This window comes from Coenobita brevimanus, chromosome 76 (assembly GCF_032717465.1).
Source record: "Coenobita brevimanus isolate Jiangsu-jjx chromosome 76, ASM3271746v2, whole genome shotgun sequence".
NCBI classification, from domain to species: domain Eukaryota; kingdom Metazoa; phylum Arthropoda; class Malacostraca; order Decapoda; family Coenobitidae; genus Coenobita; species Coenobita brevimanus.
In genome coordinates this window covers 29764203-29836291 of record NC_137029.1, presented here as the reverse complement: position 1 = coordinate 29836291, position 72089 = coordinate 29764203, and the positions used below count along the sequence as shown (strand labels likewise).

Here is a 72089-nt window from a genome sequence, read left to right as displayed (position 1 = left end):
ACTTGCATTACTTCCATCCTCTATGTTCAACAATTCCTTAAAGTGTTCTCCCCATCTGCTCACTTTTTCTCCCTTCTCCACTAGTAATCTACAATTTTTATCTTTCACTCCCCTGCTAACTTTCACCTCCACCCTGTCTTACTCTTTTCACCTCTTTCCAGAACATTTTCTTACAGTCCCTCCACTTTACACTCAAGTTCCTTCCAAATTCTTCATCCGCTCTCTTCTTCCTCTCTCTTACTAATCTTTTCACCTCTCTCTTTTTTTTCTACATATAACTCTCTTCCGCCTCTCTACTTCTTCCACGCCCGTATTTCTCATCCATTCATTGTATGCTTTCTTCTCTTGTGCCACAGCCTGTCTCACCTCTTCATTCCACCACGCTGTTCCTTCCACACCCCTCCGTCTTCTCTTCATCCCACATACCACATCACGTGTTGCACATATTTCTTCTGTAAATATCCTGCACACACCTTCCAAATCCCCCATCTGCTCCAATTCACATTTGCCCAATCGTTCCTCCACTTCTCTTATATATATATATATATATATATATATATATATATATATATATATATATATACAGTATATATATATATATATATATATATATATATATATATATATATATTTATGTATGTATATCAGAAAGGACAAGGGAAGAAAAACAAGTTTCCATGTTCCTTGCATTTCTCACAAAAACAGATCGAAGATATGACTGGGAATCAATCTCAAGTTTCTTGCTAAATATCACCCCTGGTGAAATCAGCCAGAGCTGTTATTTTGAAGGTTGTTTTACTGTTGATGTACTGTTTATTAGTTTGTTATGTGTGTAGATTTTGATGGAAGTGGATGTGGAGGGGAGAGAGATCAATAGAACCTTATTTAGGCAGCAGAGGCTATTTAATGTATTTAAAATTATTTGAATTGTTCAGGAATTATTATTCTGTGTTTGGTTTCTGGCAACTAGTGTCATTATACATTCTTTGACAACACAGGATGTGCAATATACCCTGCCCCTCATTATGCCGCTTAGGCATGAAAATCTTTGCATGAATAAAAATTTGTGTTACTCAAATTTAATAATTTAAAAAGTACTGGTACAGCTTTGCAAGGTCTTACAGAGCCCCATATCCCACCTCATCTTGATGCATATTTTCACTCATTGTAACTCATAAGTGCATTTTGTTACAGGTAGACACATAATGGGGAGCCATGCTTACAATATTATAATGCTGTTACATTATTCCCTTGCATGTGGGTGATGTCCATTTTACTTTATACCATGCTATTACCAACCCGTTTTATCCATCGTAGGAAAGGCCTCACATATTAAAGGAATTTCTTAATGCTATTTCTAACCCCTCTAGTTAGAAAAGTCTATCCTAAGCTGAATTAAATCACCAGGAGATTGCAAAAAGAAAATTTTAAAGATTTCCCCAGGCTCAGTGGGTAAAAAGATGCAGGAGATGAACAACTCCTAATTTTTTAACAAAAGAATATCCTTAACCCGATGCAAAGGAGGTGTTGATTTAAAGATTTGACAAGAATCTTTAATGTTTACTGCTTAGAAATTTGGAAAGGTTATGGCATCTTGCTTCCCTTGTCATGTAGACTGATACTGGTTGCCATAAACTGTACTAAGTTCTTCAGTCATTGCCACACATCCTGCAGTGGACAACATTTCACATTCATTTAGCTAGACTGTATTCTGTAACTGTTGTTTCTTATTTTATTGGATTTCTTGATAATTGTACGTTGATAACTTATTTAGGAAGAAGTGCAGCAGCATATTGAATAAACCCTGTTGAAGTACTGACAGAAGCACTAATTTGTATCCCTCCAGAAGATAAAAGCCGTGGGTTGAAAGTGTCTATAGCCTACCACTGACTTTCACATCATCCCTCTGTGAACTCAGCCTTACTCACTGTCATATGACTGTTTCACCTTCGAGTGAATGGACTTCATTAGCCCATGGTTTAGTCTGCTAGGGGATACTGATTTTTGTTTTAGAGTGTATAGTGTAAATGAAATGTTATAAGAATTGTGAACATTTTAGATTTATCATTTTTTTAAGCCTATATTTTTGCTTGTGTTTTAGGTGTCCATGCCAAATTATGCATTTCTTTGGCCTTGGTTTCGCAATCATTCCTCATTTGGCCAGCCACAGTATGGTATTCTTACCATTCGCACATCTGGCGGGACTAATGTATATATGGTAAGCCCTTGTTATAATGGTAGGGATCAGAGATGGGCACTGCAAACAAAAATTCACTTCCACAGACGCAGATCTACAAACTCAAACCGTTACCTTCCACAACCGCACATCCGCAAAACTTCTTGAAATTTGCAGTTGACTTCATGAAGTTTGGAAATTGTCTGTAGTACTGAATGGGATTTATAAAATTATATTTATAGTAAAACTAAATATGTATTTTAAATATCATTAGACTGTTTTTTATGCAAAACAAGGGTAAAACATTCACAGTTGTAGATAAATGAATTAAATTATTACATTTCACAACTCACACTCGACAAGTTGACACACCAATCCATCTTTATTCCTCAGCTCTAACCTTCTCACTCAGTCAGAATCCTCCAGCAACTGAGGCAGCTCCATCTTGAGCAGGTCCATGTTGCCTTTCATAAAAACAAACTGCTCAAAGTTTTCAGAGGTCAGGCTGGTTTGCTGGCAGGTTTGCACTTGCAGCAGTACTTCCACAAACGCAAGACCATAACTTTGCGTAATATTTGTCGACAACACAAATCCGCAAACAAAATCACACTTCCGCAATAGTAAACAACTAGTGCTTTAAACTGGGGGAACTGGAAGATCACCTGGTATAGATTGCACTGGAACGTCAGTAGGCAACTTTTCAACAATTAACTGGAAACTTTGGGGGGGGGGGGAAGCAACATGTAATAAGGACATACCATATATAAACCGCCATCTAAACAGAATCTCCAAACTTTTAATATATTGACCATAACTCCTTCAGCCCAAAGAAACCTCTCATGTTAGAATTGATCTGAATAAAACCAGAATGAAATATCATTGGGCTGAAGGAATTAAAGGAATACAGTAATGTTAACAGTACAGTATCACAGTTATGATACAGTACCTGACAGTATGGCTCAGCAGGCTGAGCTTTTTATGTTTGAATATTCATTTAATATTAAGTTACATCACAAATAATAGATACTGTTATAAATGTATATACATCATTATGTTATATGCTGATAGGATGAAATGTATAGTACAGTATTGTATGGAGTATTGATACTGGTGTGCCATTTGCTTTTAAAACTTAAACCAGATAAACTGAAGTATATCACCCAATACTGTATAAACAGATCTATTACACTGCTCTATCTCTCTAACAGTCTTTCCTTCAAAACAGAAACTATTACTGTTAGTATTTATCATTGTTAGGTGCACAGTGTAGTATTGTATTCTCCTGGCAATATATTTTAGTCTGAAATTAACACCAACTGTTTCCATTGAATCATTATTGTATAGTGTAGTAATATTTGTAATGATACCAAGGGGTGTTGTACATTATATATTGCTTCTCACATGCACATTATTTTATCATATATTCAGTTTACTCTAGGCAGTACAGTTCAGTTATTGCTACTTAGGGCATTCATAATCCACTCACTTCTTCTAGTATTACATACAGTATAGATGACTCTACCATGAGTGGCAAGGTAAATGGTTTCTTATGTATCAGGAAACTACTGATTATTCTTGGATGCTTAGCTTTAGAACCAAAATCATCCGTGGAAGTCAGGCTGAAAAACTTGTTTGATGTTATTGCCTGACTGTTAAGCTTTAGATGGTAAAAATGGTGCTACGTACTGCATACACACTTTGTAATGACAGAGACAGAGAAAAAGAATGATAGGTTTGGGGACCTGCCAGAAAGAGTGATACAGCAGAACACGTGCCATAGAATTATCAAGTATTGTGATGAAGCAGTCTGAGTGGAAGAATTAACTCAAGCCTTATAAGTGATGTAGTTGGACATTTTTGAGTGCCAGAGAGAAAGCCAGTTATCAGCAACTGAAATAATTATTTCAGTGTTATACATAAGCAAGTATATACTGTACTTGATTGATTAGTATAGGAAAATTAATTTTGTGAAGATTTTTTTTTTTTTTTTTTTTTTTTTTTTTCTTTTAAATGTTGCACAGCATATCTGTAATGAGAGTTCATGAGTTATTGGGGGAGTCAAAAACCCACGTTTTTCCCTTACTAAAAATTATGAGGGGGCAATTCCCCCCCCCATTCCTACCCAACTTCTGGCACCCTTGTGGGGATGCTAATTTTGTTTACTTAAAGTGAACAGAATATAGTTAAACATCCTCAGCATACTATCAAGAGGGAGGGAGAGGAGGGAGGAGGGGAAAGGATAAAACAAAGTGACAAAAGAATACTGGTTAGGGGTCTGCATTGATCCTTTAAGAAATATCAGCGCACTGTAGTATTAACCTGTACAGTTTACCAAATATTGTATACTACGAGTTGTGTTATGTCTGCTGAGAAGAATGGAGGGAGAGGTTTCAGAAAAAGACAAGTGATCCTTTAGGTCAGTGATATTGATGAAGACAAAGAAAATACTTCAATTCTCATTTTTATTGAACTGTTGACAGTTACATCAGTAATGCATATCCATATCTCTGATTTGGTAATCTGTCCATCTATCTGTTTATTGCCAGATGTCTTAATACCGTAAGGAATGTCCACAAACAAATTGCCTCCATGTCACCTTGTCCTGCACCATTTCACTGCGCTTTCCCCAGGCCATACCCTCTCTCTCGTATACCTCTCCGCTCCATCCCTCTGTCTCATCCTTGGCTTCCTTCTCCCTCTCCTTCCCTCCACCTCACTCACATACACTCCTTGTTAATCTCTTGCACTCCATCCACTCCACATGGCCAAACCACCTCAGTGTATTTTTCCTAATGCTTTTTGTCACATCCATGTCCACACCACAATGCTCCTTCACTTACTCATTTGTCAGTCTCTCCATGTAACCCCACAGGCTCCTCTCAAATAACTCAATTCTATTGCTCTCACTCTTGACCTGTGTCCTTCCAACAAGGTCCAAGCTTCCATACATTAGAGGTGGTATCTCAGTACAATCATGCAGTGACTTTTTTACTTCCTTGCTGACTTCTGTATTTCTTATCACTGCTTTCAAAACCAGCAACCTTTCTTCCTTGTTGTACCCTTTCACAGATTGTAATTACCTACAGTTGTGGTATATCTGTGGCATGGGATAATGCTAAATAATGCACATCCCTAATTTTTCACACCCATTGATGGAATGCTTGTGGCTATTAATTATGGTCAGCATTCATTCCACATTACAGAGTGCAGTCAGCATCAGTATAGGAAAGCCAGACACGTTCCATGTTCATTGTGTGCATCAGCAAGTATCATAAAAAATTGGGAACTGCATTCCACTTTGCAATTTAAGATACGACCCCTACTGTACAATTTGCGACACACCAGTACTGTATAATGATGTATCAGATTGCACAGCAGCATCAAAGTGTAATCTTATAGCAATATTACATGCCTTCTTATTTAGAGGCAGTACATCAGTAATACGTGTCAAGTGGGGTTGGTGGAGGATTAGTGCCCCTCCCTGTAAAACAATTAACTCTAAGCCCTTGGCCACCCCGTTTGGGATACATGGTGTCTGGCAATGAATGAAATGAACATCAGTAATCAATTGCTGTAGTATTTAAAATTTGTAATATTACTATATACTGTACTTGCAACAGTCAGATGTTTTAGAGACCAAATTTCTGACTTGTTTGTAAAGCTGAAGGCCTTTTTCATCAGCTTAATATTCATGAAAACCATAACATACATGATTACATCTTACAAAAGAACATAATTGATAATAAAGGGGGGGGGGAATATTCATTTGCTTTGCACTGTGACTACATCTTCCATTAAAAGAATATGTAAGGATGCCATCATTTCAAGGCTTATTCACTAGTCTGATGCATATTCTTAGGACATTATAACATACAAAGCATAAATGTGTAATTAATATTGTCAGTAATTTATTCCTTGTGAGATGTCAAAGCCGTTACCATGATGTATGGATTGTATTCTAAGTGGCTGTGGAGATTTCATAGCACATCTTCCTCAGTGATTAATTCAACACTACATCATAGTATCCTCTTGTTTGTTACTAACACAAACTGTCAAAATTTTAACCATATTCTTAACATACAAAAGAATGTTGAGGTATTGTTGTTGTTGATCAACCCCAGTCTTTCTGGCTAAGCAGACCCATCAACCACAGGCAAGCAACAACCATTTCAGGGCCATCCTGTGCAATGAGTTGATGTTCCCATATAACTGACAGCACCTGACCACAGCTAGGCACGGGGAGTAATGTGGAGGTTTGGTTCCTGGATGAATGTCACATTTGCATCCCCACCTAGTTAACAGGGGCACCCTAGCAGACTCCCCTTCATCCTGTAAATTGGTTGTATGGTTACCTCCCAGTATTGTAAATGGTTTCCTGGGTTACAGGAAACCATTAGGATTGTCATTCAGTGTACTGTAGAGCCACCTGAAATGGGAAGAAGAGTAATAAAAAGTGACAGAAAGGAAAAGAAGTAAGAAGAGAGGAGGGCAGACACAGAGTGAAAATGGAGAAGGAAGTAGGCAGCAGTATATCAAGTGTGAAGATGATGGTCGCCACCAACTACCACCAGTGATGAGGTGTAATATGCAAAATACTGTATACCACCAAAGAAAATGTGCTGTGAAGCTTCCTATACCACCCAGAACAAGGCCCTGTCTCCATCAGTTGCCATGAGAGGCTGAGAATCCAATGACTATCTCAGTATCAGAGCACTTGACTTTCCTCAGAATTCTGCCAAGCTCAAATTTGAGTAATGTCATCTCACCTGGTTCTTTTGCAAAGAAAACATAAATAATCTTTGGGCATGAATTTTTCCAAGGTCTGAGCCTTTTTTTTGTCATTTTCTTGAAGGACTTGAGCATGGATGGAAGACTTTCAGACATAAGATGCAAGAACCAGTCATTCCATCCTTCTGGTTGGAAAATGTTCTTTATTTTATTATACATTATTTCAACAAACTTCTTGAAGTTCTTTGCCTTGCTGTATTCATCCTTCTTAAACAGTTCGTCAATTGCAGCAAAAGAAGACATTCGTCCAGCAGATATTTCATGAGGAATAAGACAGAGAGGTGTAGCAATTGCATAGTTGGGCCACTTGGAGTAATGGAACAAACTGCTGTGTCCAGTAGGTTCAGATACTGCCTGTTCCTTTAATGGCCACATGGGGAGTCCATAACGATACCACCTGGAAAGGGAAATCCACCACTTGTTAAATGATGTGCATTATTAAAATATATTTTACTGTACAGCCATATACTACAAAGCAAAAATAAATACCATAATATTCCATCTTGTGTTCCTGGTTTTTAATCAGTAATTTTGTATATATGTGGCATTAAGGAAAAAAACATAAAATACAAAAGGGGGATCTGGATTTCCTACCTCTCTTTCTCCACCACTTACCTGTAACCATTATCCAGTTCCTCTACATCATCCACCTGCCAGTCAGCGTCATATACCACGGGTTTGGCACTCCCAAACTTCCAGTAGACCTTATCATTGTCAGTGTTGGGGTGGAGGTTCACCACGGCAAACTGGCCGCGTGTCAGAAGATTTAAAGAAGCATGGATTAACAAAGACATATAACCCATTGTCAGCAAATTACCCACTTTGCAATTTACTTCAACTAACGTCAAACGATTTTACTATGCCCAAGAGAAACGCAGGGCATGAAGAATGTCAAACCAACCTATTATAGTTAATGTTTTGGCTGCCATATTATTCCAGCTTATATTATCATCATCATCCAGACATCATTTCTCACCTAAAGATGGGGTTACATTCTCTGAAATTAGGTTAGCATGTAAAAATATAGGATGGGGAATGCTAACTCCTCTCATTGTCCTTCTTGCATAGGCCTGCAGGGAATACAGAGTTATAAGGCTGCCACCCAACACAGAAAATGGTTTCCTGGATTTCAGGAAACCATTTGGCTTGTCTCAGTGATTGATCAATAGATAGCAGTACTGTAAACTGAGTGTGTGAATACTGGCAACCCCACCTGCCACAGTTCCCAGCTTACAGAGGACAATATTATTCACTCAGTGAAACACACCACACCTAAAGAAATTAGCTGAGAGGAGAACAGCAAAGAAATATGGAGGAGTACATAGAATAATGAAAATTAATACCGTGCCTACACTTCTGCGCATATCTTACCTACCTGTCTGTTTCTACTATATTGAAGTCTATGGGCCATATTGTGGGTGGCTTCTTGGTACTGTTTTGCATATTACACCTTATATTCTGTTCCATGAGATTTACCATACATCATTTTAATACGAACACAGTTTGTATCAGTTGCTCATAAAAGGATGCCAAGGCAAAATTTGCAGAACAAATCGTTACAGGAGAAGTGTTACAAAACCTCCAAAGCCACTTAGAACATGACCCCACAAGAAGGTCCTTACCTTCACGTGTCTCTCTCCTACGTGACACATCTCCGTCAACACTCTCCTATCTGTAGCCTCATTCCCTTCTCCTTCACGGCTATTCCTTATCCTCCCACACAACCTGTTTCCAATACAGGATGTTAGTTATAAGTTACACATATAATCCAATCATTTGTTGCACCATGAGGAACATAGGCTAGTTTACTTGTTCCTGCCATTGCAAGTTCAACTATTTGCTTTCTGAGCGGTATTATGTGACCAGTGAACCACAATCATCCCCTCGTGTAAATCCTTATTAGCCACATGCGGTTGGAGTGCCTTAACCCATTAGACCATCAGGCATCCATTTGATTATATGGTTACCACCCAATGCAACAAATACCTGTAGTTTCCTGGGCTACAAGAAGCCAGTTTTAGTTTGCACTACATCAACTAAGTGGATGATGGATGCCTGTCATGTAAATGACAGCTATCAGTGAATAAACCAGGAGACATGCAGATAACACCAATTCCTCATTCTCTTGATGGCTGTAGGAAGGTATCAGGGTAGTTCAGTTCCAAAATTATATAGGCAGCTTTGAAGTTCTTTTAACTTTATGGAAGTGTCATATTTTACCTATGGGTACAGGTTTTCATACACTTTGCACATGACTAGTACTGAAAGGAAGACATTAAGGGAAAAAAAACAAAAAACTTGGGAAAGTCTAGCAGTCAAGCAGATAGTAATTAGAAATATTTTTAACATCCACGCACATGACAATCATGGAGATTGTTGCTTTATTGTAAGCTCATATCTTGGCAGCAAAAATCTTATAATGGATGCCTTTTTTCATATCTTTAATATGATGATAAAGCATTCCTTGACAAAGAAAACCTATTGTTAGACACCAAAATCAGCCACCTATAAGGTCAGACAAGTTATGAGAAAATTGAGAACCACTTAGTGGCCGTTTTCAATTTTTGCCATTTAAATTCAGTTCAAGGGCAACTGTGTGGCATTAGCTTATGTACAGTATCATCCTGGGCAAGCTGGAATTACTGAAATTCAAAACTAGAGAGGGTGCTTAGAGCGCCCAGTGACACTGTGTTCAAAATTTGACTCTGATCCATGACCTTAACCTGTACCTGATGTGCACTAACATCAAATAATTTCTTCCAATCCCCATACATAAAGTATGTGTATATTACAACCTAAACTGGATCAGGCATTCATTAGATAATGCAATACCATGTATTTTTCCTTGACCTATGACCTTTGACCTTTGATCAGTATGCATCAAAATTAAATTATTTCTTCTTAGATGCTCACAAATGTACTGTATGTGCAAATTTTGATCCAAACTGGATGTTGGATTGATGAGATATTTTGCTGACATAGATACTGCACACACATATATACCGTACTGTACATACAGTAGAGATTGTGCATATACCTATGCAGAAAATTATTCAGTCACAATAGCAATTTCTTCATTGTTGCAAAGAAATCTTTGTGTGGATGTCAGTACCACCTTCAGCAAATACCCATTTTGCCACTGAACTACTGTATTTCTGTCTACTGTGAGGTCTTTACTTACATGTTGTTGCGAGGAGTGGCCCTTGGACACAGGTCTTTCTGCAGTATTCCCATGACCACAGCCATGGCCACCCACATGCACACCACCAGATGCAGCATCGTCCAAGCCTTCCAGTCATCAGTATCATGTATTAAGATAATAGGGTGAAATAGGCAAAGTAAATCATTGGATAAGAGATGTTGCAAAATCCTTTAGGTCAACAAGAATACAGTCTAGTGTCAAGGATTTTTGTGTGTTTTTAATATATCTTTAATATCAATGCAGTTTGCATCAGTGACAGAAGAGGATTTTAGAGTGAAATAGGCAAAGATATTTCTCAGGAAATGTTACAAAATCTTGTGTCACATAGAATTCATCTCAGTGTCAAGGACTTACCATACTCTTCAGTGTCTTCTCTAGCGCATTCCCTTCTCAAATGCTGCAGTTCCCACGAGACGGAAGCACTATATGCTACTGTTACCATCTCTCAATCTTTGCTGCGCGACTTATGGGTCAAATTCTCGTTAGCATAAGAGATTTTGTATACTGTATTATTAAGCTTCTTCCTGGGGAATTTCTTTTCTATTGTCTGGCATGTTACAGTATTTATATCTTCATAATGTCAACATATTTTGCATCAGTACTTTATAGGAGGTGTAGGAGGACTACTGGGCCTTGGGATAGGCAACTGCCCCCAAGAAATAGGCCCTGAGCCTTTGCCCAGAGTCGGACACATTAAAAAAAAAAAAAAAAAAAAAAAAAAAAGAGGATAGCTGGATGTGATAAGCAAAGTAAATAGCTCAGGAAATGATGTTATGAAAGGTCCTAAGCCACTGAGAGCAAAATCCTAAGAGTGAACAGTCTGAGGTGGGATTCTGAAATATATTTACAACCAATACACAGTCATAACTCAGATTTGTTTTTGCAGGAATAAGCGGAGACATTGGAAAATTCAGCACGCTCTTTGTCCTTCCCAGAAAAAGTTACAATGCAAAAATTATTGTAAGTTTGTTTGTGAATCCAGCCTGTGTTTTTCTGACTCAAGTATTGTTCTCCTAAACATAATGGGCATAGATTCACTAACTTTCATAAACTTTGGATATAATTTTTCTGTTTTTTTTACTCACACAGCAACCAAACTGGAATGAATATTAAACACAAGAAATATGGTCAGATAAATTGATTTATTAATCAAAATTCTCAGCCATTGAGACATTCATTGTAGAAAATAGTTAAAATCCTTGATGAATAGTCCCCCAAGGATCTGTTTACGAAGGATCTTTGCAGGTTTTTAAGATAATCAAGTATCCATAGCAGTAAACTCCTTTATTTTATTATTATTATTTTAGACAACTGTTTTCTACAAAGGAAAGGCCTGTCATATACAAGGGTTACTGAAGGTTGCCTTTGGGTGACTACACTTGTGTAACAGGCCAGATGATTTCTTGTAACCTTGGAAACCATTTACTTCATTAGGTAGTAACCATACGGGCAGATGATGCCTGGTGGTCTAGTGAGTTGTGGTGTTCTAGCTGGATGAGGCCTGTAAGGTTTAGGTCCAAAAAATAGTTTGGATTTTTTGCTCTCATAGTGCCACTTAGGGATAAGAAGGTTAGCCAGTCTTGCCTCAAACATCAGGACAGTAGCTAGCCCCAGGCCTGTATGCTCCTGATGGGGTGAAATGGGACTGGATGATGGTTATAGGCAGATGGATGGAATATTAAAAATTCTATCTGTGCCACAAAGCTTCCCACAACAACAAAACACCTCTCTTTGCCTCATATGATGGCATCTCCACATTCAGGGAAGAGATTTGGTAAACAGCACATGGGAAGGAGTCTGTAGATATGAACACACAACACCATCACTTCCCAGTACACCAGTGGTGTGGCACAGGATATAGTCAGGATAACATGTATGGGAATCCTCTTATCAGCAGTGCTTTCTTTGAAATATTGCGAAAGTAACTGTGTGGCTCCCAAAGGAACTGGAAACCCATGCCAAAATTTCAAAGTCATATACAGTACATTTCAAGTGTTTATTCCAGTCATTGTTTACTATTGTTTCATTTATAAAGGCTTCAGCATACTTGGATGGATAGGCAATTGTCACTTAATGGCCCATAATTGCATTCATCTTCACAGGTTGTGTTCATCGTGCCCCGCCCCACTACCCATCACCATCCTTACCCAACTTGACCAACCATTTCCACCCACCCCACCCTTTTTATATGCATCAGACTGAACTTTTAAGAGAAATCTGTTCTTACTGATAATATTGTTCCCAACTTCACAGGTTGTTCTCCAACTGTCCTGCCTTGCCCACTACCATCATACTCCATCCAGCTTGCCTCATCTGCTCTTTTTTTCACCCCCCCCTATCCTCCCCCCCCCACCTTGGTTTTACACCTTAACCTATCACCTTTCATGCAGCACTCATCTTAAAATGTGATAGCAGACCGAGGTAGGAACTAGAATATCCCACCCTCTTTTTAATTTAGCAGTAAACAAACATCTCGGAAAAGTCAAGAAGAAGAGCTCCTCCATTTGTTTGTACTTGACTATGGACTGACCCTTTACTCTTACCCAGCAGACCATAATGTAGTCAACGTAAAATCTTGGTGCTGGAGAGGGGTGTCTTCTGGGTGGCTCCACTGCCCAGGCCCCTGAACTATCACTCTATGCCCATGAAGGAGGTTGGTGGGCAGCAGGAGGCAACTTCAGCCTTCAGTCCAATAGGTTGCCGTCCAGCAAATGAGCCTGGGGTTGCTACAACTGCTACTAGGTCAATTCCTACTACTGCTACGTCTACCACCTATTAGTCGAAGTAGTAATGATTTGGGTGCGAGCGGGTCACCCATTCATACTTTAAGTTCAAGGAGTCAACTATTAATGGGTCATTCACAACCACAGATTAAGTTTGAATTCTCATTTGGATGCTTTATTCCAGCTCTAGGTGAGGCAATCACTATTGTCATTTTCTTTAATAAGGCTGCATGACACAAGAAGCTAAAACCCTAGCTGGGCTATATAGTCCAATACAGGGCTTAGCTCGGGGGAATTCCATTTCTCCCACAAGAAGCTAAGACCTGATAACCTACCGGCAACGGGGAGACAAACAGTTTATATAGGTCCACTCTTACTTAGTATACGCCCCTCAGTGGTTGATATTGTATTTAGGTCCTAAGAACTGGTAAGTGACAGGGACATTTTATAGTGTAATGTGCTTTATTATTTCAAAGCTCCCGCGCCGGAAGTAACCAATCGTATCTCGCTGAGGTGCCGCCGCCCCGCCAATCATAGCCTCTGCTAGGTTGCAAATTTGGCGTCTCTGCGCTAGATTTTTCACTTCCATTTAGCACCTATCACTAATTTTTAACTACAATTAATATGGTAACAGTCTGGTAATTTCTACGAAATGTCAACGTTATTCCACTGACACTAGTCCTCCTTCTTGGCACTTTCTTGAGCTTTTTGTATAAAGCGTTATTCTAGCGTTTTCTGAGAGCAAGTTTAGCGATATTTGTGAATTTTGCTATGACAACCCTGGTACCTGAGCGTCCAAGCAGCCATCTTAGAAGTGTGGAACGCCGGGGCTTCGCATTTGTATTTTTTCGATTTATATTTCTTGCACTGGATACTTGTGCACGCTGATAATTCGACACTCCGTTTTAGTATCCCAGAATCATGGGGGAGGACAGGGAAAAGGACAAATCCGACAAGGGTGAGTACACTGGCCTGGCATCCAACCACGAGACCCCAAACTACATGAGTCTAGACATGGATGTGCATTTGTATTACATTTCATTGTCTTCGACTTCGAAGGAATATGGATGTTATGTGTAAGGGTTCTTTGAATCTCTGGTTTGCAGGCTTGATAGTAACTAATCAACGCGATCCTAACGTGTGGCCTTGCACCCCTTCACACCGATGACGTAATATTGACAATCTTGCTGTAGCCACATGATATTCAGCTTAAAAAGAAAATGCCATTGTGGGGTTGTTCGTGAAGGCTGTATGGAGCTTCTGTAGTTTTAAAAGGCCATCCAAAGCTGAATGAGGTTGATACTGAATTAAAAAGAAAAAGCACCTTGAAGTCAAAGATGTGAAGAAAGTGCAGATTACAGAAAGGATAGTAAACATACAGAAGCAGCGGAAATATCTTGACATATTAGCATGCTTTTCTCCCAGGTGGTGTTGCTGACAGAGTTCAGCAATATTCAGCTGGGATAAATGCCAGTGACCCCACCTTAAGATATATTTTCGGCAGATGAGCAGCGCTTATCCAAATGATAAGCCTAACAGTTGCAGCAAAAAAATAAATAAATAAAATCCCAAACTCATAATGCTTAATAATAAATATTTACCTGTTTTTCATTATTCATGTCACTTTTCCCCCTGAGGCATTTTCTCTGCAAACTCATTAGTAGATAGTTATGCCCTTCATTGCTTCTTCAGTATTATTTGTGGACTCAGGAATATGAAATAAACGTAGGAATTGTTTATGAGTTGAATTCACTAATCTTCTATAGCATTTCTTTTGTAAATTTTTATATGGCATCCCTGTCTGGAAATCTTAACTCTTTATTTATTTATTTGCTTTTGTTATGGAAATTGTAGCATTATAACTAACTGCTAGGGTTAGGGACTACACATTTTAAGACCTACGAGGATCATTTAATATCAGGGTTAGGATTGAAGATTGCCGATGTTATGTTTAAGAATATCCAAGTTAGGACTGAAGAATGCTTAGGTTAGGGCTGAAGAACTCTCAGGTTAGGGCTGAAGAATGCACCAATTAGGGCTGAAGAATGCCCCAGTTAGGGCTGAAGAATGCTACAGTTAAGGCTGAAGAAAACTCAAGTTAGGGCTGAAGAATACTTGCGCTTGGACCGAAGAATGCTTCAGTTTGGGTTGAAGAATACTCGGGTTAGGGCTGAAGAATGCCAGGGTTAGGGGTCGAAGAATGCTGAGGTTAGGGCAGAAGAATGCTTAGGGGAAGACTGAATAATGCCTGGTTTAGGGCTGAAGAATGCTCAAGTTAGGGCAGAAGAATGCTCAGGTTAGAGCAGAAGAATGTTCAGGTTAGGGCAGAAGAATACTCCGGTTAGGGCTGAAGAATGCTCAGGGTAGGGCTGAAGAATGCTCAGGTTAGGGCTGAAGAATGCTCAGGGTAGGGCAGAAGAATGCTCAGGGTAGGGCTGAAGGATGCCTAGGTTTGGGATGAAGGATGCCTAGGTTAGGGTCGAAGGATGCTCAGGGTAGGACAGGAGAATGCTTAGGTTAGGGCCAAAGAATGCCTGGGTAAGGGCTGAAGAGTGCTCAAGTTAAAGATTGTTGCATGTTAGGGCCAAAGAATTTGTGGGTTGGGACTGAAGTAGGCAAGGTTAGAAAGCAGCATTAGCTATGTTTTACTCCTCATGTTCTCGAACTACAAAACTTATCTTACCGATCTTGGCTATTAAGAGTGTTGGGTAAAAAATTCCTTGTCAGTAATTGACAACAGACAGTTAGATATTGATTGATGCTCATTGTTTGTATCCAATTATCCCTTTCAGATCGTGAAGAAAAAGAGAAGAAGGAACGTGACAAAGATAAGGACCGTGATAAAGATAAGGACCGAGACAAGGACAAGGATAAAGACCGTGATCGCAAGAAGCGCAGTCGGTCACGATCAAGGGACCGTCGTAAGCACAAGTTAGTCATTTACTTTTTTTTTTTTTTCCCAATGCATGCCATATTAACCTGTTAATGTAGGTTTGGTTTTTAGTGTATGCTTCATTATTATTATTATTATTATATTAATTTTTTTTTTAGCCTCATCCAGTTATGAATTTACTTATGGAATGAGCTTTGAGGACTTCACAGGTTAATGAATGTAGAGCAGACTTTTGGCTAGCAGTGCAGGTGTGAAAATAGAGACATTTATTAACATACTAATTTCTTTTCCCATTAGTGTGTATGTGTTGTATAATATTTGTTGTGCAGTGTGCATTTTTTTTTTTTCAGATAATTTACACTACATGATTTTATTTAGTGTTAAATAATTTCATTGCTTTATTTTGTGTAGTCGTGCCGTAGATGAACTTCAGTAGTTTTTTATATTCTTAGTCATTGCAGATTATATGTACAATAATTAGATGGTTCAGCCATACTGTATAGAGTGGATGTAGGTAGGGTAATGAAAGAGGTGTAGGCTTTATATATATGCAAAATATTGAAGGTAGGAGGAAGTATGGAGAAATCTGTGTGCTGGAGTGTGAGACCCTTGTAAATCTGGTCACTTTTGATAGTGACAGATTACTGGTAACTCTGTTTGCAGTTATATGTTCAGTAAAGCACCTCTTGAAAGAAAAGAAAAAGAAAACTTGGGCTTCAAAGGTGTAGTCAGGACTCTGTGGGCTTGAATGGAATGTGAATGAGTGTCTGGCCCATTTCACTAGATATGGTGTTTATTTATTTATTTTTATTTTTTTATTTTTTTTCACCCTGATGGATCAAACTTTTAAGTTGGTGATAGAAGATTTATCTCCCAGGACACGTTCACGTTCTCGAGGGAGGTCTCGTTCTCGGTCACGGTCACGAGAGCGAAGGAAGTCTCGCAGGAAGAAGCCCTCACTGTATTGGGATAAGCCGCCTCCAGGCTTTGAACACATCACACCTATCCAGTACAAGGCCATGCAGGGTGAGTAAAAAGAACAACAGTTAATCCCTTCAGAGTGTAGGGACCCAAGTCTAGCTGTTGTAGTCCTGCATTTAAAGGTACACATAAATGACCAGCCTACACCCATGGAAGTATTACTTAATTGGAAAACTCTGTCACTGTAATGGGATATTCTAAGCGTCAGACCACCATTACAACACATTACTCCCTGTAAAATAAAGCCTCATTATAAGTAATTTTTTTTTTTTTTTTTTTTTTTTTTTTTTTTTTTTTACCCACAGATTGCAGCAGATATCCCTGTATAAGTTCCATTGGTACTTTTCACACTGATACATTACACAACTTTCCCACCAGTTTATAGTACAACTTGTACAGAAAATTTTACGATATTTTAAAACACTCCTGTCTTGCACTTGTGGTTAATAGGGTCCTAATTTTGAAGGATAGGTTTTGCAGTTTTATTGTTCGTGACTTCTGTTCAGTATATACTTATAGGGTTTGTATCTCACCTTTGGTGGATGTAATCAGTGATCATTGATGATTTACAGGAAATGTGCTGGGTTCTGATACTCCCTGACTGCAGTTTGATTTAATCTTTAAACTTACCCATTCTTTTGTATATGTAAGGAAAAATGTTAGTTTTTTATGCTGCAGTCACTTAGTGCACAGTCACAGAGTTCAGGAGGGGAGTGTTTACGCAGATTCATCACCACCGACGGGCTCATCTTGTTGAAATTGAGGTTAGGTTTAAGGTAAAGAAATAAGATTTTTTTGATAGGATTGCTAAATAATAAACCATAGCTTTAGATGGCTCCCCTTTACCACCATGGCACATTATGAAAGGTGCAGAGTTGAGTTCTGATGTAAGATTGTTGTGATGGTAAGGCTCTATGTTGATTATAATTTTACACCTTCATTCTGAATAAATCTCTGGCCTAAAGGTCGGAGGTTTGAGTTCACCCAAGGGTCACTGGTAACGTCAGGAAGGGCATCTGGTCATAAAGTGCTGCATACTTCAAACCTAAGTCCTCTGACGAGGGGCAACACCCTTATCAAAAAAAGGGGGCATTGTGAAAAAAAAAAGAAAGAAAGAGAGAAAAAGAAATTACAACCATATTTTATTTTTGCCATCACCTACTCCTGTTTGCCATAGGAAAGGTTTTCGATATGGAGGGGTTGACTAGAGACTTCATTGGCCCATTAACCATCATATGTCTGTCTGAGTAGAATAAAATCAGAAGATAAAAAAGGCAGAATTAAAAATATGTCATGAGATTGAAGGGATTAAGGTGAGGGAATGTTATTATAGTGATTGTTTTTGCCATTATATCTCCATTAACATGTGTTTTATTGCAGCTGCTGGTCAGATCCCTTCCAATGTGACAGTACCATTGATTGCACCACCATCGGCGGGCCAGATGATGTCATCAGTGGTGCCAGCAGTGCCGGAAGTAGCAGCAGTGCCTCAGCCAGTACCTGTGGTGGGCTCCACCATTACCAGGCAGGCACGCCGCCTCTACGTTGGCAACATACCATTTGGAGTAACTGAGGAGGAGATGATGGAATTCTTCAACCAACAGATGCACCTAGCTGGCCTTGCTCAGGCAGCTGGTAACCCAGTGCTTGCTTGTCAGGTCAGATGCCCTTGTTACTCATTTTAGGTTACTACCAAACAGTCTTCTAACCCCCTTGGCCTGAGGATGTCTTTCACTTTGCTTTGGCTAATACCAGAAAATTAAATTTAGGTTGCAAGAGGTCTTCCAGGCTGAAGAGGATGGAAACTTCTTCAGCCACAGAATGCATCCTCCCCTCACCTTTTTAGTGTCTTTTATCTTGAAAATTTTACTTAACAAAGATGAGATCCCTCAGACTGAGGAGAGTAAGAACAGTTACCAGTAATTCTTAGCTTGTGTGTGTCTTGTAACCTTGGTTAATGCCAGACAGTTTTCTTGAGTTATAAGAGGTCTTGTGGACCGAAGGGGTTAGAAATATTTTCTGTAACTCCTTCAGCCTGATTTTTTAATACAGTATATATATAATTTGGTAGTTTATGCCAGATAATTTCAAGCCTGATAAAGAGTCCTTGGACTGAAGGGTTGATTTCCCTCAACTCAGCCCAGCAATGCCTTCATTTTGTTATTGGAAAACATCAACACACATTAATTCAGCTGCAAAGAAACACCTTTGGCTGAAGGGGTGTTTTCCCCAGCTGAATAACATAATTTGGCAGTAGCCAGAGAAAAGTCTTGAAGTAACATACTTGTCCTTGAAGGATAACATTAGTTGAGATAGATTTGAACTCTAACCATTTCAGTTTGAAGATGTTTGTATGTTCTTCAGGCTAACGCCAAAAGATTTCAGTCAATTTAAGAGAGACATCTTTTAATGAAGGACTTGGAAACCCCCCCATTCCGTTGGTGTAGGGACATATTGTTTTATTTAGGCTAACTCCAGACAGTTATATTCAGCTTAGGAGCAGTCAAGATATTAATTATTTGTTGCATCCCACTGCTGAATAAATTGTCTTGATAGTAGCTGAAAGAAAATTCATAAATGGCTTGGCTGTCCATTAGGGGTCAAACACCACTTTCTACTTTTCCTTCAAGAATAACATGGGAAGGGGCTAAAACTTGCATTACTCTTGCTCGGACTGTTTGTTCACCTTAACTTGGCTGACAGTTTCGTCTTTTGTGGCAGATTTCCTGTTATGTGGCAAACTAAGATGACGTTAAAACTATGTAACCTTTTTGGTACCACTTCTTCATGACTAACATCATGGTCTAGTGTTAGATGTCTTGTCTTTGTGTAGAATTCAAGATGGAGAGATGGCAGTTTTAAGTCAAGTTAAAGTGAACATAATATGGTAACTTTTTTTTTTCCCCCCAATGACGTCATGGTTGTAGGAATAACTACAGTAATCGTGTACAGTATATGCAAGCATGTTTTTTCTGCTGTTTAAGTTATGTCACTGTATATGCTGCATGTATGTATGTGTGTATATAGGTAGTTGCTAGTCATGTGATATGAGTGATAATAAGGTGCTGTGTTTAGTTAGTGACATTCCTGCAGATGTTGGATAATTGTTTAATCATTTTTGTGACATAAGACTGATCTGCCCAGTGATATGGCAGAGTGACAAAATTGTTTCTGTAGTACATAGTGGATTATTTGCCTACAGTCCATTTCTGTATAGCACAAGTTATCACTTGATGTCACATCATAATGGTACTCCCAATAATCAATTTTTTCTTTGGAAGGGTTGTAGGCGGTAGGTTGTTGGCCACCATCGTCCCTGGGAGGTTTGACCATAAGAGTGATATGTGGCTGCAAGTTTGGGAACTAGCCACACAATCATTCACCCTTAGGCAGGGTGCTCAGTCACAGGCACACAGTTAAAGTCCATGCTGAGACACTGACTATTAGAAGTACAGCAGTAATACACGTCTCAGATGTCTTTTCTCCTGCCTTACAGCGGGTTGGTGCCAGTTTTGGGTTAACGGCCGTAAAACCTGTCTAACTGCTGCCTGATGGTGGCTGGGTGTCGCTGGTGGCAAGGCCTCCTAGGGGTCTCCAGCTGCGACATGCTGCTTGGTGGGGCTGGCGCGTGGCCTGGGCCAGAGGGTACAGGGCAGGCGGATTTCACCGTTTGATGCAGATGCTTCTGCCCATTAGTGAGGGGCCTGAACCCCGGAGTAGCGACCTGGGGAAGCTGCCACATCAATGGGTGTTTCATACCGTGCCAGTTGTAGTGCCGAGTCGTGCTTGGATTGGTGTCCTGCAGCTGGCACGGTGGGCTGCCCCAAGGCCACTGGCCCAGCCTGCCACAGGGGTGGAAGCGTGCCAGCCCTGGCTTGCGGTGCTGAATGGTTGGGGTTGGGTGGCAGAGCCCTCTGTAAATCAGAATCTTGCTTAATCATTGCAATTAACTGTAATAAATACAGCAAACCCAGTGGACCTAGAGGGGAGCTACTTTCAAAATTAATTTATCCAGTTTGAATGGGAACACCATGAGAAATAGGGGTAGAGGTGGTGGATGAGCATATGTACCCCCCATAAAAAAAAGTATCGGCACCCTGGGGTCAGATAAGGTGTGAAATTCTTCGTCTCTGGTTCAGTCGGTAGTGTTGGCATGCCTGTTTAATTCACAGTGTCCATTATAATGCAATACCTTATGAAAGTATTGGGTTAGTAATTATTAACTGGCAACGCTGTCAACCGCAGTACCAACATATCCGTGTTATTTCCCGAAAATCATAGTCTGTGTATCATAATGTCTTACACTGAAAGGGTGCCAATACTTTGTTTATCGAGGGTACATTATGTGACGTCTCCGTAGTGGGGTACTCGCTTAGATATATCAGAGGCAAGACTGATGTATGCACATTTATATGGTGAGGTGAAAAATTGGAGTGAGTGGCATGGAGATTCTAGACTGTAGGCTGATGAGTAAACAAGATGTGAGGAGAGGGAATGTAGTGTTCTAGAAGTATTCTAGTAACAATAGTTGTAGCCCGAGGTGAACCTGGTGGATTGCAAGCTCGGGTTGCCGTTCTCTGGCAGTCCACCATCCTCCTTTGGGAAGAAAGGAAATTGAGAGACATTAGTATAACAGCTGTCCAGCTATATCAGTTCCACTACATGAAGGCATCCCTTTCTGAAACCAAAATTTAAAGAGTTTGGTATCCTGTGAGCAAGTGAATGTGCCACAGATGCTCCACTTATGTTGGCCTAAAACTGTTAAGTGGAAATCATTTACTAGCAGATAGATTAGCATATGTCTCCCAAGGTGGACTGTGCATAGAAGTGGAGGATAGATTCTTGGGTAAATAATTTCTCTTGTTAAAAGTTGAGAGAGAGTGGTGTTGATTCACACTTTGATACTGTCCTCTTAAGACATCTGATGGTCTGGTGAGTTAAGGCACTGCAACCAAGCATGTTGCTCGGGCTAGCAGCTGGTTAGGAAAATGGACAGAGGTTTGTTGATAGGGTGACTTGGACTGAGTAAGAGTTAGTATTAGCTTGTTCTTGTTTGGTATACAGTGTGTGGATGGTACACAAACTTGTAACAGTGTGAAAGGTAGAGTGCATGATGCTTAAGAAGTGTAATGCTCCTCTGGCAGTGTGTGAGCAGGTAATGATAATGTTTGTAGCTTTGAGAATAAAATTAGAATGGTGATATGGAGGTGGTATATAATGCTGATTATGTGTAGAGTTGATAAAATACATGAGTACTGGATGTGTACCTGAGCTGAAATTCACAGGTAGGTTGTGGTGGTTTAGACGTGTGATGAGGACGTGTGTAAATAATTGGATGAAGTGTTGCCTAAGCTTTGCATAATTTACTTGTGTAGGGACAAGCAACTGATCATGTTTTCCTTGAATACCTTGACTGAGTAGCCCATGCCCAACACACCTGATGGGTCAGGTAAAGATTGGGTAATGAATAGATGGATGGATGAGTCTTATAAGTACATGTACAGTAGTTGAATTTCGGCAGCAATATGACACCGAGATAAACATGAGATTGAGTTAGAAATTAAAGTTGATTACTTGATCAGCCAACAGCATCCCTCCATCTTGATGTGGTTAACTTTGGTGTATTGCTTCTTTTTTATTCATCTTTATAGTTAAGTAGATTTTTTTCAAGTACATGGACAGTCAGAGACAAAAGTTCACAAACTATTTTAGAGTACTTCACATATATGGTAAAATCTGTCACTTCCACCCAGATGCATCATATCAGAGAAAATCTTATATGGGCAGAGAAGCATACAAAACCTCTCTCAGCTTTGGACTGTTAATTAGCAGAGGAAAGGAAGAAGTAGAGGAAATGAAATGAGAAACAAACTTTTGCCCCTGACTATAACATAACACTTACAAAAATTGCATGGATAGGTTGCTAACAGGTGGGCATTTGAGGGATTGAGTTATTTATTGGTTGATCTGGCTTATGGTTATTTGATGTAAAACTCTTGTTATGAACAGAAATCAGGTGTGACATCACTGATTATAGGCATATTGTAATATAGTAATTATCTGATTAAAAGTGGGATCATACAAACTCGCCTATACTGCTCTTTGGAGCAGTCACCAGGATGACTCCTCAAGCTTTTAGCATTGCATCCTACACCAGGGGAGTGTGCCAGAGGCCAGATTTGTGAATGAAGTTATCGGTGATATTGCACTAATTTACGAAATGATTGGCCAGTCACATGGAGCATAGTTGAATTGGTGAAGAGATATTATCTAGTTGCATGATCATTATAATTATAGTGGTGTTTACCTGTTTATAAAAGGATAAATCAGAGTTCATCGGCATCTTCAGCTACAATAAAACCTCAGACTATGATTTAAGCACTAATTTTTGTTGTTCTTATGACAGTCAAATGAATCAGATGAATTTACTTATTTGCAGTAAGCATTATTGACTGAATGGAATTCACTGTTACCTAGCAGTAATCTTTACATATAGCAAAAAGCTAAAGCATATAACATAACCAAAATGACAAGTAATCTTTACATATAGCTAAAAGCTAAAGCATATAACATGACCTAAATGACAATTAGAGAGGTATGCATAACTACCAGTTGCCTTCTAAAACATAATAGAATGCAGCTCAAGCTCTCGAAACATGCAGTAACTTGAGTGTATGAAATCTCTGTTCATTGGTTTGGTGAATGAAGTCTTGCCAAGTTGGCTGTCTTCTAAATGCTACAAGAAATCACAATGATAGAGATGTACTGAAGATATGTTAGAACCAGTTAATTTTTTGTATGGTGTTTTAAAATTAATATGCCTGGACAACAAAACATTTCCAAATAGGTCCAAGTCCAGAAACTTGTGATATATGATGGTGCTTTTACATGCCCTTGTTCATGGTACCCAAAGGATGTTAACGAATCATCACATAAATCTTGCTCCTCGTATATTCAGCTGGTGTGAGGATTCTACTGCTCATTCTACTGCTATTGCTTATTCTATCCTAAGAGTAGTGATGAAGAGTTTGTAAGATCACAGTGAATTTCAAGTGAACCTTTGTAGAGTGAGGTTTTAAATTTAGTACTTAGCATCTCTAGGCACTTTCAGTAAACTTGGAATGGATCTCAAGTAATCAAGGGGATCTCAAAGGCTGCATCTATCTCCTTCATTTCAAAAAGGCTCGTGTTTAACAAAATAGTGATAAGTTAATAAGAGTAAAGTGGTCAGTCATGAGAGTGAACAGCGAAGGGATGAACCTCTATTGCCTCAGACATAATGTACCTTGAATTTTATTTTTGCTACCTAAGAAAAGAACGTTTGTAGGAAGATAATGAAGACTACTGTAAAAATTCTTTATTCTGGACTTTTAAAAAAGGCATGTCAGTTGCATGTCTTAGGTCAGTCCTTTGACACACTGACAATCATGCCTGAATCCTCTGTCCCCAGTTAACTCCATTTCTCCATGTATCTGGACCATCTGAGTTGTTCTGTTTGTGCCATATCACTAATACGCTGAATTATATAGCAAAATACTGTATTCCCTTTTTCCTTCACCATTCAGTATGCTCCTCAAGGAGATATTACTTATCCATATCCTCACTTCAGTTTAATGCAACTTGTTAACCTTATTATTAACTGGCCACATTCTACCACCTTACAACAACACATCTCAATCAGGCAGCATGCACTATCCCTTGAGTGTAAAGTGAGAGCCATCGCATTATTAGGGGAGGTAGCATTTTTCTTAGCTTATTCCATACCTTTACAGTTCTTTATTTGACTAATGTCCATCCATTTGTATTGCAGGTCAATTTAGACAAGAACTTTGCCTTCCTGGAGTTCCGATCTATCGATGAAACAACACAAGCTATAGCATTTGATGGCATAAATTTCAAAGGCCAGAGTTTAAAAATTCGGCGACCTCACGATTACCAGCCCATGCCAGGGATGTCGGAGCACCCCACGCTGACTGCTATGCCAGGTAGTGTGTATTTACCCATTCAGTTCTCTTATCGTACTAGCTGTATCTGGTTTATTGTATTCTTTAATACTCCTCAGGCTTCATGTATATTCAGTCAGTAAGTCTTGTCAGTGAATTCAATTAAAAAACAGGCTTTCATGCTGACTGAAGTAGGTCATTAAATTGTTCTGTTATGGAATATTGTGACTACAATATGTGTTGATGTACAAAAAGTGTAAATAGCAGTTTTGTTCAGTAGATGTGTTGTAAATCATGCTACACCTGGATACTGAAAAATATGCATACAGGAACTTGCATACCGTAATTAATTTGTATTAATGAGGACATATTCTATATTTTCAGTTATTGCTGGAGTAGTTTCGACTGTGGTCCCAGACTCGCCTCATAAAATATTTATTGGAGGTCTGCCCAACTACTTGAATGAGGATCAGGTATATTGGCTTCTTTGCATTACAGAGTTTTGCTTTAGAATTTGCAAAACAGCCACATTTGATTGTCCTTTGCAGCTCCACCCAGTTAAGAAGTCGCATTTCATTGAACTTCAGTCAGTGCGACAGTGTTTGTGTACATAAGCAGTTTAAAGTCTTGCAAGAATGTTCATTGTGCAGAAGGCATCATAAATGTGGTTGTTTTGACACAAGTGAAAGTTTTTGGCTGCAGAGGGATGTTCATTAATTGACATTTAGTTTGATTCATTATCTATTTTTAGAGAACATTCATAAACTGAGAAAATATCTTTGGGTAATAATCAAGATTTTATTAATGTTTAGCCTATATATTTGGTTAATAGAGTAGAGTTGTTCCCCTTGATAAGTATGTGCTCTTCAGGTAAGTGATGTGTATGATTTGTTTTCATAAAGCTTCTCTGAGTAAGATCAGTTTGAAAGCATAGTACATACCGTATGACGAACTGAAATAAAGACAAGTTTTGTACCATTTATAATTTTAGGTATCGAATATTTTTTCAATTCAAAGATTCTTTCAGTGCAAGACTTATATTTGCTAAAGTTTTATTAGTTAACTGTAATTCTTGATACTGTATATTCTTGGAAGTTTGCGAATTGTGTGTACTTCTTTCTCAGAGCTACCTCGTCGTTGTTCGTGGTACTCCAAGATATTTGAAGTTCTTTAACCCACAGACCTCGGAAGGCTTTCCAGTGGCGAGTAAAATCATCTGACATTAGCCAGAGTAAAGTAGATAAGTCAAGAGAAGTTTGTTAACCCTCAGACCTTGGGAGGCTTCCCAGTGGCGAGCAAAATTGTCTGACAATAGCCAGGATAAAACTATTTATTGTTCCCCAAGGTTTAAGGGTTAATTGGGAAAGTTCTAGCTGTTGAAGTTAGGAAGGGTATTTGGGTTTGAAGTTCACTAGGAACCACCTGCCTCTGTGTCACAACTCGTGCTTGAATGTTCCAGCTTGAAAGGGTATTGTGATGTACTTTTGATATACAGAATACCTTTATACCCAGTCATTTGAGGTAAGAGCAAGTAAGTGTAGGTTGCATGTGATGTTGCAACGGTTGTAACTTGCAATAAAAGAACAACTTAGTGTGATGAAGTCAAGAGGTAGTACAGTATGTACAGTGGATGGGAAAAGGAAGTGATTGAGGTAGATGCAAGGAAAAGAAATGTGAAGGAGGGAAGAAGAGTATAATGTGATATGAGGTGTATTAAGATGTCTGTAAAGAGGATTTGAAGTATATTGAAAACTGGAATAAAAAAAAAAAAATAAAATAAAAAAAAAAGTTTAGGAAATGAGAAATTGAGGAAATCTAGGGGATGAAAGATCAAATGGGTAATAGCTAAAAAGAAAAACAAAAAAATGTAGACGGGAATGAGAGCACAGCAGTGATAAACTTGACCGGACACACACCCACATACACACATAGAGGGTTGTGACTGCAGATTGCAGGTGGGTCTAAGCTTTTTTTTTTTTTTTTTTTATTTTTTTTTTTTTTTTTATTTTTTTAAATAGGTTGTGGGTGTATGGTTAGTCTTAAATGTTGACCTAGATGATGAGATATTCATGTGGACTAAGGATGGATTAAAGTTGAGGATGTTCATAGCTAGGGCAGGACAGGTGGTTGAGAAAAAAACATTGGGAAGAGGTTATTAGAGGATGTGCATAGTTAGGGCAGGGCAGTAAAGAGAAAGAAATGGGGAAGAGTTTAGTGAACTGTGGTTGTTGGGAATGGTGGAAAGGTGTACTGTGGTTGCAAAATAAGGCCACATGGGAGGTATTGGTTCATTGTGGCTGTGGGTTAGAATGAGGATGCATAGTGTATGTAAGGCAGTGTGTGTAATGTGAGATTGGAATATGCACATGCAGTGGTGCATACTGTAGTTACTAGTAATCGGGAAGATTCATTCATTCATTCTTTCATCCAGTCCTGCATTGCAGATTACTTGGAAAATTCAAAGTTGATTTTAGTTAAGCACCCTTATATAGAGAAGATTGGAGTAGAGTTTGGATAGGGATACAGTGTTATGGATATTTTAACAAGGTGAAAGTTTTATGTTTGTATGGGTGAAAGGTAAGGATTGATGAACAGGATTGTTATAGAGGTAGGATAAGAGCTGGTGAAGAGTGAGAGTAGAGTTGAGGGTTATTGATTATGATATGAGGGTTGGTGGATGCATGATACATGTGACTAAGGTGGGAAGCATCTTGGTATGCTTTGCTGGGGTTGCTTTTCAAGGGTATTAATGTATGGTCAGATCTGCTTTCAAGACTGGTTTATCTGCAGGATGGTGTTTTTACGTATTTGCACCAGAACTTGAGAATAGAAGGCTACCATTATTGGCTTAGTTGCCATATGCAAATAATGGTCGATAGATTTTGAAATTGAATTGTTGTCCTTTTCAGAGTTCTCTTTCAGAGTTCTCTTTCAGAGCTCTTTTTCAGGGTTCTCTTTCAGGGATCTCTTTCAGAGTAACCCATGGGCCTAATTTGTGAATGGGGAACACCAACAGTAGTAGTATGACTCTTGATTACTGATTGCAACGTGTACAGTCACCCATTTTGAGTCAAAATGTACTCATCCTTTCTTTTTGCTTTCTTCCCCCGTTTGTTTCCCCTAGCGAAGGGTTCGTGGTTGAATGCCCTAAGCGGCCCATTTGTACTGCCCATGATAAAGCCTGCCTCACTATGCATATCATAATGAACCGTCCTGACCAAGGCAAGTCTCAGTCTTTTGGTCGTATGTTGGCGCACCAATTTTTTAGGGTCGCGGTTGCTGTGAGAGATAGGTAAGTGTTGCAAGACCAATGTTGTCTTGCACACAGGTCATTGTACCCACTAGCGTTCACTCAGGTTAGCGAGCTTGTAGTAAGGAAGCTAAGTTTATTACTGGAGGTTGCCGTGTCAAGGTAGGTTTCTTACTGTATGTACATTACTTAGTTTCTTGAATATTGAGAGCCAGATTTGCTATCTTCTCTGCTATAGGTTAAGCTCTTAAGTGGTAGGAATGTTACATTCTTTGATAGGAGGATGAAATATAATGTACTGGGGGAAATGTATGCTTTTCACTTTTTTCCCAACTTGTTGCATGTATTGACTTGCTGTTGTTCATTACAAATTGTTAGTTTTGCTATATTATCATAGAATATATATATATATATATTATCCAGTTATACTGAGTATGCACAGTATATCACTGTTTTGCATGTATACCTTTTTTTTTTTTTTTTTTCTGAAGCTTAAAAGTCTTGAATTATTTTTTGTGTACAATGTACTGTATTTATTTCCTAGATCATGCTCATCATCATCCCTTTACAATGTTGGTTATAGTTGTAATTTGCTTTATATCTGCAAATCTTGATTTGCACAAGAATTTTTAAATATCATCTAAAAATGTGTTGCATTAATAATCTGTTCAGTCTGATGATGTATATTGTTATATCATTCTTGCTGTTTCCAGATTGTTTTACTCATGTTAAGGGAGATTTCTTGTTATGAAGGGGTTGATGAGGGTTATATGTAACTCCTCCACTTCAGAAGTATCTCCAAAGCTTTGTAAAATCTTCGGAAGGAAACAAGATTAAAAAGAATAATAATAATAAGTGGACTGAAGAAGTTAATGGCGAGGCTTGAAATCAGTTTTACACGAACATAATAGATTATTGGTTATCTCGAAAACAGAAGCTAACTGGTTTTTCTTGTTGATTTGGAAAACACAGAGCTATAAAGTTCATAGTTATTTGATTGTGTCTTCAGGTACACTAAGAGGAACATTAAAAAAAGGGGGGGGGGGGGGGAGAAGAAGAAGAACTTGCAAGGTTATAATTTCATACTGTCATTCACACTCATGACACAGTGGCACCTCATAATACTGTACCTGACAACAACATGATAACCCTTTCTGACTGGCTATTGCAGGGACTCTTTAACATATTTTCTCCTCCTTCTCCTTCCTCCTCCTCCTCCTCCTCCTCCTCCTCCTTCTTCTTCTTCTTCTTCTTCTTTGGCTTTGCATCATATAAATTGCATGTCTCTTTTCAGTAAATCAAATACCTTTACTTTTCTGACATTGTTCAGCACATCACATGAAAAAACTTTTGTTTCAGCTCTTATGTAACCTTTAACATTAGTTTCCTGTAATGTATTTCTCTGCTTCACTTCTAGCACATAATACCTTGATTGTGGTATCCAAGCGAAGTTTCATGCTCTCCTTAACAACATTTAGGTTTCAGATTTCCGAATAACTGTAAATTCAGTTGATGAACAGCAGTGATTGTCAGTAGTGTCAAGCCTTCTCAGTGAAAGAATTTAAATATATTTTTTATAATTATTGATATCAACTTTATGCAGTTAATTTTAAAAGTGTGAATAGATACATTCAACATTGCTGCTGATGCCTTACAGTTTTATAGAACTGCCTTTTGCTTTGATCCATAAATGTTATTTTAAAACATTTCCAGTAGTACTTCAGCCAGTACATTGATGACTGCTCAGAAGTTTGGTTCGGCTTAAAATGATTACACACAGAGGTTCCTGGAAGCAGTTAATGCATCAGTTGCTAAGTTCTCCACTTGTGTATGATTAGACTATATGTTGCTTTTGTAAGTTTTAGATCTAATAATTGTTTTTAATGCCCATTACCTCTTAACATTTATTTTGACATAATGTGACTTTACTAAGCAGAGCACAACAATAATCAAAGACAGCTACTGTTGAGAGGGGCTCATAGTACAGCTCAGACAGTTAAACAGGTACAGTACCCCTCTTTGAATTGGAGCATTGTTATTGATTTGCAGCAAGAAGGGCTTCACGTTACAATTATATATCTACAGTGGCAGTTTTAAAGAATTCTGGGTTGATGTGTGTTCGGTTTTTACTCTGGGACTCCAAGAAGCTTCAGAGGCAGTCATTTTATTTGATTTATATTTTTTTTTATAGTGACAGGGAAACACAGATGAATATTGTAAGTTGATCTTGTGGACTTAATAAGTTACCTGCATGTTTTTATTTATTTTAATTTATTATTTAATTCTGAGTTAACCATCAGAAACTGAGAAGTTCAATAGTGCAGTGAGTGTATGACTAAAATTTCGAAGTACTGGTTGTCAGCAAGTTGTTTAAGTCTTTAACTGTTTTTGTTTTAGTGTTATAAACTCAGGATATGGTGGAATGGGCTTGCTTTGTTGTTCAGTAACATCTGAATATTATGTATATACTGTACTTCAAAAAAATTCTTAGTAGCCTTTCACTTGTCTTGGAAGACAATTACGTTCACACTTGGTTGAATCATTTCAGGTGAAGGAGTTACTCATGTCATTTGGGCAACTTCGAGCATTCAACCTGGTGAAAGACTCTGCTACAGGACTTTCCAAGGGCTATGCTTTCTGCGAGTATGTTGACGTCAGTCTCACTGATCAGGTGAATGAATTTGGTTTTTGTGTTGTTTGACTTACAGAGATACGTGATTTAAAGTTCCAAGTCAGGAACATATCCATCTTCTTAGTTTGTATTTTAGCCCTTTCATTCTGTTGCTGTATATTATGTTGCCGTCACCATATTATTTTATTCGGCTTAGGACAGACGTCAAGTAGTGTGTTGTTACTATGGGCTGTATTTACAAATAGTCCCTCCTTGGCCAAGTACAATGTCTTGAATGGTGAATTAAATCAGCATGTGACAGGGTTGGCATTGCGTAAATCAAATTGATTTAATCGTGATTAAATCATTGTTTTTTTTTTTTTTTTTTTTTTTTTTTTTTAATAAAAAAAATTATTATTATTTTTTAAATCTAAAAGTTAACAAAAATAAAATCTGAAGGTTTATAAAAGTTATGTATAACTTTGTGTTGATATTCATTTATTCAGATACTTAAGCATTAAGTTAGCAGATTTTGGAGAATGGTGCCATTAAAAATTGCTGCATTGTATGACAGGAAAATTATTTTTACATTTGTATAACTAAGTATTGAAATTATTTGTATTCTGTAATAATGAGCCATGAATAAAAATCCAAAGCCATAAAACTAGATAGGCTATGCTTGGTCACTTAAGGCCATGTCATAATAATATCAGCTTAAGATTTTTCCGTGTGGTAATATAATCAGCTTTGGAATATGCTGTCTTGGTTACCACTGCTACTCAGCCTTAACCAGTAGTGTACAGACAGGACTTGAACAGGTATGTATCTGGATTCTGGAAAGTGGCTTTCAGCCAAAACCATCAGTGGATAGACACGACTTGACGTTAAGAGTATTCAGTATACTGCTTTTGAAATATTAGCCATATAATAAACAGAAAAATCAAATAAATAAATAAAAAAAATATATAGATATACATATACAGTGTGTGTATATATATATATATATATATATAGAAAGACATATAAATATATATATATATATATATATTACAGAGAGTGATTATATATATATATATATATTTATATATTACAGAGAGTGATTATATATTACAGAGAGTGATTATATATATATATATATATATATATATATATATATATATATATATATATTTTACCACCAACCCTGGTATGTGACAAATTTCATTGAACATGCTGTTGATTTAGTTCTCCCTGTCATCATTTGCTTTCTGGACCCTACCTAGCTCCATCTTTGGTGGGAGAAAGAGGTTGGAATGATGATATGTATGATTAAAATAGTTTTGTCCTTATATATGTGTGTATGTATATACTATATATATATATACATATATATATACATATATATATATATATATATATATATATATATATATATATATATATATATATATATATATATACACACACACACACACACGCACATAAATAGATAGAGAGATATACACACACACAGTAAAACTTTGATATAACGGACTTCAATAGACCTGAATTCACTTTAATCAGAATGGAGGAGCTTCAGAACTAACTTCTTATATTGTATATAGGAAAAAGTCTGATAAACCCAGAAGCATTCCGGACTTTCTAACCACTTCAGCTATGTTCACCTCAATAAGGTAAATAAAAGACATGTTTGTCAGTGTACGGTACAGTATTATTATTGTATATTATACCATTTGATTATTGATTGTATATTACAGTACAGTACTGCATGGTAGTGAAAACAGTTTAAAAATCGTCTGTGAGATCGAGACTAATGTCTGATACTTCGGAAAAAGTACAGGTTAGCAGGGGGAAATCTGGATGTCGCTTTTTTCGGAATGGCTTGGGCCCCAGTTAGTTAGTTATAGTCAGGTTTTACTCTGTGTATGTGTATATACAGTATGTACAGTATATGTATTAACTCATTCAGTTCTTGAAATATTCATTTTACTGTGAAGACTAGTTCCTCAGTTTTTGTTTAATCCCTGTCTACCATTTAATAAAAAATTGCAGAATAATTAACCCCTGCCACACTGCAGACTTCATATGAGCACAATGAAGGTTTGCATGGGCCAAAAATCAAGCCTCATATGAAGTACAGTTTACTCATCCATTCATCCATCATCCATTCTTGTGCCGCCCTGTGAGGAGTGTAGGAGCCCGGGGATAGGTAAGTTGGTCCTGACATTTAAGATGAGAGTGACCAGCCTCACTCATCCCTGAGTGGCATTAAAGGAGCAATAAACCCCAACCACCCCTTGGATATAAACCTGCATTGGCTGAATCCGATTGGAGCACCTTAATTACCCACTAAACCACCAGGCACCATTATTTGGTTATATAATTACCACCCAGTGTAGTAAGTGGTTTTCTGGAATACAGGAAACCATTTGGCTTTTCACTCAGTGCAGAGTCACCAGTAGACAGAAGGAAGAGGAAAGAATGAAGGAAAGACAGAAGAGGGAGTGTAAGGTCACCAGTAGGCAGAAGGAAGAGGAAAGAAAGACAGGAGGAAGGAAGGAGGAGAGGAAAGGGCAGACACCCAAAACCACACTACATCGAGTGAGTGGATGGTAAGCGCCCCCACCTACCACCAAAATACAGTTTACATTGGTTCTAAAACAGTGATTCAGGGGAGGTAAACTACCTTACAATCAGCCTGGTAGGGGTTAAATCCCTCTTAACTAATATACCACTGTTGGTTTGACCTGACATGATTTTGTGAACGTTTATTGTATTGCATTACTTTTTGTCATTGTTGTGATTTCATCACACTGAATTTGGCAGGACTAATATATTCTCCATCCCATAGTATTTTAACTAGAGAAGAGAACCATCATGAGGAATTATATATGCCTTCCATTGTAGCAAAGTCCATCAGATACGCATGGAGACTCCCTGTTTCCCATGTCAGTAAGTTTGCCCTCAAAGTCAGTAAGATTGCCTTCGAAAGTCTTCCACATTTCCACCTTTTGAAAGTTTGTTGGACTTTGAAAATTGGTTGATTTCTTCATAATTAAACTTTCCAGATTTATCATCATCATCCAGACCCCCTTTCCCACCCTAGTGCAGTTGAGGAGTAGCAACATCCAGACAGCCCAAATTTGCCCAGTCCAATGGGCCACATGCCCATTCACTCACCATTCAAGCCCCCGGAATCCTGGCTCTATCTGACAAGCTAGAAACATTCACCATGTTCTGTAGCTTCACATAAACGCATCCGATAGAGTCAGTCCGGACGCTGTCACATTAAAAGGGGTGCCAAATCCCTGACCATGCACTTCTCACAATCTTCATCCTGCCAGCTCGATCTCTTGTCAGTCCCCTAACCTCACCGACTTCCAAACCTTTCTTCCTCACACACTCATCCACCAAATTCCTCCACCTTTTCCTTGGCCTACCTTGCCTCCTCCCTCCTTCAAATTCGCTCAGATATACCTTTTTCACCACTCTGTTTTTATCCATTATTTCCACCTGACTGGATTCTGGTGTCCACGGCCTCCCTCACTCCACGTTTCATGAATCACAGTATTTCGTTTCCTATCCACTCTCTGTACTCCACATACATTCCTTAGGAGTCCCATCTCCACTGCTTTCACCCTTGACTCTTCATTTTCATTCCACACCATAGTCTCACATCCATAAGTTAAAGTTGGCACTAACACACTTTCATGTAAGCCTCGTGCAGCTGCAGCACTCAAGCCTCTGTTTCTTATCAAGCCTTTCATTGCACCAGCAACTTTCCTTTCTTGTGTCACTCTACTTTCCACTTCTTTTGCACACTTTCCTCTCTTTTTTCTATCACTCTACCCAGGTATTTGAACTCTCTTACCAATTCCAGTTTCTCTCCATTCACTGTAACATCACACCGGGAGTCACATTCTCTCTCAATAACCATCACTTTACTCTTTTCTACATTTACTCTTAAGGCACGATGCTCAAAGACATCAACAAAACTCTGCACTAGTCTACCAAGATCTTGTCTGGTATTTGCAAGTAGCGCTGCATCATCAGCATACAACAAATTTGAGATATTCCATCCATCATCATTCGTTACCAACGCCATCGCCCTCTCCATTACTCATGTTTTTACTTCTCTCATCACCCCATCCATATATATATTTGTGTGATATCCCCATGGTTGTTTCAGATTTATCTGAAGTAAAATTATGCCAGTAAAGATGTTATTTTTTGCACCTCTGAAAAATCTTTAAGAGATGACAGTAGAAAAGGGCTCAGAATGAACAGTGAATTAACCAGCTTGGGCTGATTCTTTGTATGATAGTTTACATCCCTTGAGTCATCGCTTTATAACCTATGTAAATTACACCTTGAGATCTGCAGCTCAGCAGAGGTTAAAAGACAGGTGGAAGGTGGGGGCATTCGCCATCCATTCACTCGATGTAGTGCTGCTCTCAGGTGACTACCCTTTCCTCTCTTTGTCCTTCTTTCCTGCCTTCCTCTTCTGTCTTGTTTTCCTTCTTTGTGTTCTCTTCATTCTGTCTACGGATGACTCTACACTGAGTGATGAGTCAAATGGTGCAGGATTTTGTACACCAAGAAACAATTTACAGTACTGTGCTGGATGGTAACCACATAATCAAACTATGGCGCCTGATGGTTCAATGGGTAATTAAGGTGCTCGAGTCGGATTAAGCCTGTGTAGGTTTATATTCAAGGGGTGGTTGGGGTTTATTGCTCACATAATGCCACTGTGGGATGAGAGAGGTTGGTCACTCTCACCTTAAATGTCAGGACCAACTTGCTTAGCCACAGGCTCCTTCGCTTCTCTTGGGACAACTCAGGATTAGATGATGGATTGATGGATGGAAAGATATTCACAACAATGCTGAGTACAAATGGTGCAAACAGATGATGTGAATAACCTGGAGTGATACCAGTGACAGAAATGACACGGGGTATATTGTGTTCTAAGTGGCTTTGAGATTTCATAAGTCCTACCTTCATAATATATTCTGCACTTCACACCTTAGTATCCTCCTGTATGTTACTGATACAAACTGTTTTGCCTTTATAAGAGAATATTTAGGTCTAATAAGTGAAGTAAATCACTGAGGAATAGGTGCTATGAAGTCCTCTGTGCCATCTAAAATATAGCTTACAAATACTTAGTGCCATTAATTACCAAGTTCCATGATTTCCTTCACAGACATTATAATTTGTTGCCATATCCTATGGACATCAGATTAATTTTTGTTACATAAGCCTGTTCAGTGAAACATGTCATTTGGAAATTGTAAATCTTTCTCATGCAGACACATTAGCTTGCCAGCATAAATTTCTTTTGTTTAGACATGCTCATCACTTCTCATGTAGATTTTTACTGTCATACAGAGTTTAAAACCTAAGTTCATTAAATCATAATACATATACTGCTCATTTGTGTAATGTTACATTGAAAAAGTGTAATACATGAAATAAAATCAGTATTCCAATACAATGGATTATAGATACTTTTAATGAATAACTAAAGATTCCTGTGAGCGAGCAGGCCATCCATGGGCTGAATGGGATGCAACTCGGTGACAAGAAACTTGTGGTACAACGGGCCAGTGTTGGGGCCAAGAATGCCAATGCCATGGCACAGGCACCTGTACAGATCCAGGTACCTGGCCTGCAGCTCCAGAGTGGTTCTGGTCCAGCCACGGAGGTTCTATGTCTTATGAACATGGTAAGTCCTCTCTTTCTAAAACTCATTATATTTTAGATATTTACAGCTTACTTTCATTGTTGGTTAATGCTCGTATAGAAAGTGCTGTTTCTGTGTTCAGTACATTATTTTCTTAATGAAATTGATATACACTGCTAAGAAGTTGCTAGACAGGGGAGTTGAATGTTTGGCTATTTTATTTTACTGGTAACCAATTCAGACCAGTGCAGTGCATTAAAGGAATGTGAACACCTGGAATACTCGATTTTCTAACAGTACTCAGTTATTAGGTAGTAGCTGAGCAGCTATCATTGACCCAGAGAGGTATTGCCATGTGTGGCATGAAAACTGACTATTAAATTATTTGAATGAAGTACATAATGAGGAGCACATAGCAAAGGTTTGGCACCCCATTTTTGATGTGATAGTACTGTAGTCTAGTTGACTCAACCTGATGCATGATGTGAAATGCATCTATAAAGAAAGTAAAAAAAGTGAATCATCATGCTTGTGAGGTGGTGTCATTTCATTGGATTTGCTGTTGATTAGTTTTTCCCCTATTGTGTTTTGACTTTCTAGTCTTTCTGGACTATGCCTGACCTCATCCTTCAGTGGGAAAAAGAGGTTGGGATGATGGTATTAGAGTTCAGTTTGATTAATGTGTAATTTGTATTACAGGTCATGCCAGATGAACTAAAGGATGATGAAGAGTATGAAGATATCCTTGAGGACATTCGGGAGGAGTGCAATCGTTATGGCATTGTTCGTTCTGTGGAGATTCCTCGCCCTGTGGAGGGGGTAGAAGTACCAGGGGTTGGGAAGGTGTTTGTTGAATTCAACTCTGTCCTTGACTGTCAGAAGGCTCAGCAGAACCTCACTGGACGGAAGTTTGCCAATCGTGTTGTTGTCACATCCTACTTTGACCCTGACAGATACCACAGGCGCGACTTCTAATTTAACCTACTGAACCTGAGGATGCCTTTTTCATTTTATTATTGACACCACCTGACAGTTTTATTCATCTTAGGGTAGAGGGGTTAGATATAGCCTTAATAAATCCCTTCAACTTGAGACGCCTTTCCTAAGTTGAATTAAATCTGGTAAGCCGCAAGAATACAGCAAGAAAAAGCGGGGATGCCACCTGGATTAATGGGGTTAAAGATGTTGTCACTGGTTGTTTGAAAAAAGAAAGAAAGAAAGAAAAAAACTGGATCCAACTGACACTGAAGGGCTTTATTATTCAACTGTAAATGTTATCCTAGATCAGTCACTTCATAGATTACACTTAACCTGAAGTACAGGATTTCAAGACAGCTTAATTTTCAGTGTTAGAATCTCTGAATCCTTTGATATTACACATTCCCCTTATTGTGAATAGTCTTTATACATCCGTGCATGCTAGCCTACTTTTTTTTTTTTTTTTTTTTTTTTTTTTTTTTTGCCGACCGTAGCATAACTAAGACCAATATTTATACAGTATAGATTATTTTGTTGGTACAGTTATTAGTCTATTAAAATGATTGGTACTTGACATCTTAATAGTTTAACAGCCATACTTATTTCAACGTCGAAGATCATGGTAGTGAATATTTACATCAGTTTCTTGTGTAAACAGCTTCTCAAATGTGGTACCTGTATATGTTACCGTGTGTTTGATATATAGTACTGTAATTGAAACATACTGCAGTTTAATTTATTTTTTACCAAATTATATTCCAGTTGGTTTTAGAGATTTTGTAATGCCTCTTTCTTAGCAATTTATTCTGCACATTACACTTAAATGCCCTACTGTAAGTTATTGATACAGACATTGTATAAAATAACTTAATGAATAACATACAATGGAATATTAAAGTGTAATGATATGAGAATATTAGATGTAATATATATTGCAGAGGGAGAGGTGCTGCGAAGTCTCTTATGCCACTTAGAGTATGAATCGGTCTCCACACATTTAAGGTTTGGCAAATGAGGTGGCCTAAGCAAGCCACTAGTGGCGTTATTTATTTTGAAGGGGAAATGTGGGGAAAAAATAGTGAAGCTCAACTATATACTGTCACAGCCTATAAACTGCGACAGACTAGAAACCTGAAGTGCACCCCATGCAAAAAATAAAATAAAATAAAATAAAACAGATTTTTAAGTTTCACATAATTGTTTTCTTGTCCCGCCAGTTGATGGAGACATGATTATGTTTATATCAATTTTCAGGATATACACTATGCCCTAGTTTTGTCACTAGTGTTTTGAAGTTTGTTATTTTCAGACTGATGACAAAGGCATATAGAATTATTTTTTCCAAAGGCAAGTTTTAGGTAAGGAGAGCATATTGCAGTATGGGTGTGCAGATTTTCAGGCCAATATTCACTAGTTAGCTGTGAAGAGCTTGAATATTGTGGTATTTTGAAGGTGTAACTGAGGCAAAAGATGCAGCTACCAGGGTATCATAAACTTTATGAGTACCACATGAAAAAGATGCATAAATATTGTGAAATGCAAATTCAGTCCATTATTTACCTTGGTGTAGCTGTGGTTAATTTTTGAAGTTTGGTGGGTTGGACCTTGATATTCATGCCAAACACTGACTAATGAGGCATACGTGGGGTTGGCAGTGAACAGCTGAAAAGGCTCTGGATGCTTCCATATGACGTCTTTCATGCCATTCGTCAACAACCTGCCCCAAAACAACCATCCATCCATCCATTATCTAATCCTATGTTGCCCCATAAGGAGCGTAGGAACATGGGGCTAGGCAAGTTGGTCCTGCCAAATGAGTGTGACCAGCCTTACTCATCCCTGAGTGGCATTACATGACCAATAAACCCCAACCATCCCTTAGATATAAGCCTACACAGGCTCAGTCCAAATGGAGCACTTTAATTGCCCACTAAACCACCAGGTGCCATAATTTGGTTATATGGTTACCACCCAGCATAGTAAATGGTTTCCATATGTACAGGAAACCATTTAGCGTGTGTAGTCACCCATAGGCAGAAGGAAGAGGAAAGAAAAATGAGAGTGTAAAGTCACCCGTAGGCAGAAGGATGGAAAGGAGGAAAAGGCAGACAACCCAAAGCAGCACTACATCGAGTGAGTGGATGGTGAGCACCCCCACCTACCACAAATGCTCTTGGAAAATTAAATTTTCAACCCAATGCTGGAGCTGTATGTTGCAGTACATCTTAGGATGGCTGTGGCGCACTTTGCTGGTAATAGGTTAAGACATGTCAAAAAGTTGAAATCAGTTGAGTTTACCTCCTTGGAACTTGACATTGTACAGTATGTTGAAACTCCAATCAGCTTGATAGGGGAATACAGTATTTTATTTATTTTTTTTAAATTTTTTTTTATATGCAGGGAAGAAGGAACGAAAGGCCAGGAGCCCACAAACCATTCCTTCCAAGAAAAAAAAAAAATGCAAGAGCCAAATCCAAGATCCGTTCATTTCGAGATGCCTGGACACACTGTTCTTGACTGGAATCATAGAAAGTAGGAAATACAGACAGAGGGAGACAGTTCCGGAGTTGACCTGTTGCATAAATGAAGGACTGGAAGTAACAGTTAACCCTTTTGAGACACAGGATGTTACAGCAATTGGGCTATAGTTAGAGGGTTGGGAATGGTCACCCTTCTTTGGGACTGGCTGAGTGAGCAAACTTCCAGCAAGAAGGAAAGGTACGAGTTGATAGACAAAGGCAAGAGTTTATCTAGGCTGGGTGTAAGCACAGAAGCACAGTTCTTGAGGGCAACAGGATGGACCCCATCAGGCCCATATGCCTTGTTAGTACTGAGGCCAGTGATGGCAGAAAATACACCATACAGTTGAAATTTTAATGTCACCCATGAGGAAGTATTTTTCTCCCTGAAATCTTCAGGCAATTTTACTTAGTTTAGGAACAGTTTTAAAAAAGTGCCTACGCTCCTCATGGGGCAACGTAGGATTGGATGATGGATGGATGGATGGATGGTAGATGGATGTGTTCACTGGTATGCCGCATGCTCAGAGATAAACTTCTTGCTCTCTGAGTACATGGGTCTGAGATTAGGTTCTTTCCAAGACTGGGTCCAGAGCATGAAACCAGAGAAACAGGCCTCAAAAACACAGGCTAGCCAGTCTTACACGTATGTTACTCACAAAGAGTACAGGGACTTGGCACAATACAATGTGACAGATTACACACACTATTAGAGGTGTAGGGATTGGAGTCAGACTCCAGAGAGTGAACACCTGACGAGACCCTTCCCACGGCCAGGCGTTGGAGGGGTCTCATCAGGTGTGTGCTCTCTGAAGGGGTGTGGGACCCCTACCATACTCCGAATCATCAGGTGAGGGTTGCTGGGTGGTGTAGAGGGAGCCCTTTCACTGAAGGGGCCTCCATCGATGTGTTGGCCCTCAGGGTTGGGGCCGAATAGGTCGAGTAGGCGCGCTGCCTTGCACTTACCTTTGGTGGAGGACAGTTTGCTGGCTTGTCTGGGGAGGTCTCGGCCAGGAGTCCAGGGGGCGTCCCTTGGTGACTGGTGTCTGCGATTTCGCCTTCATCGGGAGTCCGGCAGGGGCTGTCTGCGGCCTCTCCTTCTCCGGGAGTCCGACAGTAACTGGTGACTTAGGGGTGCTGGTTGTAGTGAGTGTACCCCCAGACTCACTATAAGGCCACTCCAGACCTCTTCCAGCAGCGACTACACTGGGGAGCCTGCTCTGCCCCCTGTGGTGTGGGGAAATCGAGAGAGTCTTCCTGCTCGGCCTCTGGAGGAGTGAGGCGAGCAAGGGGCGTGACCCTCAGTAGGTGCCAAAGGGTCAGCAGATGAGGCCTGCACGGTGGGCGGGGCCTCCTCGGCAGACACTGCGGGCACTGCCGCGGTTCTGCTAGACCCTGGGACTGCTGACGAAAGGAGCACGGTGGGCGTCCTCTCCCCGGCGAGCATGGTGGGCGTCGCCGCGGTCCTGCTCTGGACGGGGGCTGCGGATGAGGGAAGCACGGTGGGCGTTCCCTCCCCGGCAGGCATGGTGGGCACCACTGTGGTTCTGCTAGACCCTGGGACTGCAGGCGTGAGAAGCATGGTGGGCATTCCCTTCCCAACAAGCACGGTGGGCATTATCGCGGTCCTGCTGGTGTCTGTAAGTGAAAGGAACACGGTGGGCGTCGTCGTGGTCCTAAATGGGGAGTCTCCTGGCACACGGATCCTGCCCCGATCTTGGTGAGGGCTGGTCCAGGTCGAGAGTAATGCAGCAGGGTGACATACCTCTCGTGGATTCCGTTGAGGGGAAGAGGGGCGCGTGGTGGTTGGGGACGTATGCCTGTCTTGCTCGTTCTCTTGTCGCGCCCCTGTGTGTTCTCCCCTTGGTGTACATCTCGTATTTCATTCACCATCCACTCACTCGATGTAATGCTGCTGTCGGGTCACCCGAGAGTATTATTGCTTGCCATTTTCTGTAGATTTAAATTTATTTGGGGACATTCTAGCTTTTTTTTTTTTTTTTTTTTAGTGCAAGCCCAGCGGTATGTGAATTTGGTTATCCAGTCGCCACCAGCTCATCACCAAAAGCAGGGTTGCCAAGCTAAGGCGCTATGCTCGAGCTCTAGATCCATACAGCAATTTTTTCGCGTCAAGCGAGACAATTTTGCAATGTTCCAAAAAATTTACGGTTTTAATAAAATTTCAGAAATGTTTGCTACTTTTATTCCAGCGATTTTTTGGAATTTTTGTATTCAGCGCCATTCTAGTGGTTTCTGAGAGCAAGTTTAGCTCTGTTTATGAATTGGATTTTGCAACCCTGACGATCAGCCTTATCAGACATCGTGGTTGAAGGTAAACATCCGGGATTGACCTGTTGCCGTCCAGTATGTGGCATTGAGGTGAGTCAGCTTTTATGACAGTATATCCTACCATGACTGACTATTGTTAATTGCCAGGTACAGTGTGTAGCGGGATTGTAAACTTTGTTAGGTAAAGTAACAGTATACTTTAAGCAAGAAAGAGGTACCTTTACAAAGTCACTTTTTAATGTTTCTGTAGCCAGACATCACAATCCCTATAGGTTTTATGCTATTCTGGTTATTTTCATGCAGTTTTATACCATATAATTTGAAATACATCCCTGACACAGTAAAGAGCTGCTGTACAGTAATTTACCCTGAGATGTACCGTAGGCTATATAACAAAGTAGCAAAAAGAGTGTAATTTTCATCTTTACCAGGGTTGTGCCGCGGTGTACAAGTGACATCACTGTGAGATCAGCTACAAGATTCCTTTGGAGGTACTCCACAATTAACAAGGTGAGTTTCTTATTTTGGACAGGTTGCTCTTGTTGTGAAACTACTGTACAGGAGGAATCCCATACATAAAATTTACAATTCTGGTTTCTTAGTAAACCATAATGTGATTGTCATTGTAAGAGCTGTAAAAAGTTGTGGATAGGTGTAATTTTGAAGTTATTGACTATAAACTACCTGTTTTACGTGCAAAGCATGACAGGTGGTCACCCACCTTGTCAGACTTTTAGATTGCTATGGCTCCAGATTCAATCCATCACTAAACCTTCATTCCTACTAACCTAACCTAACCTAACACAGTTTGACCCAGTCTAACCTAAATCAGCCAAACCTAATATAGCTTTGCCTAACTAACAGGAATGATTTGGGGATGAATGAGTTCCCGACCCAAATTTTCTCCAAGTGGTGAGATATGGCCTTCATTAGCCCTGTCAGTGTGAGAGGGCTTTTGTAATATGACTTAAATTGTTTGGAGGTTGCAAAAATGAACTACTGTAAGCCAGTTATCAAAGTGAGTGGGTTAGAAACACTGTACTTCAGATGTGGGAAGCGTGTCTCATATATTCCAGACCATTTGTATATATCATTTGTTCATAATCACCGTCATGATTTTACTCTACTGTATCCATTGATGAATGAAGGGATACTCAAAAGTCCTATGTATCACTTTGGGTGACTGCCAGATTTAGTGGAGAGACTGCATGGAGGCTTATTTTGTGTATGAGGGGCGTATGGTATATCCTCTGCTGCCCCATTTCTCTCTCTCTGTCCCTTGAAATGAAGATGGTGGACTGTAGGTAAAGGGAGACTTTATACAGCAGTCCACCAGGTTCGCATCCTGGTGAAGCGGGGGTCACAACAATAACAACAGCATGCCATCAAAATTTGCAGCGGTTAGGTTCCCCAATACTGATTACGGTACCTAAAATTGCATAAAACAGGTCAGTCCTAAAGTTTGATATGCATGTGGACAATAGACTGCTTTTAAGAGAAGCAGCTTAGGGTTCATAACTGAGAGGCTGAATGCACAAAAAGCACTTACTCATGAATTTAGAACCAATTTACAGAATAATGTTCATAGGTTAATTGAAGGAACAGTGTTATTGCAAGAGTAACTTATTAATGAAACAACTGTGAATTAAGAATATGTGTACTTCTTATGGACGTAAATTTACTGTAGTCCATAATACAATACATGGACAACCATATGGAATCCATTTGCTGGCATTTTGCTCTAGTATTTGGTATGGCCTGCAGTCAAAGCAAAATTTACAAAGCTTTTTCCCCTCCCAGAAACATCTTAAGCAGGTGTTAGGGCTTGTATAAATACCTAGTACATGTAGTGCCATATAAAATGGATAGTAAGAATGGTAACAGCCAATCCCACATCACCTTTAGGCTTTAGTGACTCAAGGCTTGACCACCATTGACAAGTACATTTAAAAATTGATGGCTAGCCTGCCATACCCTGCTCCCTTAATGGCATTATATGATCAAAAATCTTTTAGTCACCTTTTGGATGTCGAACCTATGTGCATGTTGAGGCCATTATTCCTGACTGGAGTGCTTTGACCACAGTAATAAAAAGTTACTTTAAGTAAATGTGGATGCTAATTGTGAACTCATCCATTTCTGTGCTGTTGTCTCTTTTCCAGCCTCCTTCCTGTCAACCCTTTCCCTACCCTTCGTGCCTTTGAAAATGATGGTGGTGGTAAGATAACAGTGATAAAGCCGATGAAATAATGATAATGATGATATTGGATGATGAGATGGTGATGAGAACACTATGATCCTTCATCTTGTATTATTAGAGGAAGCAGGATATTGGAAGCAATTCACCCCTTTCCTGTTTTAACTTCTTAAGGCAGGGCAGGGTGAGGAGTAGCAATGTCCAGACATCCCAAATTTGCCCATTCCAATGGGCCACGCTTCCATTCACTCATCATTCAAGCCCCTGGAATCCTGGCTTTATCAGATATGCTAAAAACATTCACCACATTCTGTAGCTTCACATAAATGTATTTGATTGAGTCAATCCAGATGCTGCCACATTAAAAAAGGGTGCCAAATCCCTGATCATGCACTTTTCCTCACAACATTCAAAATAATTTTTTTCTCTTTTAAACACTTTAGCAGCAGTTTTAGCATTAGCTGAGGCAGATAAGAATGCTTGTGGGTCATAATGGTAAAAAACAAAATTTAAAGTGTGCAGTTCAGCTTGTGTTTGCTTTTACAGTACAGTACTTTGGTGGCCTGGTGCAAACAGTCTGATGCTTTGAATAACGTGAGCATGTGCAAATACTGTACAGAGATGCCTTCTGAGGAGCAGCAAAAGCTCTTTTGGATTCTCGCTTTTAGAATTTAAGCTGTGGATGTAAAGCAGTAACGGTAAACTCACGAATGTTGAAAGCTGCAAGCTATTAATCCTTTGAATTTCAAGCATATTCTGTACCTTTGGGATATCATGGATATGGATATGTTGCATTATTGCATAGCTGGCCAGGTCTGTAGGTGATGATCTAACTGCATATACTGGTGTCTAATGAGGTTCCAGATGATGGCTGTTTATAGTACTGTTTTATACATTTCTTTCCCAAAGATTAAATTTAAAGTCTGAAAGACACCATCCTAGAGTTTCCAAGGAATTATCATGCTCAGCATAAATATTAAGCAGTTTTACTCAGTGAAAAATACAGCATCATTATCTGTACCACAAGCAGTTATGAGTTGCAGATATTAATATCTTTCTTTTTCAGGATAGTGTATTGTATCTTTCATGCTGGAAACCAGAACTGTGTTGTTAGTACTGGCTAATGTACAGTAGAATCTCCTAAATCACACTGTATTGAGACTGAGCATACGTCACAATTTGAGAATTCCGCTAGTTAGAAATAACTAATCTTACGTGGAAAAATAATTTATGAGTGTCATTTTGGAAAAGTTATCCCTTTTACCCCCAAACCTACATCAAACTGGTCATCAGCGGACGCTTACAACCTGGAAAAGAAACTAGTAAAGCATATTTAATGGAAATAAGCACCATTGTAAGATTCTTACTTGAGTGACTGGTTACTGCTTGAATGGACAGGGGAGGGGGGGGGAGGGGTTCCGATGCTTGAGGCAGACTACGGCCTCTCAGCACGAGGCGCGTGTGCTGCTGCCTCATGCTGCTGTCTCTGTGCCGCTTCTTCCTTAGCAGCCTCCCTCAGGAACCCCTGAAAGTCCAGTGTGGAGACAACAGAAGCAGTGTCGTCGTCACCCTCAGATGCCTTTGTGTCATCGTGAGAGTCGTCAATTCATTGAGCTTAATTTTTTAGCAAACGGGCGTGTGCTTTCCATATTTTCTGTTGAAATGAGAGTTTCATAGGTTGCTTGTTATTCCTGGATTACTGCAGCTACTAGGCATTTTATAAACATACTTCTGTACACTGTTAATGAGGATTTAGAATGTTTGATACACTGACACATCCAGTTGAAGCAGTGGTTGGTAAACAACATGGCCAGTTGGAGAGATTATTTGTAAATACTGTACTGCCGATGGTAACCTGCCCGCTTCCTTCAGTACCTCAAAATTTTGTTTTTTTCCTCTCACTTCTTGCAGTCACAATTCAACAGTTAACTATCTGTGTTACATATGTACCAAAATTACTTAACTTCAGATTGTGAGTTTGTTATTATTGGTGGAATCGCCACGCCTGTGTAGTGAAGAATCACTCCTTGTCCCATCCATCCATTGCCAGACGCCATGCATCCCAAATGGGGTGGCCAAGGGCTCAGAGTCAACTGTTCCACAGGGAGGGACACCAATCCTCCACCAACCCCACTTGACACGTAGGGATGCCAACAGCATCTGGTGTTCCCAGGCGGTCACCCATCCAAGTACTAACCAGACCCAACGTGATTCATTCTTTAACTGGGCATTTTTATAAACATACCTCTGAAAGCTATAAACGAGGATTTAGAATACATGATACACTGACATGTCCAGCCAGAGTGGTGGTTGGTACACAACATGGCCAGTTGGAGAGATGGTCCTTGTTGAGTCTGTAATGGTGGACAACTTTGGCTTTCTTCTCACCACCTTCAGTCATTCTAATTACATCAAACTTTTGAGTGTAAGTTAAAGTTGGCTTCTTCCCCTTCCTCAAAGAAGTTGTAGGCTTAGGAGGGTTATGATTGGCCACAGTAACAATGGGCAGACAGAGGAAGCACATGGGGGGGGGGGAATCCTCTCATACACCTCCCCAGAACCACACGTTATCAATAGAGAGGAGACGATACACTGAGCCAAGTGGGCGCCAGGGCTCATGTGCTTGTGCCCTTCATGCTTGGCGTGGGAAGGAAGCACTGTGATTGGCATAAAGTAAATGCAGTGCTTGAATATGATTGGTTTAGTAATTAACGGCCAGTTAGACGTGCAGACTCCAGGTAATGGTGGCGTGTATTTCACGAGGCATCGGAAAATCTTCACTTTCAAGGCTGTTTCTATGAATTTCTTGTAATTTTTGTGATTTGCTGCTGTTACAAACTGTTGCACGATGTTGCAAAGTGTTATGAATCTGCTGTTTGTGGTTGCATGGTTTAGGAGATTGTACTGTATTTCTCCTTGATGTCTGCCAGTTACCTGATGTATGGTCACTGACATACATGGTTTATTAAGGTCTTCTCTCAACAGATGCCACCAGTCAATCAGCCCAGAACGCTTTGCTCATTGGTAGCAGATGCCCTCTGCGAGTATATATATATGATGGTCAGTAAAGGCACTGACTTAACAGAATCAACAGATGATGTCCTTCAGGGAGCAGAAGAAGAACTGGAGAAACTTATTATGCATGAAAAGAACAACAGACGACTCCCAGAGCCTTTTATGCGGAACACATATAAGGCAGCACTTCATCTGAAGAATGTGCAAACCATGCTAGAGAAACATGGTAGTGTCCCCAATATACTGAGTAAAAATCTGTCAGGTTTACCTGCATCGTTTTTAAATGAATTAATCAATAAGATGCTTGTTTCTGTTTCCAAGATAATTGTTTATGATGAAGATCAAATAGAGAAATTTCTAAATGATCAGTGGTCCATTGGGCCAAGACTGAAAGTTGGTTTACATGTTATTTTGAAGAGTATGCTATCTGTTAAGATATCTTCACTGGATTTCAGCCCAATCTCAAATCCATTTTGCAAAGTTCTTGCTAGATATTTTATGAAAGCTGAGCATAAAAATAATCGTAGTATTAATGACATCGAGAAAAAGAAAGATGAACTATTTACAGCTACAATTTTCAGCTACAAGGAGTACATAGTCAATGTGACTAGCTTAAGTTTACAGAACTTGGCTTCTGCAAGGTTGGTGTGGGCTATCTGTTATTGTTGCCCAAATCTTTGGCACTTGGATATTAGTGGTAATCTTTTTGATATGGACAGATACTGTGCTTTGGAAAGAGCTCCCAAGAAGCCTTCAGATTCAAGAAATAGAGCAGAAGATAGATGGTTTGACAAGTATTGTGCAGAGTTTATACAAGCATTGTCTGGAATTTATGGAAGTCATGGATATCATACTAACTCATTTGAGGAAGTCCCTCATTCGTTACGCAAACTTAGAACTCTCTATCTCCCAGATGTGGAGTGGACAGATGCAGAGTCATTTATGCTCAATGATCATGGTAGCTTGATATTACAGTATTGTGTGGATTTACAGGAAATAACAGGAGTAAACTTGTACTTCATCTTCATGAATTTTGGAGGTGTGGAAACTCTGCCATTGATAATGAAGCTTAGGAAATTTTATGGCAAAGATTACAAGGGAGGTTCTCTGTCAGTTCCTAGAGATGTCTTCAGAAAGGTGAGATTACCTTGTATAACAGAAGTAAACATTGTCATGACTCTCTCTGTTGGGCCCTGGATATTGAAAGAGTTTCCAAACATGAAGCATCTCAAAGTAACCCCATTATTTGATGATATAGGTACTTACAACTGCAGTAAGATTTTGCCATATTTAACAAACCTGTGTTTTTTGGATATCACATTTAAACAAGAAATTTCATTAAGTGAAATGTGTGAGATTGCTGACTGTTGTAAGCACTTGCAGTCTTTCAAACTTAAATGCCCAGGCCTGCTGGTTGATGGGGTGAGTGTCAATGGTGACAGTGGAAGTTATTTAGCATCAAAAAATGAAAAGGGTCAGTCAGACTTTCTAAAGAAAGATGTCTTTACTGGTTCCCAGAAATCCCACCAAGTGCAGTGGTCACTGCCAGAGTACATTCAGTCGTGGCTGAAAACTTCCCCTGCCCCATATGAACAAGATAATAAGCAAATTCCAAAGTTTTCCAAACTTCATACACTTGAGATCTCTGAAGTGAGAAACACTGATGTTGTTGCAATGTACAAGTGCATCAAGGGTAGCCCAAACCTTCGTACTTTTTCATTTGTTGCGCTTGAGGGAGGGGATGACAGAATCATGGGTATAAATGATGACTTTGTTGGTAGAGTCTCTCCATTATTTAAGTGTTTGAAAGAACTTACACTTGGAGCTGAGGATAAGAAAGGTTGTAAAGTGTCCTTACTCAAGAATCTCACTGGTGCTGCTGTTGAACATATTGTGAACTTATGTATGAATATTCAAGCAATTGGTAATGTTGCATGTTGGAATATAAGCTCACGGGAAGTCAAGTCTATGAACAAGAGATTCAAGAAGTGTAATTATATTCTAAGACTGCGTTAACATTCGTGTCTTACATTGAAATTATAGTAGCTATTAGTAAAGAGAAAGGCAAATTTGTATATACTGAAGTATTTTTGATAAATCATAAATCTGGATTGAAAAGTGATTTATCATTGCAAGATTTAATAGCAGCTGAGGGATATTCGAGTAACCAGGCAGCTGAGTGACCTGGTTATATCAGTCCCACCACATGAAGATGTCCTTCTCCAGCACCTGCTGTTTCCTACATTAACTGTAAATTGAGTGAAACTGGCAAATCAGCTTTTGGTAGTTGAACACATCTCTGGATTGAAAGTAATTATTGTAATGAGGTTACAGTTTATCTTCGCTTTGTGTCTTTTGCATATTTCACTTATTAAGTTCTTGATGAAGTAGTACCTTTTCTTCACTTGAGGTTGTTGATTTTTTTTCATTTTTTGCACATTATTTTTATTATTATTATTATTATTATTATTATTGTTATTATTACTGTATTACAGTAAACTCTCAATTATCTGGTGTAATTCAGCCAAGGCCTGTGCTGGATATTGCATAGTATCCCCCATTGGCTCAGTATTTGGCTCGGAGCCGGATATTGTGTTATTATGTCTCGGCCCTCTATCCTAAAAACTTTTCCATGAGTAAAAGATGAAAATTAAGCATAAAATACAATACAGTAAAACCCTGATATAACAGACTTCAACAGACTGGAATTCGTTTTTATTGGAATCAAGGAGCTACCTCAGTGTGTTCCTCATAACGCTTCCTATCATCCACATCAACACCACAACGCTCCTTTATATCCTCATTCGTCAGCCTGTCTCTCCATGTGACTCCACAGGCTCCTCTTAAATAACTCATTTCCACGGCTCTCACTCTTGACTTGTGTTTGGCCATGTGGAGAGGATGGAGGGTGAAAGACTGACGAAGAGAGTGTATGTGAGTGAGGTGGAGGGGGAAAGAGGGAGGGGGAGGCCGAGGATGAGATGGAGAGATGGGGTGGAGAGGTATATGAGAGAGGGGGGTGTGAGTTGGGAGCAGGGGAGTGAAATGGCGGGGGACAGGGCGACTTGGAGGCGATTTGTTTGTGGCCACCCCAAACGGGATTGAGGCGTCTGGCAATAGATAGATAGATAGAAGGAGCTACCGGACTAAATTCTTATACTGTACTGTATATTGGAAAAAGTCTGATAAAGCCAGAAGCAGTCTGGACTGCATGACCACTTCAGCTATGTTCACCACAATAAGGTATATGAAAGACATGTTTATCAGTGTACAGTACAGTATTAATATACTGGTATATATTATACCATTTGATTATTGTAGTGAATCTATAATACAGTACAGTACTACAGTGGTAGTGAAAAGAGTTTAAAACCGTTGGTGCAATGTGGACTAATGTGTGATGTATCGTACAGAGTCCAGGTTAGCAGGGGAAAGTCCGGACATCGCTTTTATCGGTATTTCCCCTTTTTTTTTTTTTTAATGGCTTGGGCCCAAATTAGTCCATTGTAGTGAGGTTTTACTGTAATGATAAAGTACAGTAATACAGTGCTGATTGGATACTGTTTATGTGCCAGGTGATATAAGAAGTGATTTACAAGAGAGAATCAGGAACGTGGAGTTCATCAGGATAGCTGAGGATAGAGGAAGATGGTGCTGCATGGCCGCTAACATCACATGACCGGCACTTCGGTAAAGTAAAGTAAAGATACACCTCAACGCCGGATATTGCATAGAACCGCTGGTTACATCCCGTTTCATCGCCGGATATTGCTTTAATAGAGCCGAGTCAGCAGTGCTGGATATTGCGATGATGACTAATGAGAGTTTACTGTATTGATATTATTACTGTACTGTATTACTATTATTACCATTATTATTATTATTATTATTATTATTATTACTGTATTATTTACTTTTTTTTTTTTTTTTTTTCAGTGCAGTGCCAGTCCCTCATTTATGAATCATAATCATCTTTCACTTAAATTTGTTAGTTATTTAAGTAGAATTATGCCTGTACACATGCTAGACTTCAAGAGAGAGGGCTGACTAAATAGCAGAGCATAATGTAATAACATTCCATTGTTATGTCACACGTGGAGCATAGAATATGTAATGTTATCATCTTATCCCAGTTTCCAATCATCTGAGGTATTAGTGGAGGGTGGGTGCATTTCTAAGACTTGTGGTACTAATCACCCTCTATTCCTGCCATTGACTGGAAGGAAGAGAAAGCCAAGATTTCATTTGGAACATAAAGACCTTTATTTCAGTGTTGAAATGGTAATTTAAAGCTTTGTTAGAGTGTGAGAAGGACTATTCATGATGACACATGCAGACAGTAATCGTCATTGGACTCTCATTATCCAAATATTATTCCCAGGTACTGTGATTCATTTAACTCATCAGTTTATGTTATAGTTTTTACAGTATGTCTTCTGCCTATGTCATCTTTTTCAAGTTTCATTTCTTTCTTAGTCTCTGCCACTCATATACAAGGTGCCACCCAAAAGTTCCAGTAATTTGAATATTGTAGGAAAATAAGTTACCTTACCTCCTAGTTCTCACTGTCGCCTTCAAAGTAGTCCCCTTGGGCATGTATACAGTGGTCTCAGCATTTTTTCCATGAGTCCATGCATCCCTGGAAGGCTTCAGGCATGATAGTCTTGAGCACCTGTGATTCTGTCTGGATCTCCTCAACTGAGTCAAATCGACGCCCTTTCAGTCGTAATTTCGGCTTGGGAAACAGGAAAAAGTCACAGGGGGCAAGACCAGGTGAATAAGGTGGATGGGGAATGACTACCGTGTTAGTGGCAACTAGGAACTGCTGGACAACGATTGATGTGTGGGCGGGGGCGTTGTCATGATGCAGGACTCAGTCCTTGTTCTTCCACTGTTCTGGATGTTTGCAGCAGATGTTCTCCCTCAAACGCTGCAAAACTTCACAGTAAAACTTTCCGCTGACAGATTGACTGGGTGGGACGAACTCCCTGTGAACAATCCCTTGGATATCGAAGAAAACGATAAACATCGACCTGACATTGCTGTGCCATTGCAAAACTGCCAAACCACTTACACACCACGTTACAATAGTAAGCGTAGCTCAACAATACGTCTGCACATAGATACGGCCGGGGCCACACTGACTCACAGAGGGTGCTGCTGACTCCTTCTAGCGACAAAATGGCAAAACTGCAAACGGTTGGCTCCCTCTTCAAATTACTGGATCTTTTGGGTAGAACCTCATATTCTAAGGCAGTTCTTTGCTCCCACACACACCTCCAGTTGGTCATGTGAAGAATTGCCCTGCTCTCATCTTATATATACATGTACATTATATAGTATAATTTGGAGCACACCAACAGTCTGAATAGCTGTTTTGTATTACCTCCTTTAAGGTGTAGGGACATGAAGCCAAGCTACAATTGTCCTTTGCTTGTAAGGTTAGATGACTGACCTCCTACCCTTTGAGGCATTACATGATCGGCTGGTTACCTACCATGTAAAGTAGATGGGGATGATATATGATTATCTTACTATATTGTCTTGCTTGAGACTGTATGGCTATTGTACAGTTAGTAGAATTGGAGACGAGTATGTAGATATATTTTCTGCTCCTTAAAATGATTGCAATTACTGTAGGCAATTCAGAATGTAATTTTATGTAACTAGCATGTAAGGTTTGTAAATTATGTCATTACTGTCTGTATATTCATTATACTGCATTCAGCCAGGAGTGAGTGTGATTTTTGTACTTTTTATAAGCCAAGGAATATTAATGGTGATATATTAAAGCAATTGGTATGCAGATTGACATTCAGATAGCCTATATGTCAGAAGTGCTGTGCCATACATAAAATATAAAGAATGTGTAAATACTGTATTACTATTACCTGTCTATATGGGAGCAAGGTGTATGTCTGATGGAAGCATGGAGAATACCAAGTACAGTACCTTATCTTCCCCTTTATACAGTTGCACTCATCTTTTGGTTTTCCTCCTCCTATGTAAGTTAATTTCTAGTGCTGCTTTCCAGAGACTGTATTTATTAACTGTATTATAAGATTGTTATTATTCATCCATCCATCCATCATCCAATCTTACGTTGCCCCATGAGGAGCGTAGAAGCCCGGGGCTAGGCAGTTGGTCCTAACATTTAAGATGAGAGTGACCAGCCTCACTCATCCCTGAGTGGCATTACATGAGCAATAAACCCCAGTCACCCCTTGGATAAAAACCTTCACCGGCTCAATCCGACTGGAGCACAATAAATACCCACTAAACCACCAGGCACCAAAATTTGGTTATATGGTTACCACCCAGCATAATAAATGGTTTCCTGGTGTACAGGAAACCATTTGGCTTGTCACTCAGTGTAGAGTCACCCACAGGCAGAAGGGAGAGGAAAGAATGAAGGAATGAAAGACAGAAGAGGGAGTGTAAAGTCACCCATAGGCAGAAGGAAGAGATAAGAATGAAGGAAAAAAAGACAGAAGAAGATGGAAGGAAAAAAGGATGGAGGAGAGGACAGGGCAGACACCCGAGAGCAGCACTACATTGAGTGAGTAGATGGTGGGTGCCCCCATCTACCTACAATTATTTATTTTTATTTATTTTTTTATTATTATTATTTATTTTATTATTTTTTTTGTGGTAGTTGGGGCCATTCACAATCCACTCACTTGATGCAGTGCTGCTTTCAGGTGTCTGCCCTTTCCTCTCCTCCATCTTTCTTTCCTTCCATCCTCTTCTGTCATTCTTTCTTACATTTTTACCTTGTCCTTCTGCCTATGGGTGACTTTGCACTCCCTCTTGTGTCTTTCTTTCCGTCATTCTTTCCTCTTTGTTCTGCCAGTGGGTGACTCTACACTGTACACCAGGAAATCATTTACTGTGCTGGGTGGTAACCATATAACCAAATTTTGGCACCTGGTGGTTTAGTGTGTAATTATGGCACTCCAAGCATATTGAGCCAGTAAAGGTTTATATCCAAGGAGTGGTTGAGGTTTATTGCTCACATCATGCCACTCAGGGATGAGTGAGGCTGGTCACTGTCATCTTAAATGTCAGGACCAACTTGCACAGCCCTGGGCTCCTACGCTCCTCATGGGGCAACGTAGGATTTGATGGTGAGTGGATGGATTATTATTATTATTATTTTTATTATTATTACATTATTATTATATTATTATTATTGTTATTATTATTATTATTATTATTATAACACTGGATTATATGATGAATGAATGAATGATTATTATTTTTAAAAATAACAGGACCAACTTGCCTAGCCCTGGGTTCCTACTCTCCTCATTGGGTGACAGAATTAAATGATGGATGGAAGGAATAATAATATTATTATTCCTCTTCCTTCTGCCTGTGGGTGACTCTACACTGAGTGACAAGCCAAATGGTTTCCTGTGCACCAGTAAACCATTTACTGCGCTGGGTGGTAACCATATAACCAAATTTTGGCGCCTGGTGGTTTAGTGGGTAATTACGGAATTCCAGTCGGATTGAGCCGGCGAAGGTTTATGTCCAAGGGGTGGTTGGGGTTTATTGCTCACGTAATGCCACTCAGGGATGAGTGAGACAAGTCACTCTCATCTTAAAGGTTAGGACCAACTTGCCTAGCCCCGAGCTCCTACGCTCCTCGTGGAGCAATGTAGGATTAGATGATGAAATGAAATGAATTATTACTGGGTACTATTATTATTATTATTATTTTATTTTTAAAATTATTATTATTACTGTATTATTATTTTTTTCTTGACACCGATCAGATTGGCTTTATCAGATAGGTATATGTGAAGCTGCAGAACTTGGTGAAATTTTTTTGGCCTATCTGATGGAGCCAGGATTTCGAGGATGCGAATGATGAGTGAATGGAAGCATGGCCCAACGAACTGGGCAGACTTTGGCTGTCTGGACATTGCTACTTTATACCCTGCCCTAGGGTGGGATAAGAGGTCCGGATGATGATGATGATGATGATGATGATGATTATTGTTATTATTATTATTTATGGCACCTGGTGGTTTAGTAGGTAATTAAGGCACTCCAGTCGGATTGAGCCTGTGTAGGTTTATATCCAAGGGATGGTTGGGGTTTATTGCTTACGTAATGCCACTCATGGATGAGTGAGGCTGGTCACTCTCATCTTAAGTTACAGGACCAACTTGCCTAGCCCCGGGCACCTACACTCCTCATGGGGCAACCTAGGATTGGATGATGGATGGATTATTAATACCATTATTATTATTATTATTTTTATTACTACAGTATTAGTATTAGTATTAATATTGGTGGGGGCACTCACTATCCACTCACTCGATGTAGTTCTGCTTTGGGGTGCCTGCCATTTCCTCTCTTCCTTCCTTCTTTCCATCCTTCGGCTTCTGTCTCTCTTTTCTTCATTCTTTCCTCTTCTGTCTACGGGTGACTCTGCACGGAGTGACTAGCCAAATGGTTTCCTGTACACCAGGAAACCATTTACTATGCTGGGTGGTAACCACATAACTGTGTTATGGTGCCTGGTGGTTTAATGGGTAATTGTGGCGCTCCAAGCGGATTGAGCCGGTGAAGGTTCATATCCAAGGGGTGGTTGGGGTTTATTACTCAAGTAATGCCACTCTGGGAGGAGTGAGGCTGGTCACTCTCATCTTACATGCCTGGACCAACTTGCCTAGCCCCGGGCTGCTACGCTTCTCAAGGGGCAATGTAAGATGGGATGAAAGGGGTGGTTGGGGTTTATTACTCAAGTAATGCCACTCTGGGAGGAGTGAGGCTGGTCACTCTCATCTTAAATGCCTGGACCAACTTGCCTAGCCCCGGGCTGCTACGCTTCTCAAGGGGCAATGCAAGATTGGATGATGGATTTATTATCATCATCATCATCCAACCGCACAGGGCACTGAATGCACAGTGAAGTTGGATGACCAGGAAATGGAAAATGTGGGTGCATTTAAGTACTTGGGTAGAGTGATGAGATGGAAGTTTAGAGGATGAAGTGCATGAAAGGGTACAACAGGAAACAGGATGCTGGTTCTTTGAAAAGAGTTATAAGAAATAGGGAAGTGAGCATAGAAGTATAAAAGTCACTGCATGATAGTATTGTGATACCAACTCAAACTTATGGAAGCAAAGCTTGGGCCTTGTTGGAAGGACAAAAGTCAATTGTGAAAGCATTAGGAATGAGTTATTTGAGAGGAACATGTGAAGTTACATGGCGAGACAGTCTGACAGAGTTAACGAGGAAGTGAAAGAGCATTGTGGTGTGGATGTGGGTGTGGTAGAAGGTATTAGGAGAAATACATATGAGTTGGTTTGGCCATGTAGAGAGGGAGAGACTAATGAGGAGAGTGTATGTGAGTGAAGTGGAGGGGGAAGAGGGAAAGGGACACCGAGGATGAGATAGAGGGATGGAGAGGAGAGGTATATAAGAGAGTGGGGTGTGAGCTGGGTGAAGGGCAGTGAAATGGCAGAGGACAGGGCGACATGGAGGCAGTTTTTTTGTGGCCACCCCTTACAGGATTAAGGCATCTGGCTATAGATGGATAAATAGATTATTATTATTATTATCATCGCTCCTGGAAAGTAAGATGGTATATTTTTCAGCAACTCACCCTGGATAGTTGCACAGGATTCAGCCTGTCAGTGTGTGTGTGTGTGTGTGTGCGCCTGTGCCCAACCCCTACACAACAGTTGACGTGTATAGCTGTCACAATTTTGGGCGCAGAGCAACGCCGGTTGATGTGTATAGCTGCCAACGTCTTCCTGCCACCCTTTGAACTTTAACTTATCCTTACTCATCAGTGGCACCACCTGGAGACGTGGGGATATTTTCATTTGAAAGAGGAAGAGTTGCTGAGTCTTATGTATCTTTAATTTTTTCTCTAGCCCTTATAGTTTGGCAGATATCAGGGTTTGAAATACAGGAAGGGTATTTTTTTTTTCCATCACTGATATCCCCCCTAGAGAGGAACGTGCGACATCGGAAACCCACTGGCGTGTAGGGGTTAACTGCTCATAATCTATTCAATGGATGTGAGTGAAACTCGTTGGGTGAGTTCGTCTGGTTACTCCGAAGGTCTTCCATAGCATATAATTCTCCAACTATGATTTTTAGGAGGGTTAGTCCTGCTTACCACATTAAAATTCTTAGAAACAGTGAAAGGAGGGCAGATATGGCTTTGATATCTTAGTGCATGATGTACAATGGACTCTCATCCATATTTTAATATTTAGGGAGCCTGACCCCTCCAGTGATTCTTAGGGAGGGGGGGGAGGATGGGCAGCCCCCTATCAAAAATAAAAATGATCAGAAATGGGAAAGTGAGCTCATGGATTTCAACTAAACTTCTCTGGTCAATTTGTCTGGCTCCTTGATAATGTTTTCCACTATACAAAAATTTCCACCATTATTTTTAGGAGGGCCAGACCCCCTCCAAAACTTGTAAAGAACACAAAATAGGGGAAGTAGGGCAGATATCACTCCCATCTGCAAACCTACTACTACTACTACTACTACTACTATTACTACTACTCACTGAGTTTATCCTGGAATATCACACCTCTTATTGTTCCATATCGTTTATAAAAGCTCCAGCATGCTTGCATGGGTTGGCCTTCGTCACCTAATGGCGGCACTACCCGTTGCTCCACCTCTGGCAGCCTCCCTATACAGTCGCTTATCCCTGAGGTCACACTTTATGACCTTGTCCCAGTTTTTTTCTGGTCTGCCCCTCGCATCCCTACCTCTGATGTTCTCACTTTTCACTTTGTGTGCCCAGTTGTCATCCTCCATTCTCTCCTGCCCAAACCATTTGTCTGCCCCTCATCATCACAGGCCTGATACACTCCAGTTCCATCCTTCCTCTCAACTCTTCAGTCACACACCTAGCCCCCCCAGGCCTTGCATTCAATCATGCACTTCACATCCATCTAATCATTGTCATTTCTGTACATCTGAGCGAACAGATGTCCTTTTCCTTTACTGTCTAGGTCTCTCTACCAGACAGCATTACTCTGCTAACACATGCCACTTATAAAAATCCCTTAGCACAGAAGGAGAGCCCTCTCAATGTCAGGAGATGTGACAACTCCCTAAACTTGCTGCAACCACTCCTTACCCTAACCGCAAAGTTAGTTCCAGTCCCATAACACATAACTTGTTCCCCAAATAACAAAGCTCTTCCACATACTCAAGAGACTCACAGCAAGATCAGTGTTAACATGCCTGACAGTCTCGATATTCTCTCTCTGATATACTGCACTCATGAAAGCAGCATTATCTTGCAGTCTACAGTTAATATCACTATATCTCTTAGGCACCCACTTATCACAAATGCTGCACAAGGAGTTACTTCCCATACCCATGTGGCAAACCACGCGTGGCCACACTTTCTCTGCTATGACAGTATTGCCACAGGTCCTAGATATCATCATTTTTGTTTTTATCCACATTTACTCTTAAACCCTTGTGCCCCATTCTCTCTCTCCACTTCATATATCTTTCCTCTACCTCCCTTTCATTCTCTGCGATCAACACCAAGTCATCAGCACACATTGAGAGTCCATTTCTGAAGTCACGTGAAAGAGCTTCAAACACCAAGACAAATAGTAAGGGGCTCTAGACTGATCCCTGATGCACGCCAACATTCACGGAAAACTCATCACTCAAATCTCCATTCACTGTCACCTGGGTGCAAGCACCCTCATACACAACCATCACCACTCTAACCAGCCACCCCTCAGTCTCAACCTTCCACATTGGCCACTTCACCACCACCACCACCTTAGGGACTGTCAAAGGCCTTCTCCAAATCAACAAAAACAAATTTCAGAGCGATTTTCTTTCCTATCTACTGTATTTTTCCTGAAGCTGGCAGACAATGAATGTGGCATCAGTGGTCTCTGCCTAGCATAAACCCATCTCATCAGTATTCACTCTTTCCCTAATCATACCTTCTAGGACACACTGTATTACCATCAACATCTGGTCCAAAAGTTTAATGTCTGTAATTTCCACTTTCCAGGGCATGACTATTCCGCTTGTACACATTTACAGTCACAGTCTTCAATCAGTCATCAAATCATTGACTAACCCCACTCCTGTTATTTTCTGAGGCCTTCAGCATTTCAGCATTTCAGCAGTCAATCCAGACACACCTGCTGCCATCCCCAACTGCATCCAGTGTATTTCCCTGCTCACAGTAGCTGCATCAATCAAACGCCAAGGGCCAAACACTTTTATTGTATAATTTGGTGAGGATCCTTGATAAATTTGACTTCTGGCCTTGTTTTTGATGTGAGGGGAGCACAGGAGCATGGATGTGAATATGGGTTATCTTTAACCTTCATAATCAAGACACCTCTGGTATTCAGTTAACATCAGTTGATTTTATTCTGTTGAGTGCTTCATAGAACCCTGAGAGTTAAGGTCCTTCCCTGTTCAGCAGCTCCATTACACTTGGTCCCGTACTTGCTGTTGGAGAGGGACACCTTCTCATGGTGGCACTGATATACGGTAATTGGTTGGCTTTGCTGCCCGATTATACAAACGTCCCTCAACCGCCTCCCTACCTATCGAAAGGAGGATGGTAGACTGCAGGAGGGGGGCAGTTTCGACCTGAAGTCCGCTGGGTTCACAATAAGATGAGCCCAGGATGTTAACTGTAGCCTTCATTAACCTCTTCACTCTACTCTTTTCACCTTAGCTTGACCTATAGATATTTGTCCTATTGCAGCTTGTTTTGCGTGCCTCAATAAGTGCAGTGCTACGGCTCTGCATCCTTTCCATAGCTCTTCTTCATGGCAAGCACCATATTTAATTGCTAATTTTGTTACAGCTCAGCAGTCAAGATAGAGAGATGGCAGTTTTACGCCAAGTTAAAGTGAAAAGAATGTAGTTCTCATTATGCTTTGACAGTTTTACAAGACGGTGTCAGGATACGTAAATCCAGACCAACAGTAGGAGAGGAAACATAAAACCAAAACAACAGCAGAAGACAAAGTCGTGGCAGCAACATTGTTGGTGCCGTATTGTCTTTAACGGTGAGATAAGGGAATTGTGTTCTTGGTATGTGTTGAAGAATCTTAATCACTGCAGGATGTCTCTTGCACTCTACTGTTATTAGATATCATTCTCTCTCTCTCTCTCTCTCTCTCTCTCTCTCTCTCTCTCTCTCTCTCTCTCTCTCTCTCTCCCCCTCTCTCTCTCTCTCATTGCTTCTGGTGTTAGGTGAGGGCGCCCATCATCCACTCACTCGATGTTGTGCTGCCTACAGTTGACTGCTCTGTCAAACCAGATGGTTTCTTGTAAACCAGGAAACCATTTACTACGCTTTAGTGGTATCCATATAACCAGATGACGACAGGTGGTTTAGTGGGTTAAGACTCCAACCGGATTAAGCCTGTAAGGGTTTACATCCGAGCGATAGTTGGTGTATTGTTCACAGAATGCCACTCAGGGAAACGTAAGGCAGGTCGCCCTCGTCTTAATGTCGGGTCAGTAGCCTAGGCCCTGTCTCCAGCGCTACTGGTGGGACAAAAATTAATTGGATAATTGGAAGATGGAAATTACTGCGTTTGAGTTTGTATTTTACAACACCTTTCTTGACCTTCCTGCAAAGTACGACACGATCTTCCTGCAAGATGCGACACCTTTCTTGACCTTCCTGCAAGATGCAACACCTTTCTTGACCTTACTGCAAGATGCAACACCTTTCTTGACCTTCCTGCAAGATGCAACACCTTTCTTGACCTTACTGCAAGATGCAACACCTTTCTTGACCTTCCTGCAAGATGCAACACCTTTCTTGACCTTCCTGCAAGATGCAACACCTTTCTTGACCTTACTGCAAGATGCAACACCTTTCTTGACCTTCCTGCAAGATACGACACAGTTCTTGGCCTTCCTGCAAGATTCGACACCTTTCTTGACCTTCCTGCAAGATACGACCCATTCTTGACCTTCCTGCAAGATACAACACGACCTTCTGCAAGATACGACCCCTTTCTTGACCTTCCTGCAAGATGTGACACCCTTCTTGACCTTCATTCAAGATACGACACGTTTCTTGACCTTCCTGCAAGATATGACACGACCTTCTGCAAGATACGACACCCTTCTTGACCTTCCTACAAGATACGACACGAAATCGTTGGTAGTATTGCCTGTGGATTTCGTCCCGGATTCACGAAGAAATGGATGAGTGATTTCCAGGCGTGACTGTGGCTTGTATTACGTGAGAAGGAAGAGAGTGTATGAAGTTCCCTGTTCCTCCTTACACACACACACACACACACACACACACACACACACACACACACACAGTACCCCGCTCTAGCTTCGCGGATTTCAGTATCATGAGAAGGACATCCCCAGGACCATCACGGGCAAGACACAGAGGTTCAGAATGGGAGTACTGAACCTAGAACTGACTGTGGAAGAACTGAACCTGGCCCCGCATAACCTGCACCTGACGCAGTAAAAGGGACGGGGCGAAACTGAACCTAAAGACTGTGAGATGAAGGATGAAACTGAACCTAAAGACTGGGATTGGGATGAAACTGGGCGTACATGTGTTTCGAACCCCATATCCTCGTTGGTTGTGGAGGCTCCCCAACACCTCTTCCTTGGCGATTTATTTTTGGGTATGGCTGGTTAATATCCCCTTTGTACGTTGTTGGTGTAGCATATGGCGACACTGGTAGGATTTATGTAGCAGAATAGGACAGTGAGGTGTAATAAGTAAAATAAATCGCTTAGGAAAAGGTGTTAGGGAGCTTCCTTCACCGACGAGAATACGTACCCAGGTTTTTAAATCATATAATGCTATCAAGAGGCCATCTACCCCTTGTGTGTGTGTGTGTGTGTGTGTGTGTGTGTGTGTGTGTGTGTGTGTGTGTGTGTGTGTGTGTGTGTGTGTGACCGTTTTTCTTTCAGCAACAAGTCTATAAAATTACTGAATGAAAAAAAGTACAGGTTTGAAGTTTCTTATACATAATATACACATACATACATACATACATGCATCATGGTATTTGTGTTTATTAAATAATATATGTCACCATTGATGCATCTGTTTTACTGCTATAATTTTCAGACATTTTGTTTTGTTTTGAGGGGGGAAAGAACTGAAGTCTGATTAGAAGATTAATTAGGTGAAACAGAAGAGTGTTATAGTTATGTTGTGCTCTGTATTGTTGTTATAATAATAATAATTATTATTATTATTATTATTAAAGGATGGTTCAAGCCGGCAGTGGATCAGCTCGATTATATCAGTGCCACATTATGAAGGTGTCCCTCTCCAGCACCGATCCTTAGGTGGAGATAAGACTCTTCGACGGGGGGTTTTGAGGGATTTGGGAGGGAGGAGGGGGTGAAAGAGGGGGAGTGAAGTGTGTTGGAGGGATGGGAGAGGGGAGAAGGAAAGAGGAGGGTAAATTGGAGGGATGGATAAGGGGAGGGAAAGGGGAGAAGGTGTGTAGGAGGGTAGGGGAAGAGGAAAAGGGTGTGGGGAACGTCACTCTAGCAGGGAATATAGATCCCAGGGTCGAGGTTGGACACCAGCTCTCCATCTTGGCAGGTCACGTCGTCCATGAGCTGATTCAAGTAGTTCGTGTTGAGCACCAGCCACGCGATCTCACAGCCACACGTCAGAGGGTTACCTGAAGGAGGGAGGGAGGAACAGTGAACTTAATTAGGCTGAAAAGGTAGGGTAATATCGGCTCAACAGGTAGGCTAAATTAGGCTCAACAGGGAGGCTACTCAAAGGTCAGTGTAGCCTGTCTCGTACACACACCTGAAGGGGGGATGGATACGCGCTAGGGCCATCACATTCAGGACGGGTTGACAGTTTTATGAGTCTGTTTCGAACTAATGAAGCGAGATCCGAACCCCTCCGACTCGAACCCACACCCACACGACAAAGTTAGCTAAATGGAGTCTAGGACCCTTCTTCTCGTCCCTAATCCCTTTTCCTTAGCCATTTAGTTTCCATATACACCTTACTGCTCTGTTGTATGTTGTTTTTGATATCTAAGACGTTAGTGGAAGACTTACGGGCGGCATAGAGACTTATTCCGTCGTCCAAAAGAGGCCTCCACACGTCTTCGGCCAGTTCAGTCAGTTGATTGTCTTGTATGTACACGTCTCCCTTCACACCTGGTGAGTGTAGAGGGTAAAATTAGGTTATACAGGGTTGTTTGGTTGGGTTAGATAAGGTTAGGTTGGGGTAGGGTTGGTTAGGGTAGGCAGTTATTTATTGTGGTTGAGGCGAGTTTGGCTAGGTTAGGGTAGGGTAGTCTTTTATTGATTCAGTTTGGTTGTGTTTGGTCAGGTTAAGTGGGATGGGGTAAGTGGTTGTATTAGATTAAGTGAGGTAAGGTTACATTATGTTAGATTAGGTTAAATAAGGTTGTTAATGTATGTTAGGTGAGGTAAGGTGAAGTGAGATGAGATCAGGATGTTAAGTTAGATTAGATTGTTAGGTTAGATTTCATGAGTTTAGATTATTAGGTTAGGTTAGATAAGGTCAAGATGTACTGTTGAAAACACTAATATTGATCCACTTCCATACGAAGACTAATGAGACAGCAATGACTTTTGAAATCCAACAAACTGTTCAGAATATTGCGTAAGAGGTTCATAAGTTCGCTATGAAAAGGGGAAGCGATGCTTTTGACCCTAGCTGTACAAGGAGTAGCATGTAAAGTGACCTGTCAGTGCGTCTACAGCGACGGAGATGAGGTTGTTTCCGTTCAGGTATACTAGGTTGTCAGGTGTTACCAGGTTCACGGTGCCCGCAGCTAGACTCGTCAGCTCATTGGACGCCAGGCGCACCTCCTCCAGCAGCGAGAGGCCTACGAACGTACCTGGGGAGATGTGACACCCTTCGTTAGTGAATGTTTATGTTTTTGCAGCTCCTTCAGCAGAAACAAGCCCACGAAGTTACCTCCCATCGTCAGTTTGTTTACTGTATGTCTGCACTTCCACCAGCAGCGAAAGGCCCACGAACAAACCTAGGGAGATGTGACACCGTGTCAGTTTATGTTTGCACCTCCTTCAGCAGACAGCAATAGCATTGTTTATTCTGCCACATAAGTGCATAAAATTAGCCGCAAAGGGACAAACATTTGGTCCAGTTTAGACGTAAAAAAAAAGTACTACAGTCAAAACTAACGATAAACCATAAAATAGTAGCTACTTGTTTTGGCTGGTACTGTGTAGGGGTACAGTATGGCTCTATCGAATTTCCTGGCATTGAACTGACACATTTCAATTAAATATAACGTCTTTTCAGCTTGAAGCCCATATAGCACTTCAGCCATTCCTAAAATATTCCCGAGGGCGAAGGGCCGTCGCAGGGAAGTTATTGTGAGGTGCAGTGGGGAAATTTAGTCACCTGTATTGGTTAAGCATGATTGCATTTTATGATTACTTTTATTCAGTTTTTCGGGAATTTCCTGTAGCGAAGTGTCTTCTAAGAGTTATATCTAGCCTCTTCAGTTCGAAATACCTGTCTTAAGATGAAGAAAATTGTCTGGAGACAGCACACAAAAACATAAAATGTCAATGGATTGAAGGCAGAACTCCCTCAGCCTAATGTCAAATGCCTAGACACAACACCTCAGTATACTCCTGTGTGTTACTAATGTAATCTATGTCGATAATAAAACTAAATGAATAAATTGCAGGAGAATGACGAGTTGCAATAAGGATACTAAGTCACTAAGAAAAAGGAGCTGCGAAGCCATCAGTGATGACTACTGTTGTTAGTGATATCAGATATTGATTTTACATAGTATTTTAAGCTCAGCACCTTTTTTTTTTTTTTTTTTTTCGAATACAAAACGTTTTATTATTATCGTCGAAAAATTACAAAATGTACACCCCATACACCGATAGACGACGCCAAACATTTTTTTTGGCTAACTTAGGGGAAATTCATTTAAATATTATAAATTAGAGTAAGTTTTTAAAAATCCCCCAGTCTAAGCTGGATGTTGATATTGAAAATTATTTGAATTCTAGTAAAAATGAGTTATGATTACTGGGATTCATAAATTTAAAAGATGACATCCCAGCGCATGCGCAGGAGTGACGTTGTGCTGGTGGTAGTGTGGTGATGCGAAATTATTTATTTCCTTTGACGCAAATTTCGTCCCAATGGCACTGTTTGGACCGAAAATAAGACGTCTTTGTGAACTAGCAGTGTAAGTGCTGTGTGTGATGACAGTGATGAGTGAAATAGCTGTGATATAAATATTTAAATACCCCGTTTAAAGACCCATGCACGTGAGAGCTAAACCCACGCACATGAGCAAGAAAAATTAAATACCCAGCTACTTCCAGCACGAGTAATTTAAATGACTAATTGCTGCTCAGGATCAGCGTGTAACATCTTTTCTCGCTTGGGCAGTAGTGGGAAGGATAGAAGTGTGTCACAGACTTGAGTTGGCTCGCGAATTCCTTGGCTTTACCGAAATACTTAAGCAGCCTTGGTAAGTACTGTCATTGTACCGGTAGCCAGTGTACCGTATTCCTGGTGGGATGGGAAGCTTCGTGGCACCTCGTCCTTGGCGATTTATTTTGTATAGTACACTTTGATAATCTCTGGTATATTATTTAGTCTTAATATTGACATGGCCTACAGTAATAACACACCAACTTAATAAGTGAGACTAGGTAATTATGTCAATGGCGTTTTGTTCGCTTGCTTGCTTCATGATTTTCACATTACAGTGTATTTCTTTGATTAGCTGTATATTTATCATAGTTTTTCTGGTAACTGTACGGTTTAGAAAGACCTTACCAGTCCAATTCTTATTATTACAGTTTTTTAATTAAATACTTTTCGTATTTCTTTGGTTGTAAACGATTGTTTTATGCTGATTTTGTTTCCCTGTTGCTTTTATCCTCGTTTTGTTTTTCCGGCCCACATTATTTCAAGAGCAAAATCCCGGACACTTGCTAAAAGGTACGCAACTGTGCTGGAATTCATATGGTTTTTCATTTTGGCATGTTTGGTTAAGTTACCTTTTGTTAGGCTAGGCTAGATTAGGTTAGGTTAGGGTAAGTAGAGTTAGATTAGTTTAGGTTTAAGTTCAGTTTGGTTAGATTGGATTAGGTTGGGTTAGGTTTTGTAGAGTTAGGTTAGATTGGGTAAGTTTAAGATGGGTTAGGTTTATTTTTGGTTAGGTTAGGACATATTGTTAGGTTATTTTAGGGTAGGTAAGGCAATGTTATGAATATGTAAGGTTAGACTTGAACACCTGTTACAGCAAATAACGGTTGATTTGAGGATTTAGAAAGTGTGCTATTACACTTGAGAAACAAACACCAGTGAATTGGAATAAACATGAATAAAAACAAAAAAAGAAAATCAGTTGTTAATAATCGTTTCCCACCATAAAAATGATTAGAAAACATAGGAAATAAGCAGGGGAAAAAGGAGTTGAATCGGTGAGGTATTTCTGCTGCTTAAGCGAAACCAGATATTTACGTATGGGAAAGGAGCTCCGGATGATGATGATATTCGTTTACGGTGGTCGAGCTTACAACGTACCCAGGTAATTGCGGCCCTAGTGATTGCCCAGAGGGACCCAAATTATTGAAAAATACCCAAATGAATCGAAATATGAAAAAAGCCCAAATGAATCGAAGTATATTAAAAAAAAAAAAAACACGAATTTGAAAAAAAAATGGAAATATAAACCTAAATGAAGGAGGAAAAACTCAAGCGAGCGTTCGTAAATATTCAAAGTAAGGAGAATGAACCCAAATGAATGAGAAAATACACAAGTGAAACCCAAGTGAACGTAAATACCCAAATGAATCCGAATAAAGGAGAAAACACTCAAATGAACCCAAGTGTTAAAAAAAGAACCTGTAAATAGATACCCAGGTGTTTCTAAATGAAGGTGAAAACATCCTTCATTTGGGTATTTACAGTATTTAGGTTCATTCTGGTGTTTTCTCCTTCATTTGGATTCGTTTGGATATTAGTAGGTTCATTTTGGTGTTTTCTTCATTTGGATTCATTTAGACGTTTATTTAGGTTCATTCTGGTGTTTTCTCCGTCATTTGTATTCGTTCGGGTATTTATTTAGGTTCATTCTGGTGTTTCCTCCTTCATTTGGATTCATTTGGGTATCTAGGTTCATTTTGGGTGTTTCGTCCTTCATTTGGGTAGTTAGATTTATTCTTGTGTTTCCTCCATTTGGATTCATTTGGGTGTTTTCTCATTTGGATTCATTCTGGTGTTTCCTCCTTCACTTGGATTCATTTGGGTGTCTAGGTTCCTTTGAGTTATTATTCTGGTGTTTCCTCCGTTTGGATTCATTTGGATGTTTTCTTTCATTTGGATTCATTCTGGTGTTACCTCCTTCACGTGGATTCATGTGGGTGTCTAGGTTAGTGTGAATTTCCTTTTTTGCATTTGGGTTCATTTGGGTAATTAGTAGGACCCTTGAATGTATTTCGGCATTTACCTCCTAGATAGAGCCTTATAAACCCTTAGTACTTATCCGTCTTACCCTTTTGCAGTTGATAGGCAGAAAGTTTTAGCTATAGGCAAGTGTGTGGTTAGCTATATTCTCCAACGTAGGGGGCTGTGTGTGTGTGTGTGTGTGTGTGTGTGTGTGTGTGTTTAGCTTATATACCTTAACTTGGACCTGATTTTCTTGTCCTTTTTTTGTGCTTAGCTTATGTTGCTCACTGCCAGAAATATGCTGTGGTTCTTCATCCATTCCATACCACTTCCTCGTGACTAGCATCATATTCAGTGTCAATCTGTTACTACTGCTCAGCGTTCAAGATGCATCCTTTCCATTGCACTTCGTGACTAAGGACCACATGCTATCAGTAGCGTTATTCTGTTACTAGGCTACAGATCAGCATTCCATAGCACTTCTTCGTGATTAAACACCATATTCTGGTGTAAATCTGTTGTTAAAGATCAGCAATCAAGACGGAGGGGTGACATTTTCAGACCAAGTTAGAGTGAAAGGAGTACCATAGGCAAAGTTAGATTTTAAAAAGAAGATGAAGTTAGATTAAAAAGAGTAGCTGAAATTAGAGTAAAAAGAGTAGGCGAAGTTAGAGTCGGATAAGCAGGCGAAATCAGAAAAGAGTACCGTAGGCGAAGTTAAAGAAGATTAGGTAGTTAGATTAAAAAGAGTAGGCCAAGTTAGAGTAGGCCAAGTTAAGAGCAAAAAGAGTTGGTAGGCCAAGTTAGAGTAGGCGAAGTTAAGAGCAAAAGGAGTTGGCGAAGTTAAAGAGTGCATGTAACTGAAATGCACACGGTACCTGGCGGAACATAGCTGAGTTGAGTGTCGAATAGGGAGATGACGGTGAGGGCGGGGAGACCTTGCAAGGCCGTCTCGGTTATGGTCGCCAGTGGATTCGAATCGAGGATCAGAACACTCAGGGACGTAGAAGACAAATCCGGAAAGCTACTGATGCTGTTGTAGGGAAGGGTTAGGAATTGGAGCTGCGTGTATTGCGCTATCTCTTGGTAGGGGAAGTAGATGAGCTGGGTAGCGACGATTTCCAGACCTGTCAGAGTGTTGTAGCTTTTGGAGAACGCACCGTCGACTATATTCTTCAGGGGGACGTCGAGGATGATGATTTCCTTGAAGGTGGCATCCCCGAGGTCACCGGATCGTATGTCCGTGAGGTAGTTGTTGTTGAAGATGGTGAGGATGTTGAAATCCAGGAAGGGCATTTCGGCGCTGAAGACGCGGGCAAGTTCCTCGGAGCTGGTGACCGCGGAGCAGTCCATGTCCATCTCGTAATCGGGAAGGACGGTGCAGATGCAGGGTGCTATGTCGGTGGCTTCTGGGCAGGGAATTTCTCGGGGTTCACGCTTTGTTGTGTGGATGTGGTGCTTTATCTCGTGGGTGTGGTACTTTATTTCCTGGGGATGGTGCTGTTTCTCGGGTGTATGGTGCTGCGTTTCCCCTTCTACTCCACCACACCACCATAGCCCCACCATTACCACTGCTACAACCATGCGCCTCATTTCCACAGTAACCAAGTGTTAATTTCCTCCTCAGATCTCCAAGCGCATACGGTGCCTCTGTGCTGAGTATAATTGCCAGGGAATGAAATATCAGAGTTACGCCAACGCTTTGAAAGAGTGATAGGAACGGTTTTAACTGCTGAACTTAGTACGTTTTCCTTGAAGGGTTATAGGGAGTATTTAAACCATATGTCTGGACCAGACTTTTGTGTGCTGAATCAGGCTGTCTTTCTGTAATAAGAGTCCAGGTCTATAGATCACATTGATAGGAGTAAATTAGAAGCAGGGTAATTTTTGCCTGTAAGATGATGGTTTCCGTGTGTCAAGTGTGGAGTGTGAGAGGCGGGGCGGGATATATATGAAGGTGGGAGGATGGGCGGCCTTGTGTGTCATGGCTAGATAAGGCTTCCATTCTCTGTGTCTTGGTAGATTTCGTAGCACTTCTCCCTTGGCGATTTATTTCACATGATACAGCTGAATATTCTTTTGTTACGCAGTTTACCAGTATATATTTGTATCACCGACATAGTTTGCATCGGTAACACACAGGGTATCACAATGCCATTATACCGCTCCCTTTAACGATGTGCAAGATGATGTGGGACTGGCAGGTACGCTTTTGCGATATCCTGTTTTAAGAACGATTCGAAGTTACAATCGCCTGAAATATTTACCTTAGTAAGGATGTAACTGGTTGGTTCACATACGACGGTTAGGTCTGTGAGGTTGACCCAAGATTGCAGTGATGTGTGTGTGTGTGTGTGTGTGTGTGTGTGTGTGTGTGTGTGTGTGTCTGTCTGTCTGTCTGTCTGTCTGTCTGTCTGTCCTATTTCGCTGGCTATGCTGCTGATATATTTAACACTTTCTTCCCTTCATTTTCCTTGTTTCTGGACCCTGTTGGAAAAAAGATGATGATGATGATGAAGCTTTGTTTTAACCACACACACACACACACACACACACACACACACACACACACACACACACACACACACACACACACACACACACACACACACACACATTTTTTCAGTGCTCCTGGTAGCGACACAGACACACATCGCGGGACCCAACACATGGTTATCATCAGTAGTCGGAGGAAAAATTGATTCAGTGGGAAACTGTTACCATCATCAGAGACACAAGGGCCCATAGTCTCGTCGGCGAAGGAAGCTCCGTAACACCTCTTCCTTAGCGAATTATTTTCCTTATTACACTTTTGCCGTCCTCTTGTATGTTACTTAGACCATTCTAATACCACCATATTCTGGATAACTTACAAAACGATATTGGCCTCTCGTATCCAAAAATAAATCGGTAAGGAAGATGTGTTTGGGACCTTCCTTATCTGACGAGACTGCCGGCCAGTGTCGTGGTGCAATGTCCAGCTCAATAAACCTACCAGCTAATTTTTTTTTTTTTTTATACGGCCTAAAATTTCTCTCTCTCCATCTTTGCTGACGTGCAGTAACCGAACACTGAAATATGATGCTAGTCACGAAGAGGTGCTGTGGGAAGGATGTAGAGCCGTAGTATTCGTTTTCTGACACGAAGAGGTGCTATGGGAAGGATGTAGAGCCGTAGTATTGTCTTTCTCTGAGCTACATGGAATAAGCTGCAAAAGGAAAGTCCTGGACCAAGTTAAGGTTAAAGGAATAAACGCTATTAACCTCTTCAGTCCGATGGTGTATTTTTCATTATATTTACCGCCGACGATTTGACTGTAGCTTACGTGAGATTTCCATGACATTATTATTTATCTGTTTATTTATTTATTTATCGGTATTTATGTACTTTTACAGACGCCTTTTTTGTAGCGTATGGGAGTTTCTATGACCAATTTTTATTCATTTACATCATTATTTTTTATATTACGAACTTTTTTTTAATAGCTTCCGCGCGTGATTTTTGGAACCGGGGGAGCCAGATCCCGTATAGCCTCCATTAACCTCCTTGGCTATTACTGGAATCTTGCTTGTAAAAAAGAAAAAAAAAATCGTTTAGTGGAAACAACAGTAGAATATAAAAGTGCGTCATTGGACTGAAGAGTTAAGGGCAGTATTATGAAAGCTGAGATCGCGATGAAAACAAACAAGCATTTTTTTTTTCTTTTTTGTCATCATTCGTCTTTCATTTTTCCATTTTTCTTTGTACCTTTCATTCTTTTTTCTTCTTTTTTTTTTTTTTTTTTTTTTACCTGATCGCTGGAACACACAATGGGAAATAAAAAGCTTGTCCTCTGTCACACTACTAATTGCGTTAGGCTATTAAATGTCTACCTGCCTATCTGTCTATCTATGTGAAATGCAGTCAATCCATCCCCCCTATCTTCTCAGGTGTTATAAAATTGCCTTTCTATTTATCGCCAAACGCTTTAATCCCGGAAGGGGTGGCCACAGACAAATCGCCTCCATGTTATTCGCTCCTTTACCATCAGGCTGCCCCCTCCCCAGCTTCCACACCCTTTACTCATATACCTCTGTTCCCCCTGTAAACATCCATATAAATGAGGAGTTCGCTACGCCTTCGTCCTCCTTTTTAATAATACAGAAAAAAATATAAAGCGAGCACCCCCTTCCCCCAAAGTTGACGATCATATAACGGATGTTTGTGATGATGTTTTGTTAGCCTGCATCCCACATTACAGAGTGCAGTTAGGTGCGGTATTAACACACACACACACACACACACACACACACACACACACACACACACATACACACACACACATTCGTTATCTGATTTTCGGGGACACGGTCATTAATGTTGCGGGAACCAGACTCTCTCTCTCTCTCTCTCTCTCTCTCTCTCTCTCTCTCTCTCTC

The 72089-nt window shown here is 40.2% G+C and overlaps 3 protein-coding genes across 6 annotated transcripts; 2 read left to right on the top strand and 1 right to left on the bottom strand.

Annotated features, from left to right (window-relative positions):
* The first annotated feature begins 13691 nt into the window (after positions 1-13691).
* On the top strand, positions 13692-38728 carry U2af50 (U2 small nuclear riboprotein auxiliary factor 50). 4 transcript variants are annotated; one of them, XM_080279054.1, is made up of 9 exons: positions 13692-13847; positions 15682-15820; positions 16660-16808; positions 18144-18421; positions 24574-24748; positions 25091-25179; positions 30505-30627; positions 36098-36277; positions 36935-38728. In XM_080279054.1, exons 1-9 carry the CDS (start codon positions 13811-13813, stop codon positions 37208-37210), a joined length of 1446 nt encoding a protein of 481 aa, XP_080135180.1. In that variant the 5' UTR covers positions 13692-13810; the 3' UTR covers positions 37211-38728. The 4 variants fall into 4 exon arrangements, with proteins under 4 accessions (XP_080135180.1, XP_080135178.1, XP_080135179.1 ...); XM_080279052.1 differs by having other exon boundaries at positions 36080-36277; XM_080279053.1 differs by having other exon boundaries at positions 24574-24751.
* An 8475-nt stretch (positions 38729-47203) lies between these two features.
* On the top strand, positions 47204-49296 carry LOC145408209 (uncharacterized). The gene has a single exon (XM_080278965.1). It carries the CDS (start codon positions 47204-47206, stop codon positions 49247-49249), a length of 2046 nt encoding a protein of 681 aa, XP_080135091.1. The 3' UTR covers positions 49250-49296.
* Positions 49297-62768: 13472 nt separating this feature from the next.
* On the bottom strand, positions 62769-69264 carry LOC145408208 (oplophorus-luciferin 2-monooxygenase non-catalytic subunit-like). Its single transcript, XM_080278964.1, has 4 exons — positions 68550-69264; positions 63959-64114; positions 63303-63404; positions 62769-62908 (listed from the first exon to the last, which is right to left on the bottom strand). Exons 1-4 carry the CDS (start codon positions 69262-69264, stop codon positions 62769-62771), a joined length of 1113 nt encoding a protein of 370 aa, XP_080135090.1.
* Positions 69265-72089: the final 2825 nt, after the last annotated feature.

What these genes read in the sequence shown, in the direction of transcription:
- U2af50 (XM_080279051.1), top strand. Translation starts at nt 13,811, where the DNA reads ATGGGGGAGGACAGGGAAAAGGACAAATCCGACAAGG. An exon ending in ACCCAGTGCTTGCTTGTCAG is followed by an intron (nt 18,422 to 24,573) that starts GTCAGATGCCCT and finishes TTTGTATTGCAG; the next exon opens with GTCAATTTAGACAAGAACTT. An exon ending in TTCTATGTCTTATGAACATG is followed by an intron (nt 36,278 to 36,934) that starts GTAAGTCCTCTC and finishes TTTGTATTACAG; the next exon opens with GTCATGCCAGATGAACTAAA.
- LOC145408208 (XM_080278964.1), bottom strand. Translation starts at nt 69,264, where the DNA reads ATGAGGCGCATGGTTGTAGCAGTGGTAATGGTGGGGCTATGGTGGTGT. An exon ending in ACTCAGCTATGTTCCGCCAG is followed by an intron (nt 64,115 to 68,549) that starts GTACCGTGTGCA and finishes ACATCTCCCCAG; the next exon opens with GTACGTTCGTAGGCCTCTCG. An exon ending in CGCTGTAGACGCACTGACAG is followed by an intron (nt 63,405 to 63,958) that starts GTCACTTTACAT and finishes TACACTCACCAG; the next exon opens with GTGTGAAGGGAGACGTGTAC.
- LOC145408209 (XM_080278965.1), top strand. Translation starts at nt 47,204, where the DNA reads ATGCCACCAGTCAATCAGCCCAGAACGCTTTGCTCATTGGTAGCAGAT.